General features: G+C 34.0%; 4 protein-coding genes across 13 annotated transcripts; 1 reads left to right on the plus strand and 3 right to left on the minus strand.

Annotated features, from left to right (window-relative positions):
- Nucleotides 1-733: 733 nt before the first annotated feature.
- On the minus strand, nt 734-6,248 carry LOC113691664 (uncharacterized). 3 transcript variants are annotated; one of them, XR_011815567.1, is made up of 10 exons: nt 6,059-6,248; nt 5,809-5,958; nt 4,785-4,934; nt 4,440-4,577; nt 4,204-4,327; nt 3,584-3,710; nt 3,344-3,473; nt 3,062-3,141; nt 2,863-2,985; nt 734-1,052 (listed from the first exon to the last, which is right to left on the minus strand). XR_011815567.1 is itself a non-coding variant. In XM_072051726.1 (9 exons), the coding sequence occupies exons 5-9, from the start codon at nt 4,275-4,277 to the stop codon at nt 2,920-2,922; spliced, it is 477 nt and encodes a 158-aa protein (XP_071907827.1). In that variant the 5' UTR covers nt 4,278-4,327; nt 4,440-4,577; nt 4,785-4,934; nt 5,809-5,958; nt 6,059-6,248; the 3' UTR covers nt 2,750-2,919. The 3 variants fall into 3 exon arrangements, 1 of the variants encoding a protein (XP_071907827.1); XR_011815566.1 differs by lacking the exon at nt 734-1,052 and adding an exon at nt 2,453-2,734; XM_072051726.1 differs by lacking the exon at nt 734-1,052 and having other exon boundaries at nt 2,750-2,985.
- Nucleotides 6,249-22,037: 15,789 nt separating this feature from the next.
- LOC113692236 (uncharacterized) lies at nt 22,038-24,470 on the plus strand. Of its 4 annotated transcripts, none has more exons than XM_027210613.2 (3): nt 22,038-22,337; nt 23,790-23,872; nt 23,950-24,470. In XM_027210613.2, exons 1-3 carry the CDS (start codon nt 22,221-22,223, stop codon nt 24,206-24,208), a joined length of 459 nt encoding a protein of 152 aa, XP_027066414.1. In that variant the 5' UTR covers nt 22,038-22,220; the 3' UTR covers nt 24,209-24,470. The 4 variants fall into 4 exon arrangements, with proteins under 4 accessions (XP_027066414.1, XP_027066415.1, XP_027066416.1 ...); XM_027210614.2 differs by having other exon boundaries at nt 22,041-22,337; nt 23,736-23,872; XM_027210615.2 differs by having other exon boundaries at nt 22,041-22,337; nt 23,765-23,872.
- A 16,042-nt stretch (nt 24,471-40,512) lies between these two features.
- LOC113692557 (superoxide dismutase [Cu-Zn] 2) lies at nt 40,513-44,308 on the minus strand. Of its 5 annotated transcripts, XR_011816315.1 has the most exons (8): nt 44,136-44,302; nt 43,902-44,012; nt 42,839-42,934; nt 42,703-42,734; nt 42,345-42,420; nt 41,935-41,988; nt 41,652-41,786; nt 40,513-41,468 (listed from the first exon to the last, which is right to left on the minus strand). XR_011816315.1 is itself a non-coding variant. In XM_027210977.2 (7 exons), the coding sequence occupies exons 1-7, from the start codon at nt 44,230-44,232 to the stop codon at nt 41,758-41,760; spliced, it is 495 nt and encodes a 164-aa protein (XP_027066778.1). In that variant the 5' UTR covers nt 44,233-44,302; the 3' UTR covers nt 40,513-41,757. The 5 variants fall into 5 exon arrangements, 3 of the variants coding, with proteins under 3 accessions (XP_027066778.1, XP_027066779.1, XP_071910155.1); XR_011816316.1 differs by having other exon boundaries at nt 40,513-41,786; nt 42,345-42,436; nt 44,136-44,306; XM_027210977.2 differs by having other exon boundaries at nt 40,513-41,786.
- Nucleotides 40,515-41,034, minus strand: LOC140008901 (uncharacterized). Its single transcript, XM_072053810.1, has 2 exons — nt 40,933-41,034; nt 40,515-40,832 (listed from the first exon to the last, which is right to left on the minus strand). The coding sequence occupies exons 1-2, from the start codon at nt 41,032-41,034 to the stop codon at nt 40,515-40,517; spliced, it is 420 nt and encodes a 139-aa protein (XP_071909911.1).
- Nucleotides 44,309-56,396: the final 12,088 nt, after the last annotated feature.

A 56,396-nucleotide genomic window follows, 5' to 3' on the forward strand; every position in this document is an offset into this window, starting at 1 on the left:
ATATATACTTTTTTTGAATAATCATTCTTTTAAATGACAATAAATTTAAATAAATAAATAAATAATCATTAGAAGACTAATTTAATCATGTCTAAAGTAGTTTCTTATTATTAGAAAATCAAATGAGGTGTTTTATTTATTAAAAAATGATAGTTTCTTATTATTAGAAAATTAAATGGGGTGATTTTATTTATTGAAAAAAAATGATGACATTATAGTTATGAGATGTGCAAGTTATCTAAAACACCAATAAAAAGAAGTGAATAGAAGTAGAGACATAAAAGAATAGGTGGGACTCGTATGAGCAAGAAATGAACTATTATCTCTTTATCAGGTATCTCTACTGCTTTTGCATAAAATTCTAATTTTTCCTATGTGCCATTTTTGTTGAATTTATTTTCGGTATTATAGTTAGTTTCAAAATTTTAGAAAACATCCATTTTCATGAATTATCACCTGATTTTTTGACTGACCATTGCTACAAAGCTGAAGTAATTTTTTATCTTGGGGATATCTCACATCTTTAAATCTTGTTGGCAAAGTGATTTGGATGACAAGAATGAAGAATATTATCAGCAACGTTGTTGCTTGCGTTTTGCTATATTCTTTGGTAGTTTTATCCATAGGACTAGCATTCTATCTCCAAATTAGTTTCATTTCTTATCACGGTTTCATTAACTTTATCTTGTTGCTAGTTGAAGGGAGTTTGAATCTATTTCCCTCGCTAATGGCTTTGTTGTCCAAGCATATACAAGATTTCATTCACCGGATTAGAGAGAAGAGGCTTCCATGTATGGCGGTTGGGATGACTAGATATGCGTTCCATAGAATTGTTGTGTCTGGAGAACCGATCACTGCCATCTGGCTATCGTGTGTGTTGCTGTTTACTATAAGTTTTCTGATACTATTTGTAGTAACTACAAGTCTTCAAAGTGTGTTGGATGCCATCTTAGCTGCATGCAGTTCCGCAACACTTGAGCTAGGATTGATGCATTACCATCCCATTGTCACGGATTGGTTAAAATACCTATCAACACAACATCCGTGCGACCCTAAAAACTCCAACTCTTTAGTATAATAGAGAAGTTAACAAGATAAAATCTTTGCATGCTTTAGAGAAATTAAAAAATAGAATGTTCTGCATATGTGCATTAAAAGAAAAATTATAGTCCTGATAATTCAAAAAAATTCTAAAATACTTACCTATATACTTTTTTTGAATAATCAATCGTTAAATGACGATAAATCTAAATAAATAAATAATTATTAGAAGACTAATTTAATCATGTCTGAAGTAGTTTCTTATTATTAGAAAATCAAATGAGGTGTTTTATTTATTGAAAAAAATGATAGTTTCTTATAATTAGAAAATTAAATGTGGTGATTTTATTTATTGGAAAAAAAATGATGACATTATAGTTATGGGATGTGCAAGTTATCTAAAACATCAATAAAAAAAAGAGAATAGAAGTAGAGACATATAAGAATAGGTGGGACTCGTAGGAATAAGAAATGAATTACTACCCCTTTATCAGGTATCCCTACTGCTTTTTCAAATGATTCTAATTTTTCTTATTTGCCATTTTTGTTAAAAATATTTTCATTATTATAGTTAGTTTCAAAATTTTAAAAACATCCATTTTCATGAATTATCATCTGATTTTTTTACTAACCATTGCTACAAAGCTGGAGTACTTTTTTATTTTGGAGTTATCTCACATCTCTAAATCTTGTAGGCAAGGTGATTTGGATGGCAAGAATAAAGAATATTATCAGCAACATTGTTGCTTGCATTTTGCTATATTCTTTGGCAGTTTTGCCCATAGGGCTAGCATTCTACCTTCAAATTAGTTTCCTTTCTTATCATAGTTTTATTAGCCTTATCTTATTGCTAGTTGAAGAGAATTTGATTCTATTTCTCTCGCTAATGGTTTTGATGTCCAAGCATATACAATATTTCATTCATCGGATTAGAGAGAAGAGGCTTCCATGTATGGCGGTTGGGAAGACTATATATGCGCTCAATGGTATTGTTGTTCTGGAGAACCGATCACCGTCGTCTGACTATCGTGTGTGTTGCTGTCTATTATGAGTTTTCTGATATTATTTGTAGTTACTACAAATGTTCATGATGTGTTGGATGTCATATTAGCTGCATGTAGTTCTACAATACTTGAGTTAGGATTGATGCATCACTATCCTATTGTCACGGATTGATTAAAATACCTATCAACACAACATCCATGTGACCCTAACAAATGAATGTTCTGCATAAACGCATTAAAAGAAAAATTACAGTTCTGATAATTAAAAAAAAAACTTTAAAATATTTACCTATATACTTTTTCGAATAATCAATCATTTAAATGACGATAAATCTAAATAAATAAATAAATAATCATTAGAAGACTAATTTAATCATATCTGAAGTAGTTTCTTATTATTAGAAAATTAAATGAGGTATTTTATTTATTGAAAAAAATGATAATTTCTTATTATTAGAAAATTAAATAGGGTGATTTTATTTATTGAAAAAAAAATGATAACATTATAGTTATGGGAGGTGCAAATTATCTAAAACACCAATAAAAAAAAAAGAGAATAGAGGTAGAGACATAGAAGAATAGGGGGACTCGTAGGTGTAAGAAATGAACTACTACCCTTTTATCAGATATATCTCTACTGCTTGACGACGAGCTCCGCCCTTCCCACCACTCAACACTACTTTCTCATTCTATAAAGGATATAATTGTCAAATTAAAGACATATAACAAAGAACTTTTGCAACCTGAAATGAAGTAAAACATAAAAAAAATATGCCAACCCAAAAACATGCAACAACAAGAGAAATTGATCACCTACCTTTTGCATAAATCTCTTGAGAGTGTCAACTAAGTCCTCATAAGAATCTAAATGTACCTACAGCTTCTTCAGTTTTCTCAGGATAGCAACACTTTTGTCCACATCATCTTCATAAACCCTATCCTGTTCAAACCAAAGAACTATGAATTCTCACGAATCAATAAGAAAGAAGAAGTGCATTAGACAAAAAAGAGTTTACCCATCTTTTATAACACTCAGGATTGTGATACAAAGATAGGACAAATAAGCCGGTTGCTTTGTCAGAAAGCTTTGCATTGCCTGCAAAATCAAAGTCTTGCATTGTACGAAACAGCAGTTTCCCTCAAACTTAAAACCACCCCCACAAACAGCTAGAAAAGCAATAAAGTTAAAAAGATTCTAAAATTTATCACCATAACCAAAAATCACATGCAAATGCAACCATTACTTTCCTATGATACATCTTCAACAACCATGAAGCATTATTTTACACGACGGTTACCTCCTCCAATAGCGCGCCAAGCAAGATCTTGAATTTGAATAGCAAGCTGCTTTCTTGAGTCACTCCCATTTACACCAGCAACAGCTACACATCGCAGTGTGGGATAGATTGTCTCAAATCTATCAGTTTCCTTTATAAAATACCAAGACAGAAACTGTTTAACATGCATCCTTCCATAGTCCTAATATCAAGTGCTGTAGCTTAAAAAGAAGAAATCAGTCATGTTTTCTTGACTTCTACCTCAACTGGAGCTGAAGGGAATGCCAGATGTAGCAATAACTCCAATGCCGAAGCAGGAAGTAAACGCTCCCCTTTTCTCACATAACCACTCACCAAAACTTGTTCTGCGTTTGGCACTGACAAAATACTACAAAGGAGAACAAAAAAACAAGAGCAAATGTTGTATTAGAAATGGCTCCAAAAATGCACTACACTACAGGCTAAAATTAGTGGTCATCTATTAGTCTTGATATTTAGCAATAGCATAATCTGAATGTACACTAGCCTTGATGTTTAGCACTAGCATTTTAAGAACACCGGAAAGAGTATTAAGAGAGTGAGAGTTTAGATGTAGGCATCAAACTCATCAGCTAGAAGTTTTAAGCACTCTGCCTCTTCTGTGAAGTAATCACCTGTACAGAAATGGTGCTCCCCCCACATCCTCCCCTAAAAAAGAAAAAAAGGCTCATTCCGCATCCCTCCTTTTGCAACACCGTACCTCAAAATGCTTCTCTAGGGTGCTAAGTGAGATTGATAGAAACCTCAAGCGACGCTTCCCATATCATCCCAAAAAATATTAGCAAGTCTTTTGCACTCCTTACAAAAGAATTACACAAAACCATAAATTACATTTAACGTACCTTTCCACCACTTGTAAAACCAATTCCTTGGTCTCTGGACTTGGATTTGATTTCATACCCAAGAGGGGCAGCATCTCCCGCGCCCATATGTACAACCCCAGCGTAAGATCTCCTCGGGGGTTGCCTGCACAAAGAACCTTTGGCATCAAATGCATAGTCAAAACAACATATGACAAAGCATATCATTTATGTAAACATTTAGTTGGAAACAACTTAGGAATTGTCATCTATTTTACCTGCATAGTCATCCACACAAACACTGGAAGCTTACTTTCACCGTGGTACCTTGAATTATCCTTCCAAATTGACAATATAGAAACCAGAACATCCGGTTTCTATTGCAATATCAGCGATACTACTAGGAACATAACGACCTGCAACACAATATAATGTCAGGAAAGAACAAGTAAACATTGTCAATATCATATTGCAATTGTAGATACAACACTGGTCATACATGTAAGAATTATGAGATTACAGTAGAGATAAGTAAAATTACAAGACATTTTTCAAGCTGGTTAATAAGGTTGAAACAGCGATACAAATCACATAAAAAGCCAAACGAAGGATTGGATATATACCTGACAATTTGAGCCACCGGAACCAGCTTTTTGACCTTCCAAGCCAGCAACAATGCAGTCTAACGCTCGTAAAACAGTTGCCTTGAGTGCCTCATTAGATCTGTGCTGGATCTAGCTAACTGCTAGCTGACGTACCTCATGAGGAATATTCTGTCAAGTGAAAATACAGACTTTTCTAAGCTCACGAATAACACTATTTTACACACCAAGAAACGAGGTCAGATTTGCCTTGCATCACATGGGGAAATGGGGGAGGATAAGAAATGATCTCGACTTTATATATGTCAAATTCCACAAATCTGGACTGCATCAAACAAGGAAGAAAAATATTTGAAGTTCTGAATAAAAAGGGCAAAGACCGCTTTTCTAACAATGTCATTGATGTTTTAAACAACCTTTGACCCTATTTGTCGTTTGATAGACAAAAATCAATGAACTTGAGTAACTTCTAAGAGGGTCAATAGTATACATAGTGGTAGTACAAAGTTTTCTAGTACTGTTTGACTTCTCTAAGCCATGTTTCAATTTCATAATCCATTCTACTATTATCTCAATGCCTAAGGGACCTATTACAAGATGTAAATACGCAGGCTGTTTGTAAGTACCCAAAATGCAGTGTATTCGGCTAAGGAAAACTTTCCTTCTGCAGATCCAACTATCAAAACTATCCTGCTAAAGTGAGACCTAAGGACAACATTTTCAGAAGAAGTGATGCAACTAAACACAAGAAGCTTTGGATATCACCTACAGTAGAGTAAAAGCATACTAAAGAAAATGCAAAGAGAAAATTTTTAACGGCGTTCAGTCAATATGCATGAAAAGCTGAACAGAAATGGTATCTATATTGCTAAGTCCTTTCTGACCTTATCAGATGTTAAGTAGAATGCAGACACAAAACTTAATATCAGTATCCTTCTAACATCATATCATTCAAACGTCTCAGTACAAGCCAAAAATGAAAAAAGAAAAAAAAAATCAACAACACAAGACGAACGACGAAGAAAGCAAAAACAAACCAACTTACTCGATCAATTGTATCTGCCGCCAACTCATTGAATAGTTTCAGCCAAGGTGTTTGAGGTGGGCGCCGCACAGCTGAAAATACCCCTTCCAAGTGATTTGTGATTTTGATTAGCCCAGTGTCTTCTTGTAAATGTTGGGATCCATTAGATGCCTGCAGTATTTGGGACGAAGGGGAAAAAATTAAGAAAAGGAACAAACTCCTAAGCCGTAAGAACAATACTCGGACAATATAGATGATAATAAAATCTGACCAAAGTGAAGGAAAGAAAAGACGCCAATTCGGCTCCTTCTGCACTCCCATTTGTCTCCATCGTCGCCATGGCTCTCCCCTCGTTCTCAAGCTGCTGCTGCTGCTGGTTCTTCCTATTCTTTCTCTCCTTCTTCTTCTTCTTCTTTTCCTTCTTCTTCTCCGCCTCCTCAAATGATATGGAATCCATCTCGTCTAGGGCTTATTCTCTCTTCTTCTTCTTCTTTTTTTAATTTTATTTTATTATTTTAAGTTTTTTGACCCGCGCAATTTGGTTCCTGTGTTTTGAGCAGGAGTAATTGCGTATACTGGGTGGGGGCAATTCTGGTACTCCAACTTCCAGTTACCCCTTTTTGGCCTACAGTAAATTTGAACTTAGTACTACTTTGGTGGGTTTTAATTTTGTGGAGGACATAAATAGGTCATTCTTAATTTTGGCGAAGTGTGATTAACCCATGCCAAAACTAATTTTAAACTTAAAATGCAGCATGCAATTGTAGACAAGTTGATTTCATCAATATTGATAAGGTGAGTCGCATGATCCGTTAGAAGTAATTATTCAACTAGCATTTTGTCCTGAGCTATGCACGGGTTTATATTTCAAATCAAAATAATATTATATATATATGACTAATAATTTCAAAGAAGTGTATGCTTAATATGTTGAAAAAAATTCAATTTATGAGCACAAAGCAAACTCTTTTAATTTTAATATCCTAAATAAGTTGGAGCAAAAACTTGCTTACTTATTGTCTGTCAATAGCTGAAAACAATTTGAATTAAATAATTTAATCTGTACTGATTTAAATGGTAGAGGAATTGTTAACCCATTTAAGAAGAGGGTCAGATCGGGTGGTAAGGTGAGAAAGATTTCTAAAAAAAAAAAACTATTTATGAATATTTGACGAATGATATCATGTTATACCCATATATCAAAACTTATAATATAAAACTATAAATTATAACCAACTTATTTTTTTTATTTTTTGAAAAAAAAAATTCTCCTATATTGTGCCCCTAATATTAAAATTAGTAATTTTCATAAAATTTAATGTAGATTTCAAAAAAAAAAAATCTTTGTAATATGTGTTTTTAAAGTTTTCAAAGTTGTTAAAAACCATCATGCTTTCCCACATTCTTACCTATCGGTTGGCTACCAATTGCCTTGTACGATCTTTTTGTACCTTCTACCATAGTGCCAGTTCTCTATTATTTTTTTGTCATCTCTGCCATACCCCTATAATGTCCTTTCTTCTTCTCCCCGTTCCCCACCCATTCTTATAACTTATATTTCATTTTCAACCTTTCCCGCCACTTTTTAATTTCTCACCATTCCCTTCCCCCCACTTTTAGCTTCCTATCCCTCCTACCAAATATATTTAACTTTACATACCATAATATGAAAATCATATAAAATACAAATTGATTACGATGATTGCAATTATTGGTGTCTAAAAATGCAAATGAAAAACTATTAATGTCTTATAATACCCCCAAGTACTACAATATATATATATTTATATATTTATGCTGTGTGTGTGTACGCAAACAAAGCATAGCAATTACATATTTACATATGAAGGCAGCAATCATAAGACTACATAAGATAATCAATGATAACCAAAGCTACCCTTAGCATTTGGGTAGTTTAAATTTGAATCATGGTCAAATTTGAATCAGATAGATGCAAATTAAGTAGTTAATAGTTTAGGGTCAAATGTTCTATATCTTTCTTTTAAACTGTAATGTTATTTCTTTCTAAAATTTTGGTAGAACTGATGTTGTTATTAGTATTATTATTATTCATCAAAAATGAATAGTTCAAATAGAAATTTCCATGTTAAAAGACTAGTTGTAGTTTATTTTTTATTTAGTGATTTCATAATTTAGGTTTCATGAACGGTACCATTCTTGATTTTTTAAATCCATGACTAGTAAATATTATTTCCATTTTGTTGTATACATAATTTTGCCCTTTTAGTTAGGATTATTAAGTTAAAGAATAAAATATTGTTATTTATTTTTTAACTTTTAGTAGGTTTGGTGATGTTTTCTCTTTATTTATCCTTCCAATAATAAACTTCAAACAGAATTCCTATATAAGTGGCGTCACTTCTTACTTATTTAAAGTAAAAAAGGCATGAAAGCATGTTATATTTATTATCTCTTATTATGGTCTTGTGTAGAAGTCTTAAATTTTTTTTGAGCTTCGTAGAAGTCTTAATTGGAGTAAAATGGTAAGTAACGAATGGCAATCAAGAAATGTGATGAGTTGAAATTAATCAAATTAAATTAGTGGCAGAACATGCGCACTAATCAAATTAAATGGTACGAAACATGTATACTAATGAGTTAAAATCGTATTTCAATTGTAAAAGATGACATGCACATCCACAGCAACTAACAATTTGAAATGAAATGATTTTAAAAATAACTAACCATTTCAAATGTGAAGAGTAAATGCGGGAGCTGAGAGAACTATATTTTATAGGCTCAATTAAATGTAAAATGCTAGAAAAAAAAGATTTAGGAATTTGGAGGTGTGTGTGAGAGTTGTTTCTCAAAATCCCTTCTCAAATTTATATAGATATAGATAGTGATTTCTTTATTCCACTTTTCTTTTACATTTTCAAGCCTTTTTCAGACTAATATTCTAATTTATTGATGGCAATGCAGGGATAATTTGAAATTTAAAATATTTATTCTTTTTTGGTTTTAAAATAGTTACTTCTTTTCTTATTTTAAAATAGTTATTCTTTAATATACATTTTAATGTTGATTTTGCTTATAGGGGCTGACTTGTAACATTAAAATGCAAAATAAGGGAGGTAAGAACATTGAGAATGCTAGTGGTACTAGATGAAATCGTCAAAATTCCGAGGAAAAGGTTTTCAAAATTATCCTTTCTAATGTACTCTACTCCTATAATTTTATCATTGGCTGTGTCACCTAAGATAGAAAGAAGGGATAAATTCAGAAACCTACCTCGAGGTTTCTGACAATTTTACTACCTCTTCTGAAAACAAGTATTTCTTCTTCTTTGTTTTTGAGAAGTGACATACTTGGGGGGCGTTTGGTTCAAGTTTAGGAATTGGAATTGTAATTGGAATCATAGACTCTGGTTTTGGAATTAAAACTTTTCATTCCAATATCTTGCTTGGTTCACACATTGGAATTAGCATTATTCCAATTCCTGATGCTTGGTTTGATGAGTGTTTCGGAATTAAATGCAATTAAATTCCAAATTTACCCCTGATATAACAATTCTTCTAAAACAAAAGAATTACACATACGACAAATTAACATTTTCATAATTGTAACTACAATAGTTATTAACTTTTTGATAAAACATAAAAAAATCATAAATAATAAAAAAATTAATACCAGAAAATAAATATAGTGGCTGCATTAACAAGGAGTAAATTCCCAAAAAAAGAAGTTTTTAAACAATCACCCAAAAGGTGACGATTTTTGAGTCTCTTCCCAAAGGGTAAAAAATGCATCCAAGGAATGTGTTCTTCCAAATAAAAATGCAACTTTCAAATACGTTATTTTATGTTTTGGAAATTTATTTAAATATGAAAAATTGGTTAAATAGCCCATAAGATACCAGCTCTTTATGGAAAACTGGCAGGTTTTGTACCAGCTTTATGGAAAAAATTGATTAAATAGTGCCCAAAGGAAAACTAGTATGTTTTGTATTTAACATAAATTAAATATGTGAAAGTTAAAAAAACAAAATTGCCCATAAGATACCAGCTCTTTAAGGGAAACTTACAGGTTTTGTAGTATGTTTTGTACCAACTCTTTATGGAAAACATACCAACTCTTTATGGAAAAAATTGAATAAATAGCGCCCAAAGGAAAACTAGTATGTTTTGTATTTAACATAAATTAAATATGTGAAAGTTAAAAAAAAAAAGAAATTACTCATAAGATACCAGCTCTTTATGGGAAATTAGCAGGTTTTGTATTTAATACGCTATTTAACCAATTTTTTATATTTAAACAAATTTACGAAAATTAAAATAACGTATTTGAAAGTTGCATTTTTATTTGGAAGAACGCATTTGTTGAATGTGTTTTTCACCATTGGAGAAGAGACTCAAAAATTACCAGCCTTTAGGAAGTTAGTTTAAAAACTCTTTCTTTTTGGAAATTTACTCCATTAACAAGTCATTTGTGGTTCCTATATTAGATAATGATATGAAATAGATCTCTCCTTACATATATGAACAAAAGAAGGAGACTCAAATCACAAAAGCTAACCATACCAAATACAAGTCAATTGTCTAATCCAGTCGAGAGTGCCACTCAATGTCCACAATCTCCAAAAGACTAATCATATAATCATCTAACAATCACCATAACAAAAAGAAATTGCCATCAAATCATCACTTTCCAGCTAACAATAATTTTACTTCAGCGAGTAGATGGAGGATAAAGGAGGTTAATTACATATTGTCGTTTCATTTCTGCAGGAAGATTGTAGAACACATGAAGCTTGGAAATCTGCTCCGAAAGTATGTTGGCTGCATTCATTACATCTCCACTCGGTAAAGCAAGTTTCATTAACTTAGCAACAACTTGATCTCTTCTATCGGAGATCGATTGCTCACGTTTATCCTCATTTGACATGGCTGCTGCCATAGTTGTGAAATTAGCTTGAATTCCCTGCACGAAATTTCCAAATTTGCTGGTGAGAAGTTGCAATGATGCATCAAGATCACCCCTTGTTGTTGATGCAGATTTCATTTTTTTTGACACATTTGCAATGGGAGGGGATTGTTTCTTTTGTTTCTTGGAATTTCTTGTACTTGTTGAGCTTGGTTGAGTTGATTGCTCTATGGAATTTACTTCATCTTCTTCTACCTTATCATTATCCGAGTTTGACATAGCATCAAGCCCTTCATGTCCTTCCTCCAAATTTTGGACATCTTCCATATCTTGGACAGCTTGTGCAAAATCTTCAGCAACATTTCCAGTGGCTCTGTCTCTTCCATATACAATTTCAAGATCTCCTAAATATGGAAATTTGACATCCCAAAGGCCCTTCGCATCCTTATGAGTCTAGAGATAGAATAGAAAGATAAATGATAATCTTAATAAAAGGTTGAAAAAGAACATATCAGAATGTAAAAAGTAATCAATTTCTTACCTTGCACCAATCATCATACCACTGTTTTTCACAAGAAATCTTTTTCTTAGCATCATTCCAACTACAACCACTTTCTTTGCACATTTCAACAATTGCATGGAACCTATTTTTCAGCCACTTAACTTTTGATTCAATATGTGGGCTGACTTGTTTGGTAAAAGTAGGTTGCTTACGCAAGATAATTTTAAGCAATTCGCTCATATTATTATTTTTAAATCCTCCATCTGATTTCCACATTGGATCACAAGCCAACTCTTGCAAAGATTCTATGAGCACTTTTACCTCTTCACCAGTCCAAAAATATTTATTTTTCCCTCTTCCACGTACAATTTCATCATTCTCCATCCTATCATTTAGAAGTCAACCCATATATATCAATTAATTTTGATACACAATAGCATATAACTGAAATTTATAATATAACAAAACACATAAAAGAACATACAATTAAAAGTCAATCCAAATTTAAAAGAACATACATCAAGTGTCAATCTAATTCACAAATCCACTAGTAGAGTACATCAAATGTCAATCTAAATTTAATGCGTCTAAGAGCTAAACATCCATTCATAGCTAAATACTAAGTCCAGCCCTCCAATTGTCAAACATTTCATGTGCTAAATTATTTCTAAAATTTGTCCATTGATCACTTGGCAAAATAGTGGATATGCACTCTACTTCTTCATCACTGTCTTCATCTTCACTTTCATTTTCTTCACTTTGTAGTAATTCTTGTGGATCAAAAGCCATGAACTTCCTTATCAAGTTGTGCAGCAGACAACATGCCATAATTATTCGCACTTGTGTTTGAATTGGAAAAAATGAAGGGGATGCTAGAATCTTCCACCTTCCTTTAAGCAATCCAAAACATCTTTCTATGATATTTCTAGCTTTAGAATGTTTCATGTTGAAATATTCCTCTGGTGTTTGTGGTCGATAACCATTGAATTCATTAAGGTGATATCTTTGCCCTCGATAAGGGGCAAGAAATCCATCAGCATTACAATATCCAGCATCCACCAAGTAATAACAACCTTCAAAATTCAATCATGTACAAATTAATACTAGACTACCTTATTTTCGAAAAAAAATTGATTGAATGGTATTGAATACTGCAATATATGTTTACCTTGTGGGACTCTAAGACCATTTGGTCTAGAGATAGCATTTCGAAGCACACGACCATCATGTGCCGAACCTTCCCAACCAGGCAAGACATAGATAAATTGCATATTAGGAGAACAAATCCCTAATACATTCATTGCAATACTTCCTTTTCTCGTTCGGTATCTTGATTTTTGTTCGGTGGGTGGTGTCACATCTATTAATGTTCCATCTAAGGCACCTAAACAATTCTATTTTAACAAAAATAAAAAATATAAATGAGTTAAAATGTCTATATTGGATAGTTTAGATGAAAACATACATTTTATTAAATGATTGTATTTTAATATTTGAATTACCTTAAAACATTTCCATCTCTCATCTGTGCAATCTTCGGTAATAGGCTCAGACTTCTTAAGTAATATAGTATGCAATTTCAAAACTGCTAGGAGACAAAGATTAAATTGACGACTCACCGTTTCTCTACTTCTCCAAAATAGACCACAAATTGTTCTACTTTTCTTGTGGTGAGGCAAAACATATACAAACATGGCAACAATTTCTTCGATTGACATGTTTCTTGTAGCTTTCAAACCTCCAGTGTCTCTAATCATTTCACATAATATCCCAAATATTCGTCTATCCATACGAAGTTCGCTAATACAATAAGCATCACTATCCCTAGTCAAATTGAATAAGTGTTGTATGCGCTCAGTGACTTTTTCTTCTTTTGATTTTATTTGGCGTCTTCTACTTTTGAGATGTATGAATATTAACTGGTACCACATCATAAACAGTGCAATAACAACCATTATCATTCCTGATAAAATCTGGTTTTGCCCTCGATATTTTTTGCGTCTTCTGTTTTCAATAGGCAAACGTGGCATCTTTGTCTACATAACAATATGACAACCAAACGTAAGTATTCACCAAACTAGATTACGGCATCAAAATCTTCAAATGCATTAAACATCAATTGATCTTATTAAAAGGGCCTAGAAATGCATCATACATCCGTAAACACAATGATGTATAGATATAAATAAGCATAAACAAATGAAATTGATGGTTGAAACTTGAAATCCTAATGTACGAATAACTATGAAACTGAAAGCTATTCAAGCAGACAATTTTACAAACAGGTACAGGGCATGTAGAAACCCACCCAAACTATACCAGTATTCACGGATCAAATAACCAAAAGATCAAGAATTGATTGACCTCCATTGAATGCGTAATCCAAGAAAACACATTAAAACCATAAAAATGACAAATCTAGTGACATTAACATTTATCTCACCAAAAAAAAGAACAAAATAATGTATTTGTTGAAGTAAGTGAATTAAAATACATGTATTACAACAAAATACATGGATTAAAAACATGTATTATTCTCACCAATAATAGTGTATTTGTTGCGGAAATAATTTCTTATTGGATTTTGTGACAAAAGAATATGAATTCATGGAAGGAAGACTTTTTGCAAAACTGAGACAGATTGTGTAGCGTGAGTGGAATAAAAGTGAGAAGGTGATGGGTCCAGAGCATAGCATTTTGGTCCAATTAGTGTTATTGTATCAGATTCCCTTCTTTTCTTCTTTATTTTCAGCTACCCAGTGAGTAGCCTGAAAAAACAGAGAAGAAGAAAGAGAAAGCTTGCATACGAAAAGAAAATTGCAGAGGCAAGGGAGTTTGTAATCCACTGACCTGGGATCAAGGAATTCACCCTAGTAGAAGACACTTCAACTCTAGAATTCGTTGTCCAAGGAGAGTCGAAAGCCACTGATCTTTATGGTTGTCCAACCGGTGAAATAGAAAAGGTAGAAAATCTGATGAAGAAGAAGAACAGAAGGTGCGGCGTGTAATGAAGAAAAAAAGAGGGTAGGTTCGTCATAAATATTTTTGCTCGGGAATGAGTTGAGGGTTTTGTCCAAAACCTCCCAATTACTCAGGAATGGTGAAAGTCCGATTTTTTAGAAATGATTCCAGAAATTGCATTCCAATAGACTTAACCCAAGCAACAAATAAGGGGTTCATTCCATTATTTGATTCCCAAACCCTTTAACCAAGCAGCCCCTTGATTGTAATACAATTATTGAGACAAAGAATGCTGAATTTTTTGAACATATTTTTTCACTGTCAAATAAAATTTCTCATGCACTTGTTGAAAAAAATAAGGAGACAACCTCTAATGAGGGGTTGAGAATGAGTAAAAGGCCAAGAAAAGAATTTTTCTATGGGAATGATTTTCAAACCTTTCTTGTTGACAATGATCCTTTAACGTATTTTGATGCAATTTATTCTTCTGATTGCAAGTTTTGGAAAGAAGCAATTAAATCTGAAATTGATTCTATTTTGAAAAATAAAACGTGGATTTTGGTAGACTTACCCCCTGGTGCAAAACCTACCGGTAACAAATGAATTTTTAAAAGAAAATATAATTCTGATGGTTTTATAGAAAAATACAAGACTCGTTTAGTAGCAAAAGATTTTTCTCAGAAACAAAATATTGACTATTTTGACACGTTTGCACCAGTAACAAGAATTTCTTGTATTCGTGTTTTATTTGCCTTAGTTTCTATCAATAAACTTGTTGTTCATCAAATGGATATCAAAACAGCTTTTTTAAATGGCGATTTAGAATAAGAAATTTATATGTTTCAATCTGAAGGATGTATTGTATCTGGACTAGAAAATAAAGTGTGTAAATTAATTAAATCTCTTTATGGCCTAAAAAAAGCTCCTAAATAGTGGCATAAGAAATTTGATCAAGTATTGATAAAAGACGGTTTTCGTCTGTAGAAGTGAATAAATGTGTATATGAATGATCAATATGTGATAATTAGCCTATATGTAGATGACATGCTTATATTTGGTACAAGTGTAGAGATTATTAATAGTACTAAATATTTCTTATCTTCTAATTACTTTTTAGTATTGAATCAATGTTTACGAATCTCATATTTACACTTAAAAATAAAAAATCTTAAAAAGTACTTTAAGAGACGAAGAGAGTGAGGAAAAAAAAATAAAAGATAAAGAGGAGGAAAAAGGAACAGTGATTGTAATTGAATATTTTTTTACCAACAGCTCCTAATTCTTAACAGATTCATAAAAGGGAAATTGGCAACTATTTAACAAAGAGTGGACATTAAAAAAAAAAAAACAAAGACTGAACATCATAGATTCATAGGTTTCAATTTAAATGACCAAAATATCCAAGTGGGATATCTCAATCAACTTCCACCAAAATGAATCCCTCCTCTCTCTGTCACTCTTTCAATTTTCCACCACCATTAACCCCATAACCACTACCCACAACCCGCTACCTTCCTCAACAAAACGCCGATACTACCTTGATGCAAAGCCAGAGGAAGCAGAGATACAGGCCCAATGTTATGATAGGATTCTTGCTATAATTATGTGACGACCAGAGCTAGCAGCCTCAGTGGGGGCGGGCAGCAACGGATGCTCAGATTTGGTACCTCATAATAGATTTTTGCTTGGATGCTTACTACAGCTAGCCGAATAAGGGTGATCTTGCGGAAGAACAAAGGGCAGCCGAACTCCTTTCAAAATGAAGTCGGCCGTCCAAATAATTATAGCAGATAAAAAGGCTGAATTGCAATTCACGTACTGAGTTTGGATTGGGCATATGATGTCCTATTTTTTAAGAATTAAAGTGGGAATTGACCATGATGAATCGAATTCATCCAATCCTTGTTTACTGTTGCCAGTTCATCCTATTAGTTGTTCCTCAGATTGATCAATGAATTCAGAAACTAGCAGCTTCAATCAATGTTCTCCTCCTTGCAAAACATCTTGGTAAAGCCAAAAATGACACGAGCAAACCAAGGTTGGTCAACACAGCATGAAAAAAATTCAGCTCTTGGACGATTAAAATTTCAGCATTCTCACTCTCATAGCTAGGAAGAATTTGGAATTCAAGAAAAAAAAAAGACAGACACTTGAGAATTTTGATATTCTTGACTTGATCCATGACTACGGCCTCGAAGCAATTTCGTCCAGGGGAAAACGGTTGCAACATAATAAGAATGCAACACCGCAAAACTTGAGAATCCTTACCATACGACGGTGCCACCTTAGAGATGATGCCACAATTCTTAACACCTCCTCGCAATGCTTGTCTGCCTTACTGAATATTGCTTGACGCTTAACATCCATCCCACCATTCAATGCTTTCCCATTCTGTGAAAAATATACTAATAGAATGTTGGCAACCTCGTATCAAGTAAAACATCAACTTAGTTAATAGAATGTTGAATATCACAGGAGTCCTTAATTTACTAGCTAGAATACCGTCAGTCCGAACACTTTTATCTTATATATCCTTGTACTTTAGATGTAAGCATAAAAAAGACATTTCATGTTTATACTTTTCCAGTCCTAAATCAGCTAGCACAACCCTCCAAGATAGTCCTCCTGAACAACTATACAAATTATGACAATGAATGAGCAACCTTGTAGAGGAGCCGCTATTCATCTCCAAGGTCATGCAGGAAGCTATTGGTCTTGCCCACAGGCTTATGGCCTATAATTAAGTTAGAGAACCAAGGGAATGACGTAATTCTAGCGAATTTTGAACTTTGTTTCACAGCATATGCATGACAATGGAATACAAAGCCCAAGTCTAACACAAGTTTATGACTTTCCCCTCTGGCAAATACTTGCTGTTCCCAAACTTCCAACTCTTCGAATGAAACCCTTGGAAAACCTTCGCCTGTGTTCAAAGGCCATGCTCTGTCTAGGCTTCAACTAACGGTTTCACGAGTCTAATTTTATGAAGCTCTGAATACAACTAAACTGCAAACACTTGCTACTCTAAATTATGAACTATTTTATCACTACAGACAAGTGCCCAATGCATGGGATTGAATTCAGCAACATGCCAACTTTAGGAAAGATTTTGATGACAATAAATTTATTCTATGATAATTGGACTACTCTACATTTTACGAACTATTTTTGCTTTCAGTGTTCACACTAATCCAGCTTCACAGTTCACGGGACTAAGAAGTGTATGGTAAAGTTTTAAGGTCTATTCTGAATTTTTAACAGAATGTACAGTACCAGTTACGTACAACTAGAGCCTCTTTTTATTTTTTGGAGGACAAAAGGAAAATGAAAATATTACTGGGATGCTACTGGCAGAAAGCCGAAACGTTTGGCTGCCTAATAGACATTAGTTTAGAATTTAATCCTTTTGCTTTTCTTAAGCAACGTAATTTTTGTCTTGGAAAATTTTGATAATAATTGAAAGAATGAATTTTTGTGAGAGGAGTTCAAGCAGCTCCCTGTGCATGTTACCTCCGGGCTCCATCCATCCTTACTCCTTACTAACAATTTATGGAACTCTGCATGACGCCTTGTGTTTGAGCTTCTGCAACTTTAATTTCATCCTTCTTGCGATTCTGCTTGTGAAAGATTGCATCTTGATGGGCCTGTTTTGTCTTAATTGTTGCCTTCAATGCATTTCATCTGTGATCTAGGACATGACCACGTGCGAATTTTCTTTATCATTATATCATACCTTCAATAACTCTCCTCCATTTGTTCACCTAATCTGTGATTCTTGTTGGTTATTAGCTTAACCATATAGGGTCAAGATGGCTAGTGATAATTCAGCCAAAAAAATGTTAAAGGTCTTATTTCTGGTTCGTATGTTACCATAAATCTGTTGATCATCGCCGCATTTATAACTTTTCACGCGAGATAGACAAGATAGAAAATCACAAAAAGTGGAAGAGAAAAAAGTGACTTTTGTTTCTTTTTCTTTAATTTTTTGAGATCCAATTAGTTAAGATGTGTGTTATGTATGGAATGAGGGTTAATATAATTATTTTGTAATTATCAAGGGAGGTAAGTGATATTTTAAAAATTTTAAGGGTGCTAAGTGCTATTAAAAGAAACCTCAGGGGTGGTTTCTGATATTATCCCTTTTTGTAATTACTCTTTTTTAGCAGTAGCAGTCATCAAAACTCTTTTTGTTCTTTGAAAGTATTTTTCTCTAAATTGCCATTGGTTGTGCGTGCATCCCCATGTTTCTCTCTCCCTTCTTTCTAGACAAACTCTTTAACCAAAACTTCATTCAACCCTCCCATGAGCGAGAGATTAGATTTTTCTAACACTTCCCACTGGAGAAGCCCTCTCTATAATTACAACCAAGAATTTCTTCTCTTCTGGTATTGTCTAATGAGAGTTTTCTGCTTTCCTAAACTTTTCAAGTGAGAATTTTCTTCCCTCTTAAGATTCGGAGTGAGCGTTTTAGGTAATTTTTTAATTTTTCTTTTATTGGATCCGAATTTTTTCAAGTTTTGCTTATCGAATCTAGAATTTTTTGAATCCATTCAACATATCTCACCATAGAGTTGAAACAGCTAAACAGTTAATCAACAAATTTGATAATTGAAAACATACACAGATATTCGTGAAATTACAATTATTTTATCTTATTTTTTAAATTTGAAACTTTATAGTGTAATTTTTACGTATTCTTCAGATCTGCAATATCCATTCTTTAGATATTCTCTTTGATATCTGTATATGTTTGATAATGTAACTTCTATCATTAGTGCAAATCTTAATGAAATCATAATGCTTTATCAAAAAAAATTTTATTAAATAACCCAGACAAAAAATTCGATGAAGGGTTATAGCTGTTAATTATAATTCCGGTTGTTATTTTTCCCATTTGAATGGACCAATGAATTGAACAATCAAGTAGCTCTATAACATCTTCAGGAACTGAAAGGATGAATGCTTGGGCAATAAGGGGTATACATAATTATTCAACCATTACTTCTAACATACATGAGAAAATTACAAAAAAAAAAAAAAAAAAAGCAACTCTATTGTTAGATGCAAGGAATCCATCCTAGACGGATGACTGAAGCCCAATAATCCCTGCAGAACACAAAATGAGAAATCAAACATTGAGCCACCATATACATGGAGGAAAGAATGGCTGGCTCAAAGACATTGCGGGCTGTGTGTATGTAAGCGTTGGGGAGGACAAGGAGGGAAAGGGGAAGGTGTGGGGGAAGCAAACATCCCTGATATCCAGGTGTAGGGAAGCGAATATTAGCTCTTCAATAATCCATCCCAAAACGCCAATCTTCCACTCTAAATATCATTCAATAGAGTTTGAAAAATTAAATCTTGGAAATGTTCAAAAGGGAAACAAAAAATTGGTGACCTCTCTTCCAGGCATCTTTTCTATTTTCTGAACACAGGGAACTTCCAGCAAGTAACTAGTTACTATACTTTCTTTCTCCTCATTGTAGGCAAAACTTGTTGAGTATCTCATCATCATAGATTGGTGCCCATGCAACAATTGCAATTATTCTGTGCATGTTGTGCGGTAAGTGCTAGGATGGAGAGGGAGATAGAAAGAACTGTTGTGTATTTTAACATAGATTGGTGTCCATCCCACAATTTCCACTATTCTTTGTATGTTCTGTCGGTGACCGCTAGGGGACAGAGATGATAAAAGTAAAAGCTAGTTTTAAATGGTGAAATCATATAAATATATACATGGGTTTCAAACAAAATTATTAGTTTTAAACCCTTATATATATCTATTGAATAACATGCGTAAAACTATGATTAGCATGTTTAGATGAAATCCAATAGAGATAAATTACGTGTTATTTGTACTGTTCAGATAAAATCAAATAGACATATACGTGGGTTTATAGAAAAAAAGCTATTTATACACATGATCAATGAGGAATGAAAAAATTCATTTTGAAAAATGTGAGAGATGGAAAAATTCATTTTTTGAAATGTGAGGAACAAAACAATTCATTTTGTAAAAAGTTAGGGACGAAAAAATTTATTTTGTGAAATGTGAGGGACTATGAATCAGATTATGTAAAAAATTGATTTGACAATTTTGTCATTCAAAAATGATCACATGCAAGTCACGTGGTGAATTCCGGCCAAAAACTAGGCAGAAACCTAGGTAGGGACCAAATTTGGTTAATTTGAATTTGTAAGGGACGTAATTACACTTTTAAAAGTGAGGGACGAAAAAAGTCATCTTATAAAATGTGAGAAACGTTTTGAACGATTTTCTCTATTGAAAATAAGTTAAATTTAATTCAATTACAACAAATAGTGATTGATTTTGCATAATTTAATTAAAAGAAAGTAAAAACATACATAAAATTCAAATGTGTTACGTGAGTGCAAATGTTATGGTTTTTTATTCTGAAAGGTGCTTTTGTAATATAGCCAAAATATAAAGATGGCCAAACTATGATGCATGTAAATAATAATTAGAGTTAATTACCCTTTGCTTAATTACACTTTGCCCTTTTGAACTTGGGTTCTTGTAACACTTTGCCTCCTAAACTCCAAATATACACACTTTACCTCTCGTGATAAAATTTTTGATGGGGTTAAGATGAAACTATATTTTTCATGACCAAAATATCCCTGACTAATTCTTAAACGCACATAATAATTGCAATACTATTTCTTTAATAGTTATTAAATGCATTTAAACATAATTACACTATGCATTTCGACCTTTTAGCATTAAAATAAATTAGATAATCCACAAAAAAGAAGTCTAAGCAATTCAATATGTTTATATCAATGCTGATAGCAATACTTATTTTAAATGACATAAAATTAATTAGTGCATTTGGAGTGAAAATTATTTGGTTATATTTTTTTATTGTAGCACTTTTTAATGCATTTTATATGATAAAAAAATATGATTAAAAAATAAAAATGTATTGAAAAACATATTTAGAGAATCTTCATTTTTTTTTGAAAAAAATATATAATTGAAACAAAATACAAACCAAGGTATGAATGCAATGTAAAAATACCAAATAGCATTTATTGACTTATGAAAGTTGTAAGGTAAATAAATATTATCAAAACCAATCCATTCACAATTTAAAGGAAGAAAGATAAGCGATAGAAAACATGTGCAGAAGTTTTAGGAATTTTAAATTCTTTTTTCTCCATAGTACAATACTTTTATCCATTGGTATTGTACCATCGTTTTTTTTTTATTTTTAAAATCATGTGATTTTGTTTTTTTTTCTAATAAGATGTTTTGTATTTCAATTAAATGTATGGCATTATTTTAGAATCATTATGTATGGGTGTTTTGTTATATCCTACCTTCAATGAAAAAAATCTAAGGGTGGTGTCAAAACATCTTTTTGGTCAAGTAAGATCTGTGTACCTACTAGCTCCTAATACAAATCCCTTTAGGTTCTCTCCCTGTAGTTCAGGATAAAATAAGTTATACACTTGTTATTGTCTCCGAAAAAAAAGAAAAAAATTATTGACATGGCAGCTAACGTGACATTACACACATCATTCCTCACAGACAAAATCCTTAGTCTATTATGTCTGTCCACTTTTCTGTCCAATGTAAAACTACTATTCTGTCCAGTGCAAAACTACTAGTAACGCTTTATATTCCACTGCATTCCTCAAGGTACAGTAGCCGTCATTGTTCTTTGAAAGTATTTTTCTCAAAATTGCCTTAGGTTTTGTGTGTGTGTTTATTGTCTTTTTAGTTTCATCCTACTCTTGGGGTCCTTTGGTTTGTATCCTAAAATAAAAATATTTGTAAACTCACCTATAAGGTTTTTTTTTTTTTTTTTTTTTTGTCAAAAACGATAAGAATATTGTGATACCGATAATCCACATTGCCAAAAAAAAAAAAGTAGAATTCTGATTGGATACCAATCCAATTTTGGCAAAAACTCTTTGGGGGGTTTTGAGGAATCTCTCTGCTGATCACTCAGAGGAATTTTCCCTCCAACCCTTATGTTCGGAGCCCCTCGTGCCTTTGGCCTCATTGTCCAAACCTAGGCTTTGTTGCTCTCTTGGCATTTGGGCTTTGGGGTTGGAGATGGAGGTCATGTGCTCTAGTAGTGTTGGCATGGAAAGCCTTCTGAGCTCAGCAATGGTGGCTTTGTTGGCTGAGATTTCAACTTCGGTTGTAAAGTCTTCGTCCCTGCTTTTAGTGGTAAATTCCAACTCTCTCTCTCTCTCTCTCTGTCTCTCTCACTGTCTATTTTAGTGCAGATTTTTTTCCTTTTCTTTATGTATAAACATATTTTCTTTGTGGGTTCTGTTTGTGGTGCAATTTTCATTGACTTTGTGCAAAGACTGAATTTTTGTATGTAAATTTGTTAAACATGGTTCTGTCTTGATCTATGTGTTGAGTAAAGTTTTAATTTTTGATATTAGTACGATGTTTTTATTCTACCTTTTGTTTCTTACAAGGTGCTAAATGTTTTTATGCGGTTTTGGATAATGCCAGAGTGTTTCAAGCTTCTGAGCAGAAGATTTTGAATGAAAAAATTTGGCCCTTTTTGTAAAGTAAGCTTTTGTAGCATAGATATGTATACTGGGTATTGAGATGTGTATTCTGCTGTTGGTGATGATTTTGTTTTCCTTTTGACTACAAAGTGGAAGTATATGTATTCTGGATTTGGGTTTGGGAACTTGGGTGAAGCGGCACAAATTTTCATCTGTTTGTTCTCTTCTGGGGCTTTTGCATTACTGGTATTGGTCTACTGATACCTTAGTTAAATATTCCCGGAGCTTGCTAATGCAAAATTGTTATTTATTTCCAGTTAATCTTCGTTGTCTTCAAGTTGAAAATAAAATAGTCGCTTTGATATAGGGTAAATACACCATCTGTGGTATCAGTACAAGGTGGATGACACTGGGATTTAATTGGTGCAATTTTGCTGATGTTTCTCTATGCATCTTGATTACTAGCCAATAGACTTTTCTTTCATGACTTTATTCATCAAGGATTTGTATAGCCATAGGCCAGTAGTCTATTTAGGGTGATTGGGGGAAACTGTAAAAAAGTTTGTTAAGAGTTTATATAAAATACTTTTGGGGTCATTGTTTGAATTTTCATGAGTGGGGTGCTCCAGAGGAAGCAAAATGAGAGGACTTCGCATCTGTCTTCCAAACCACTAGGCTTTCTTGCTGAGGAATTTTATAGTAGCTTCACACTCTGCAAGTAATGTATCTTGAAGGTTTATCATAACCTAGTTAATTCTCAGCCTTTAATGAAAAAGACAAAGTATCTTTACCATAATCATGTGAGATGCACAACATTTATGGGTTGCTTAACAGCCTGTCATTCCCTCCACTGTCCTCTGCTCTTCCTCTTGATTTGAGATTTTACCCTGCATATTTCCTGTTAGGAGTTTAGGTCAGAATTTTGTTTGCATTATCAGGGACCTTTTGTATAATTTGGGCACATGAACTTCATGTTCATCATTTAGCTTCATTTTGTAATTTTCCCCATTCAACATTTTTTTTTTGGGAAATGTATGCACTTTATCTCTTTTTGTCTGCTCTATGACATACCTACCATTATCTTCTTTTCTACGTGTCTCAGGACCACTGTCGAACTTTTTTCTTAATCAGATTTTATCTTGTTAAGCTGTAAAAGACCTTGTGTAATTATATTTGGAGGGGATCCAGGACAAATGGAATTACCATCGAGTTCCCTAGGGAGCCAAGGCAAATGGAGAGGTTTCTTTCTCTCGTCTTCTTCTTCCTTACCATCCCAAAGTGAAATTCAGTTATGAGTTTCCATAATTTGTTTGCAGGCTGTCAAAAGCTGATCTGTCCATGGAAAAGCAGCCTGACCCTGAGACCAAGGATGCCAGTGAAACTGAGGATGATGGTGAAGACAATGATGGCGGTGAGGATGAGGAAGACTTTTCTGGTGAAGAGGAGGATGATGAGGATGACAAAGATTCTGAGGATGAGCCGGAGGCCAATGGTGATGGTGGAAGTGGGGATGATGACAATGACGATGAAGATGGAGATGGAGAGGAAGAGGACGATGAGGAAGGAGAAGATTAAGAGACTCCCCAGCCACCTGCTAAAAAGAGGAAATGATCTTGAAGGGCTTGCACTTGTTTTGCCTTTGCTACAATGGCTCCGGAAGCTGGAGCTTAGATTAAGGGTTAGGGTCACAGTTTAGCTGGTGTTGATGCCAGAATATAGGATCCATAATTCATGTTTAAGTCATTAAAGTGGTTGATTAATTCAAGTCCAAAATTCCACCCTCAATACATGTTAACTTTCTCACATTTACTCATTTATTGTTATTTAATTGGACAAATCTGACCTTGCACTTCTCGACTTTGCCTAATGTAATACAACCAATTTGACAATTGCAAATCAATTTGAATTTTGTCACATGACCTTACACTGTTACACACGCTCACATTTACTTTTTTTTTTTTTTTTTTGTAAATGTATGAGGGGGGGTTTTTTTTTTTTTTTTAAACTTTCTTTACATAAATTTTACTCACTAGTATAAGGTCAAATAAATGTAAAATCTTTATTCTCCATAATCAAACGAAAAGTAGGAATTGAGGAAAATTTAACCCATCTTGTTGATCTAACAAGTTCCACTATGGATCATTTTTCTTGCAATTTATTAGATTTAAGTAGTTATTGAATAACATGCACTAGTTGGTGGAAATTTTGATTCTTCATCCTACTAGGAATGTAGGTTTTTTTTTTTAAAATATTATTTGTGTTGCATCGTAAACAAAAATGTCAACCAACTTTTTATATTCTCAACTATTTTTTTTTTATTTCACATACATTATATTACAAAAAAAAAATATTACAGTTGTGTTATTCTAAATAATTTGTCCGAATGATCTCCTACCCAAATACACTCTTATATATTATATCCACAAGCACCAATTAGACAAGTCAAATTCAAAATATATCATTGACCATAATTAATGAGTGTGATAACCGAATTACAAGTAACTCAACCCAAGTTACCAAATTGTGATGACTAATCCCTCCCATATTTGGTTTCCAAATTGACACTTTCCAACCGACCCGTTCGAATTTACCGTTGCAAGTCGGGTCACTCTAGTAAGCCAAAATTAGCCGTTTGCCAGCAATCAGTGGACACTATATATATGCTCGCATCTGTGTTCTTACTTTCCAAAATTTCAAGAGAGATAGAGAGAGCGGGATAGGAGAGGGAGAGGGGGAGGGAAAAATCAGAAAATCGGGGACGCATTTGTTTCTTGAGAAAAGAGTTGCTTTTTTTTTTTGTGGCTTGATTCTGTCCAGAGTTGGCTGTTTTCTGGAGCTGTGAAGAAAGCTTTTTGAGGAGAAACGATTTCAGGCAAGTATTATTTCTCTTCTGCTTTCTATTTTTTGTTTCCTTTCCCTGGAGATTAGATTCTTCAAATTCCGTGCTTTCCTGCTATGCATATTTGCTTTCAATATCCGTTATTTGCCCTCAATTGTGACCTAGTGGCGAATTTTCAGCGAATTTGTCCGATTCATGTCTTCGCTTTTGGTGGGTTTAGACCTAGTTATATTGAATTTTGCTTCCAATTTAGTACTGATGGTGTAGATTGCTTTTTTTTTTTTATTTAAATAAAATTTGTTTGGATAATGCCAGAGTGTTTCAAGCTTCTGATCAGAAGATTTTGTATCAAAAAAACTTTTGTAGTATAGATATGTATGCTGGGTATTGAGATGCGTATTCTGCTGTGGTGATGATTTTGTTTTCCTTTTGACTACAAAAGCCCCAGAAGGTCTAATTTTTACATGTCAAATTGAGATGTGTCTACTTTTTACATGTTAGAAACTGAAGGTCTTAGAGTGTTGATGCAATTTGAAATTTAAAAAAAGAGAAATAAAATGAAATTAGTTAGCAGTTGTTTCAAGCACTTTTGTACCCCTACAAAGTTTTCATATCCATATCGGTAGGCCAAGAATTCACAAAGCGGTATACAAAGGCTGTGAGTTGACCGATGAAGTCCCTCCAATCCTCTAAACACGTATGACCTGAGATTAAAACAACATCAACCTCAAATTTGCATTCTTGATTCTTCAAATTTAAATTTTGGCTCTATTGAAAAGCCCTTCAGTTTTTTACTATCTGTTGCACCTTCTTAAGTGCAAGAGGAGCCAATTATGCATGCCTATCTCCTTTTTTCTGAAAATTGAAATCTAGTGATTTTTAAGGCCCACACTACTACAGGCATCGCCCACTTAATTCCAGTAATTTCATTAGTCTATATCAACAATCTGCAGCCATCTCCCAATTAGATTTCAAATTGTCTAGTGTGATTTTTTGTTGTCTTCGTTGGGTTTCAGCCTTTAATGTTATGTGGCATAATTCGAAAACATGAACTGATCTCATGGACTGATTGTGCACTTTGTTACATATTTTAGTGTCAAAATGACTCAAATCAATACAAGTATTAATCAAAGCATTTAAAGCAGGCTGCATGTAATTGTTTACTAACCATTTTGGCCTCAAATAGTGTAGTTGCTTGACTCAAGACACCTTGTGGTTTAAATGACGTGCCGTTGCCCTATATGGCTTATTTCATCGACTCATATACCTGTCTATTCGATAGGGAATGGGTTCTTTTTTTTGTAAGCCAAAAAGGGATAGATGGTACCATATGGAGTTTTTGAGTCTTTCAAGTACACTATCAATGGCCAGAATTTTTTAGTGAATAATTTCTTTGTTGCCTACATTAAAATCTTTGGCTAATACTTTTAATGATTTTAGACATATTGAGACTGAAATATGAAACGTAACTGCACGATTAGTGCATGTGTTAGTTTATATTTTTGAACTATGCTGCTTATCAGTAGAGATTGAAACCCCATAGAGAGAATAATGAATCACACTAGAAAATTTTAGTTCTGATTTAGAAATGGCTGTAGATTGTTGACAGAGACAAATGAAATTTTTGGAATGAAATGGCTGTTGATTGTTTTTTTAAAAAAAAAAAAAATTTGTTTGAACACTCATAATTGTTGTGTCTATGTTTTATGTTGTGTGTTAGAAACTGAACGTCTTAGTGTGTTCTGTCTACCTCTCTGTTTTGGGACTGGTTTAAGCAAGATTACCATAATCTTTTATGTTGATGCAATTTGAAAGTTAAAAAAGAGAAAATAAAATGAAATTAGTTAGCTACTGTTTCTCCATGGTTGTTTCATAATTGAAGGGTAGTCATATGGGGTTCCGTACAGTGGTTCTTTATTCTCTTATTTGGGTTTTGATATCTCATGGTAAACGGCATAATGCAGAAACGTAAATTTAGCTCGTAGATTGCTTGTTAATGTATTTTTTTCGGTATTTATAATATCAAGACAATTAACAAAAGCCAGTGAAATATGAATTAAGGAATATAGTGTTGGCAACTAGTAAAAGATTGACTAGATTTTATGGCCCCAGACAGTGGAGGTGCTCGAATCACAAAGCTCCGATGGTTTAAATACTATACCATCTGCCCTTCATGGCTTATTTTTATCTACTTGTAAATCTATCCATTTGGTGGGTTAATGGGTACTTTTTTTGGTAAGCTGCAAAGGGGTAGAAGGTATATTTCTAAACCAAAGGGAGCTTTTGAGTCCTGCAACTAGACTATCCAGGGCCGAAAAGTTAACTTAATACTTACTTTTAACACTTTTAATGCTTACTTTTAACACTTTGATTTAGTTTTACTAACGCTAATCATTTTTAGATTGAAGTATGAAGAACTTTAGATTTTCTGTTGCATGGTCTGTTCTCACTGTTGAATTGTACAATTTGTCTTTTCTTGCTTTATTTTTGCATCAGCTGTCTTTTGTTATGCTTAGTACACTTACTGAAAGACATGAAGCTTGATTACAATAGTGCTGCCCAGGCATGTTCTGTAGTAATTTGTCTTGTGAATGATGATATTCCTTTGTCATATTGCATTTGATATTAACTGATCTTGGTGATTATAAGGGGATTCTAGGAAAAAAAAAAAGAAAAAAGATTTGTTATAGTAGCTAAAGACTTAGAATGGATTGCTAACAATTTCTTTAGTTGTTAACTGGCAACAAAACTGTTGCTGTCTTTCATTTAGGCTTTTAACTTTTCCTTGTGACAATACGCATGAGCCACTTTTGGTTTCACTGTATACCATCTGCCCAATTGTTGGGTAAAAAGTATATGTTTGCCAGTCAACAGTATCTCTACTTGTTTCTATCTTCCCTCTTTTGTCATTGAGGAACTCCTGAATGAAAATCCTACTGCCACTGCCATTCTTATATGAATAGGCCTCTCTTTTCCCTCCAGGTTTCCTTTCAGATGATTCAACAGATTCTAGCTTTGTTACTGATTTCTCCATTTGCTTCTCCTTTTTCCTTGCAAGAAATTATTTTAACAAACTTGTTTCCTTCCCTTTTCCTTTTCTTTTATCTTTTTTTTTTTTTTGGAATCCTTGCTTTCTTCACTGTTATTCTTTCAATTCTGTTCATCTGATGCCTGTTTGTTCTTCATACTTCAATATGAGTTAATCTGGGTATATCCTCTTGCTGAAAAATGTAATTTCATAGTATAGTTGTATATGCATGGTTGTCTTGTACTTCAAGGTAGGAGTTGGACTTCTTACGGTTTTGTTTTTTGTCCTGCTTTTCCTTCTTGTATTTGATTGTCCATGCTCAATAAATACATGTTGGAAACTGAAATAGAACGATATTCTCCTTGGAGGACTTGATTTTTGAACTCTTCTAGTAGGTTTAGAATTTATTTTACCCATTTTTCCTAAATATCCATATATCTTTCTGGTTATTGTGAAATCATTTTAAGAAGAAAAAAAAAAAGAAACTTCCAGATCTCTTAAAATGGACATACATGATTTATTATTCATTTATGGGCAAATAGGATGAATAGTCATTACTGTTAAACTTCTGCAATTTCGACTTTCAAATACCTGCACGATCTGTTCTCTCCTATAGGAGTCCTTATTTTTTATCCTTTACAACTCGCAATCAGAAGATAAATTAGAGGTAAAAAAGTGTCATGATATAACTGATGCTTCGATATGACTTAGCAAATTCAAAAAATACATTGGAGGCAAAAAATTAATTTGATATAACTGATGCTTCGATATGACTCAGCGATTCTCTATGCTGTTCATTTGGACTATTTGACATTGTTGTGCTTTCTTTGACATAGCTTCTGAAAGTCATATCTCAGGGAAGAACTTTCAGCTTCCTGACAGCCCAGAAGGATGGGCCTTTCTGTCCATCATGACTTGTCTTCTACTCTGATTTTCGTCTTCAATTTTCTTCAAATTTTTTCATGGACTAATTACTCTTCCCAAGGCCCTGCCTTTTGGTTTAATGTCTTAGGTAAAGCCCCTACTATTTGGTAGGTGATATCCCATATTCCCATTTATGGATTATCTTCTTGTAAACCTCTGAGTAATTCCTAGAGACATAATGGAATAGAATAGCATATCACAAGCACTTTTGTATACCTACGAAGATTTCATATCCATATCAGTAGGCCAAGAATTCACAAAGCGGTATACAAAGGCTGTGAGTTTACCTATGAAGTCCCTCCAATCCTCTAAACACGTATGAATGAACACCTGAGATTAAAACAACATCAACCTCAAATTTGCATTCTTGATTCTTCAAATTTAAATTTTGGCTTTATTGAAAAACCCTTCAATTTTTTACTATCTGTTGCACCTTCTTAAGTGCAAGAGGAGCCAATTATGCATGCCTATCTCCTTTTTTCTGAAAATTGAAATCTTGTGATTTTTAAGGCCCACACTACTACAGGCATCACCCACTTAATTCCAGTAATTTCATTAGTCTATATCAACAATCTGCAGCCATCTCCCAATTAGATTTCAAATTGTCTAGTGTGATTTTTTGTTGTCTTCGTTGGGTTTCAGCCTTTAATGTTATGTGGCATAATTAGAAAACATGAACTGATCTCATGGACTGATTGTGCACTTTGTTACATATTTTAGTGTCAAAATGACTCAAATCAATACAAGTATTAATCAAAGCATTTAAAGCAGGCTGCATGTAATTGTTTACTAACCATTTTGGCCTTAGATAGTGTAATTGCTTGACTCAAAACACCTTGTGGTTTAAATGACATGCCGTTTGCCCTATATGGCTTATTTCATCGACTCATATACCTGTCTATTCGATGGGGAATGGGTTCTTTTTTTTGTAAGCCAAAAAGGGATAGATGGTACCATATGGAGTTTTTGAGTCTTTCAAGTACACTATCAGTGGCCAGAATTTTTTAGTGAATAATTTCTTTGTTGCCTACATTAAAATCTTTGGCTAATACTTTTAATGATTTTAGACATATTGAGACTGAATTATGAAACGTAACTGCATGATTAGTGCATGTGTTAGTTTATATTTTTGAACTATGCTGCTTACCAGTAGAGATTGAAACCCCATAGAGAGAATAATGAATCACACTAGAAAAGTTTAATTCTGATTTAGAAATGGCTGTAGATTGTTGCCAGAGACAAATGAAATTTTTGGAATGAAATGGCTGTTGATTGTTTTTTTTTAAAAAAAAAATTTGTTTGAACACTCATAATTGTTGTGTCTACGTTTTACATTGTGTGTTAGAAACTGAAGGTCTTAGAGTATTCTATCTACCTCTCTGTTTTGGTTCTGGTTTAAGCAAGATTACCATAATCTTTTATGTTGATGCAATTTGAAATTTAAAAAAAGAGAAAATAAAATGAAATTAGTTGGCAGTTGTTTCTCCATGGTTGTTTCATGCTTGAAGGGTAGTCATATGGGGTTCCATATGGTGGTTCTTTATTCTCTCATTTGGGTTTTGATATCTCATGGTAAATGGCATAATGCAGAAACATAAATTTAGCTCGTAGATTGCTTGTTAATGTATATTTTTCAGTATTTATAATATCAAGACAATTAACAAAAGCCGATGAAATATGAATTAAGGAATATAGTGTTGGCAACTAGTAAAAGATTGACTTGATTTTATGACTCCAGACAGTGGAGGTGCTCGAATCACAAAGCTCCGATGGTTTAAATACTATACCATCTGCCCTTCATGGCTTATTTTATCTACTTGTAAATCTATCCGTTTGGTGGGTTAATGGGTACTTTTTTTGGTAAGCTGCAAAGGGGTAGAAGGTATATTTTTAAACCAAACGGAGCTTTTGAGTCCTGCAACTAGACTATCTAGGGCCGAAAACTTAACTTAATACTTATTGCTTACTTTTAACACTTTGATTAGTTTTACTAACGCTAATCATTTTTAGATTGAAGTATGAAGAACTTTAGATTTTCTGTTGCATGGTCCGTTCTCACTGTTGAATTGTAACATTTGTCTTTTCTTGCTTTATTTTTGCATCAGCTGTCTTTTGTTATGCTTAGTACACTTACTGAAAGACATGAAGCTTGATTACAATAGTGCTGCCCAGGCATGTTCTGTAGTAATTTGTCTTGTGAATGATGGTATTCCTTTGTCATATTGCATTTGATATTTAACTGATCTTGGTGATTATAAGGGGATTCTAGAAAAAAAAAAAAGAAAAAAGATTTGTTTGAGTAGCTAAAGACTTAGAATGGATTGCTAATAATTTCTTTAGTTGTTAACTGGCAACAAAACTGTTGCTGTCTTTCATTTAGGCTTTGAACTTTTCCTTGTGACAATACGCATGAGCCACTTTTGGTTTCACTGTATACCATCTGCCCAATTGTTGGGTAAAAAGTATACTTTTGGTTTCGCTTTTGGTTTTACCCAATTGTTGGATAAAAAGTATATGTTTGCCAGTCAACAGTATCTCTACTAGTTTCTATCTTCCCTCTTTTGTCAATGAGGAACTCCTGATGAAAATCCTACTGCCATTCTTAAATGAATAGGCCTCTCTTTTCGCTCCAGGTTTCCTTTCAGATGATTCAACAGATTCTAGCTTTGTTGTTGATTTCTCCATTTGCTCCTACTTTTTCCTTGCAGGAAATTATTTTAACAAACTTGTTTTCTTCCCTTTTCCTTTTCTTTTATCTTTTTGTTTTGGAATCCTTGCTTTCTTCACTGTTATACTTTCAATTCTATTCATCTGATGCCCGTTTGTTCTTCATACTTAAATATGAGTTAATCTGGGTGTGTATCCTCTTGCTGAAAAGTGTAATTTCATAGTATTGTTGTATATGCATGGTTGTCTTGTACTTCAAGGTAGGAGTTGGGCTTCTTACGGTTTTGGTTTTTGTCTTGCTTTTCCTTCTTGTATTTGATTGTCCATGCTCAATAAATACATGTTGGAAGCTGAAATAGAAAGATATTCTCCTTGGAGGACCTGATTTTTGAACTCTTCTTGTAGGTTTAGAATTTATTTTACCCATTTTTTCTAAATATCGATATATCTTTCTGGTTATTGTGAAATCATAAAGAAGAAAAAAAAAAGAAACTTCCAGATCTCTTAAAATGGACATAGGTGATTTATTATTCATTTACTGGCAAATAGGATGAACAGTCATTACTGTTCAGTTCCGCAATTTCCACTTTCAAATACCTGCACGATCTGTTCTCTCCTATAGGAGTCCTTATTTCTTATCCTTTACAACTCGCATTCAGAAGATACATTAGAGGCAAAAAAGTATCATGATGTAACTGATGCTTTGATATGACTTAGCAAAGTCAAAAGATACATTGGAGGCAAAAAAGTAATTTGATATAACTGATGCTTTGATATGACTCAGTGATTCTCTATGCTGTTCATTTGGACTATTTGACATTGTTGTGCTTTCTTTGACATAGCTTCTGAAAGTCATATCTCAGGGAAGAACTTTCAGCTTCCTGACAGCCCAGAGGGATATGCCTTTCTATCCATCATGACTTGTCTTCTACTCTGATTTTCCTCTTCAATTTTCTTCAAATTTTTTCATGGACTAATTACTCTTCCCAATGCCCTGCCTTTTGGTTTAATGTCTTAGGTAAAGCCCCCACTATTTAGTAGGTGATATCCCATTTTCCCATTTATGGCTTATCTTCGTGTAAACCTCTGAGTATTTTCTAGAGACATAATGGAATAGAATAGCATATCACAAGCACTTTTGTACCCCTACAAAGATTTCATATCCATATCAGTAGGCCAAGAATTCACAAAGCGGTATACAAAGGCTGTGAGTTGACCTATGAAGTCCGTCCAATCCTCTAAGCACGTATGAATGAACACCTGAGATTAAAACAACATCAACCTCAAATTTGCATTCTTGATTCTTCGAATTTAAATTTTGGCTCTATTGAAAAGCCCTTCAGTTTATTACTATTCGTTGCACCTTTGTAAGTGCAAGAGGAGCCAATTATGCATGCCTATCTCCTTTTTTCTGAAAATTGAAATCTAGTGATTTTTAAGGCCCACACTACTACAGTCATCGCCCACTTAATTCCAGTAATTTCATTAGTCTATATCAACAATCTGCAGCCATCTCCCAATTAGATTTCAAATTGTCTAGTGTGATTTTTTGTTGTCTTCGTTGGGTTTCAGCCTTTAATGTTATGTGGCATAATTAGAAAACATGAACTGATTTCATGGACTCATTGTGCACTTTGTTTCATATTTCAGTGTCAAAATGACTCAAATCAATACAAGTATTAATCAAAGCATTTAAAGCAGGCTGCATGTGATTGTTTACTAACCATTTTGGCCTCAAATAGTGTAGTTGCTTGACTCAAGACACCTTGTGGTTTAAATGACGTGCCGTTTGCCCTATATGGCTTATTTTATCGACTCATATATCTGTCTATTCGATAGGGAATGGGTTCCTTTTTTTTGTAAGCCAAAAAGGGATAGATGGTACCATATGGAGTTTTTGAGTCTTTGAAGTACACTATCAGTGGCCAGAATTCTTTAGTGAATAATTTCTTTGTTGCCTACATTAAAATCTTTGGCTAATACTTTTAATGATTTTAGACATATTGAGACTGAAATATGAAACGTAACTGCACGATTAGTATATGTGTCAGTTTATATTTTTGAACTATGTTGCTTATCAGTAGAGATTGAAACCCCATAGAGAGAATAATGAATTACACTAGAAAATTTTAGTTCTAATTTAGAAATGGCTGTAGATTGTTGTCAGAGACAAATGAAATTTTTGAATGAAATGGGTAATGCCTAGAGTAGTGAGAGCCTAAGATGGCTAGATTTTAATTTCTAGAAAAGAGAAGACAGGTGTGCATTTTACTTCTCTAGATATGATGGTGCCATGGATACAGACAAAGGCTTTCATTAGAACCAAAGTTTCAATTTTAAGGATCAACAACGCAATTTTGTTTTTGATATTATTTGGGTCTAAAGAGTTTGCTCTTGTGTGTTCCAATTCTTGGAAGGATTTCACTGGTCAACTAGACAGGGCTTTGAATACGTCTTAGGCGATGATGTTGTAGTTTAGTGTTTAAGTTGAATATGCATGAGGAACTAATTAGCGCATCATTTTGGATTTCCGAGATTTTTATGGCTTTTGTCTTGTCTAGATGAGTTACTTGAAATATGTCTGTGGATTTGTTACAATTTGAGGTTTGTGGTCAAATAAATGGTTAAGAAATAAATTTTAATTAGAAACTCTGAAACTCAGGTTTTAAAAATTGCAGACATTTGCAAGAAAGCGTACTGCACTTAGATTCAAGTGGAGGATGTTTTTGACCATTCCACAAGGTTTCTGGCAAAGAGTGCTCAGAATATACTAGGTTAGTAAGAAGTTAGGTAGATTTGTAGAGATTTGCCCTTTGCATGCAAATATAGGATTCATAGGTAAGGACATTGCACTTTAGGGTATCAATTGGATGTTCAAATGGAGAAAGAAAGAACAAAGTATATCTGCATGTAATTAGATTCTAATTAGTGTAGGTGGGTTACTTAAGAGTTTAATTGTGGGTTGTTGAATATTTGGAATATTGCCAATTAATTTTATGATAAATGAGCTGTGTTCTGGTCAAACAAATGGAGAAAAGAAAAAGGCATTTAGAACAGAAAGTTAGGTTTAAGAAATCCCAAGAATTGCAAGTCAGCAAAGTTCATTTTTGACCATTCCACAAGGTTTCTGGCAAAGAGTGCTCAGAATATACTAGGTTAGTAAGAAGTTAGGTAGATTTGTAGAGATTTGCCCTTTGCATGCAAATATAGGATTCATAGGTAAGGACATTGCACTTTAGGGTATCAATTGGATGTTCAAATGGAGAAAGAAAGAACAAAGTATATCTGCATGTAATTAGATTCTAATTAGTGTAGGTGGGTTACTTAAGAGTTTAATTGTGGGTTGTTGAATATTTGGAATATTGCCAATTAATTTTATGATAAATGAGCTGTGTTCTGGTCAAACAAATGGAGAAAAGAAAAAGGCATTTAGAACAGAAAGTTAGGTTTAAGAAATCCCAAGAATTGCAAGTCAGCAAAGTTCATTTGGAGTCTTTTTAACCATTCTACAAGGCTTAAGGCTGTGATTAACCAAATAATACTAGGTTTGTTTAGAGGTTTGTTGATGCTGCACAAAGTTTGGTTCCTTAGCAGGCAATTAGAGGACTTGTACACAAGGACGTATTGCATTTTGGATTCTATCTAATTTAGGTGAATTACTTGGGATTTATCCGTGGGTTTTTCTTTTACAAATTTTGAGCTTTGTTAATGATTTTATGGTAAATAAGTAGCACTGGGGTGAAGAGAACAGAGAGATTCGACTTCTAGAAATTTCAGAGATTTAGAAAAAACCATATTCCATCAAGGTCCATTTAGAGGTTGATTTTGACCATTCTTCAAGGTTTAAGGCAAAAGTAACCAGACATACTAGGCTTAGTAAGAAGTTAGGTGAATTGTGTAGACTTGTCCTTTGCGAGCATTTAAAGGATTTTCATGCAGTGATGTTGCACTTTAGCGTGTGATTTGAGTATTGAAATGGACGACGGGCTGAAAATAGTATAAGCATGTTTTCTTGGATGTTGAGATTTTGTTGGACTAATTAATCTAGATGGGTTACTTGGAATCTGTTTGGGTTTATTAAAAATCTTCAATATTGTTAATGAATTTTATGGTGGATAAGTACTTTTCCGGAGAAAAGAAAATAGGTGAATTAGAAACTAAAACTTAGGTTTTAGAAATCCCAACGATTACAAGAAAGCATTTGCAGGAAGGTTCATTTGGAGGTTGCATTTTCACCATTATTCAGGGCTTAAGGCCGAGAGTTACCCGTTTGTACCGAGTTTGCTGCTAAGGAAACAATTATGCTTAGAAATTTGCTGGTTTTGTACTGAGTTTGGTTCCTTTGCATATGAGTTACTTGGGATTTAAATTGAAAATCCTGATGGTGACACAAGGAACTAAGTATTGCATCTTCTTGATTCTATCTAATTTAGATGAGTTACTTGGGATTTATCTATGGGCGTGTTACTAATTTTTAAGTGTTGTCAATGATATTATGGTAAGTAATTTTGTGGTGAAATTAGTGGAGAAAATGATGACGGTATTCAAATCTGAGTCTCAGCTTCTAGAAATTATAGAGATTTACAAGAAAGCATAATGTAAGAGGGTCCATTAGAGGTTTGGTTTTTGCGATTGTACAAGGTTTAAGCAAAGAGTACCAGTACATACCAGGCTTAGTAAGAAGTTAGGTGAATTGTGTAGAACTTTGTCCTTTGCATGCAAATATTGGACTCTCATTTAATGACTTTCTACCACTAGTTGAAAAAAGTATATGTGCATCTCATTGGATTCGGGGATTTTGTTGGACTCTCTTTCTTTAATCTTGGTGAGTCACTTGGAATGTATTTGGGCTTGTTAAAAATTTGGAATATTGTCAATAGATTTCAGATAAGTACTGCTCAGGAGAAAAAAAGGTCAATTAGAAACTCAACCTTCGGTTTTTGAAATCCCAAGAATTGCAAGAAAAAAGTAATTTGGGGGGTTTTTTTTTGCCCTTACCATTTTACAAGGCTTAAGGCAATGATTAAATAGAACATAGTAAGTGTGGTTAGAAGCTTGCTAGTGTTGTTACAAGGATTAAGGCAGTGATCAAATAGAGCTTAGTGCAGAGTGTTATCACCATTTTACAAGGATTAAGGCAATGATCAAATAGAACAGAAAAAGTTTAGTCAGAAGTTTGCTAGTGTTGTGCAGAGTTTGGATCCTTTGCAGGCGATTAGAAGACTGATATACAAGGACATTGCACTTCAGGATTTATATTGAACGTCTAGATGGTGACCGAGGAACTATGTATTGCATCTTTAGGGATTCTATCCAAGTTTCTTGGGATATATATGTGGGTTTGTTACAAGTTTTGAGTACTGGCAATGATTTTATGGTTGATAAGGAGTACAGTGGTGAAATAAATGGAGAAAATAATTATGGCATATCGAATATGAAACTCAGCTTCTAGAAATTCCAAAGATTACAAGAAAGCATATTGTACCAAGGTCCATTTAGGAGATTTTTTTTAACAAGGTTTTAGGCAAAGGGTAACCAGAACTTAGTAGGCTTAGTAAGAAGTTAGGTGAAGCATGCAGAGTTTTGTCCTTGGTCGGCAAGTATAGAACTCGTATGCATTTGATTAGCATAAGCATTTGATTAGCTTAAGCATTTGATTTGAGTATTCATATAGGCAACAGTTGAAACAAAGTGTATGGTGCATCTTGTTGGATTCCAAAATCTGGAATGACTTGGAATCTATTTGAATTCATCAAAAATCTAGAATACTGTCAAGGAATTTTATGGTAGATGAATAGTCTACAGGAGAAAAGAAAAATAGGCCAATTAGAAACTGAAAGTTAAAGGTTTAGAAATTTTAAGAATCACAAGAAAGCATATTGCAGCACGGTTCATTTGGAGGTTGTCTTTTTACCATTCTACAAGGCTTAAGATAGTTTTTAGAACACACTGAGTTTGATTATAAGTTTGCTTTAGCGTTTAATTTGAGTATTCATATGGGCAATAGTTGAAACAAAGTGTATGCTGCATCTTGTTGGATTCCAAAATTTTGTTGGACTCTAATTGGTCTAGGTGAGTGACTTGGATTCTATTTGAATTCATAAAAAATCTGGAATACTGTCAAGGAATTTTATGAGTCTACTGGAGAAAAGAAAAATAGGTCAATTAGAAACTGAAAGTTAAAGGTTTAGAAATTTTAAAGAATTACAAGAAAGCATATTGCAGCACGGTTCATTTGGAGGCTGTCTTTTTACCATACTACAAGGCTTAAGATAGTTTTTAGAACATACTGAGTTTGATTAGAAGTTTGCTGGTGTTGTGTAGAGTTTGGTCCTTTTACAAGCATTTATGGTAGATGAGTAGTCTACTGGAGAAGAGAAAAATAGGTCAATTAGAAACTGAAAGTTAAAGGTTTAGAAATTTTAAAGAACCACGAGAAAGCATATTGCAGCATGGTTCATTTGGAGGCTGTCTTTTTACCATTCTACAAGGCATAAGATAGTTTTTAGATTATAAGTTTGCTGGTGTTGTGTAGAGTTTGGTCCTTTTACAAGCAATTAGAGGACTTGTAGACAAGGAAACTGCACTTTAGGATTTAACTTGAATGTCCAGATGGTGACATGAGGAACTAGTATTGCATCTTTTTGGATTCTATGTAATTTAGGTGAGTTACTTGGTATTTTATCTGTGGGTTTGTACAAATTTTGAGTATTGTCAATGACTTATTGTAGATAAGTAGTATTGTGCTGGAATTAATGGATAAAACAAAAATGGTATTTCAAATCAGCTTCTATAAATGCTGTAGATTTACAATAGCAAGCTATTCCGAGGTCCATTTAGAGGCTGTTTTCAGTTTAAGGCAGCAAGCAAACCTCAACAAACTAACTAGGCTTGGTAAAAACTTAGGTGAATTGTGCAGAGTTTCATCCTTTGCTGGCATATATTGGACTCTTATGCATTGTTGTTGAAGTTTAGAATTTGATTTGAGCAGTCAAATGGGTGGAAGGCGGAATAAAGTACATGCACATCTTGTTGGATTCTAAAACATTGTTGGACTCTAATTTAATCTAAGTGAGTTACTCGGACTCTATTTGGGTTGTTAAAGACCTGAAATATTGTTAAAAACATAGTAGTGTTCTGCAGGAAAGATGAAAAGGTCAATTTGAAACTGATATTTAGGTTCTAATGTCCCAAGAATTAGAAGAAAGCATATTGCAGCAAGGTTCTATTATAGGTTGTTTTTTAACATTCTACAGGCTTTATGGCAAAGTGTAACAAGATTCTACAGCCTCTATTATGGGTTGGTAGATTTATCTAGAGTTGAGTTCCTTTATGGCAAATATATGACTCTTATGTAAGGGCGTTGCACTTTTAGAGTTTAACTTGAATATTCAGATGGTTTATATGTGCTTGTTGGATTCTATCTCATGATGGTGAATTACATCTATTTGGGTTGTTAAGTATCTGGAATATTGTCAGACTGTTTTATGGTTGATAAGTAGTGTTATGGAGAAAAGAAAAAAAGGTCTACTAGAAACTGGCTCATAGTTTCTAAAATCCCAAGAATTACCAGAAAGCATATAACACCCAAGGTTCATTTGGAGGTTGTTTTTTACCATTCTACTGGGTTTATTGCAATAAGTAACAAGAGCATACTAATTTTATTAAAAAGTCTGTTTGATTGTGCAGAGCTTAGTTCCTTTGATTGCAAATATAGGATCCTTATGTAAATGCATTGGATTTTAGGATTTAAATTGAATATTCAGATCAGGATACTAGGATTTATGTATTGCATCTTTTTGGATTTTGAGATTATGTTGGATTGTATGTAATGAAAATGAGTTATTTGGAATTTATTTGTGGGTTTGTTATAATGTTGGACCATTCTCAATAGTTTTATGGTAGATAAGTAGTGCTCTGGTGAAACAAATGCAGAAAAGAAAGAAAGGTTAATCAGAAACCAAAACTCAGGGTCTAGATAATTTGAAGATTTAAAAGAAAGCATATTGCACCCCATGGTTCATTTGGAAGTTGTTTTTTGGACCAGTCTACATGGAAGAAATTAGTGGAACCGTGCAGAGATTTGACTGTTGTCTAAGGAGGTCACAGTGTGGGGTTTAAATTGACTGTTTAGATGGTGACAATAAGGAAGAAAAGTATTTTGCATCTTGTTGGATTTTGGTAGTGTATTACGGAATTAAAGTTAATCTAGGCAAGTAACCTGGAATTTACTTGTGGGCTCATTACGAATTTGGGAGATTGTTTAACAAAATTTTATGTGAAATAAGTGGTCTTCTGATTAAATAAATTGGTGATAAAAAGGGTGTCATTACAAACTGATGCTCAGGTTTTAGAAATTCTTTTTTTTTTTTTTTTTTGTCAAAAACGATCATGTATTAACAAAATTTGGTACTACAAAAGTTCTACAAATCTGGGCAACTGCCCATCAGATCATCCTGTGCCATTTGTTTGAGCCACAGGGGAAAGCTAAGCTTCCCCATTACATTCTTCACTAATGTTGACGCAAATTTTGCTACATAATGACTCAGACAATTCCTTTTCCTACTGACAAAATTGAAATTGCAAACCGAAAACCAGTCTGCTAGCTGATTGATGCCTTCCACTATAGTTGTCACTGTCTGGACCCCAGTTCTTCTTTCTTTCATCATGTTGACCACATTTTTACAGTCAGATTGCAATTCAATTTTCGCCCATCCTGCATCTTTTGCCATTAGCAGAGCCTGTTTGATTGCTGCATCCTTTCTTTAGTTCCTGCACTGCCCTCACTTCTACTAGTTCCCCATTCCAGTTTCTTGCCACTATCCCGAGTCCTGTTCTGACCTTCTTTGCAGACATGGCAGCATCCGTGCTAATTCTTATTGTATCACACTGCAGAGGAGTCCATCTTTGGTTCATCATTTGTTGTCTTGGTTGGTCCTCCATTTTTTCCAGATTCTCTCTCCCTCAAACATGAATTTGTTTCTTGCTTTCCATATTTCCCAAAGTATATTGACTGTGAGTTCCAAGTGTCCCGCTCTATTCTCCACTTTGCATGCTTCTATAAGGGAATCCCACCATCTCCACAACATCTGCTCATAGGATCACCCATTTTTGTTCTGTGGAATATGCTTTCTTGAACCGGGAGTGCTGCTTGTAAGCATTTCCAGAGAAAATGTTTGTGCTCATACTTAATGTTCAGGTTCCACAGACCTTTCCAAACTTTATCCTTCTTAGGCTCAGTACTCGACTCCTCTTGCTTTCCTTTTTCGCTCTGGAGTTTCTTCTTCCTCTGCTTAGCTAGAGCATAGCCTGACTTCACAGTATACACCCCAGATTTGGAGTGTCTCCAGTACATCCGGTCCTTTCTTTGGAAGCAACTGAAGAGATTTTGATTCACCGATTTAGTGATTTTAATTTTTTATTAAATAACCTAAATAAACATTGAAATCTAAATATATGTACATACACACACACACACACACACACACACACATTGGAGAATAGCAATAGTTAGTAAAATCATAAATTTGCCAAAAATTTTGATTATAGTTGTTGATTACAACTCCTGTTATTATTTTTTCCCATTTGGATAGACCACTGAATTGAACAGCCAAGCAGCTCTATAACATCTTCAAGAACGGAAAGGATGACCGCTTGGGCAAAATCCTAGACGGATGACTGAATCCCAATAATCCCTGCACAGCATAAAATCAAATTTTGAGCCACCATACCATACACGCGGAGGAAAGAATGACTGGCTCAGAGAAAACAGCTAGGGGGGGAGAGAATTTGATGATACAAGGTGAAAAAAGCTAGTAGAAAAATGGGAGCAAGTGCAATTACCACAAGCAACCCTCGCACCAGCATTTCCAGTAGTCCTGCTAAGTTCATGTCCACCTGTTGTATGCTTCAATTATTACCAACAACACAATAATTTCAAGTTGTAGATAAACCTTTTTTACTGAATCCAATGAACTGAAACTATCACATATTAATTAACTTGTGACAAGGACTGAAAGACATAGACACTTCAATGGCAAAAGTTTTATACTTTTATCAGCAGATCAAATTTTTCTACAAGAAGAACTGCAAGGGAGATTCAATATATTTTAAATCACCATATACTTTCAAGGAAACTCAAGCAAAAAGATGTCAAAAATGCTCTCTCACAGTTAACACAAAACTGCAAAACTACTATTTAGCGTTTAATAATTAAGTTATCACCTTCTATACCCTAATCCAAATAAACATACCTTTTCCCAGATCATCCAGATCAGCATGCACAACAACTGCGCGCCCCAAGATGGAGTGTGGACCAGTAAGTGGAATCTATCAGCAAGAAAAGCTGAAAGATATTAAAATTAAAGGACAAAAGAAAAAAGAGAACAATCCTGAACTAGAGACAACCATTTCTTATACATTGCTTTTAAAGGATTATATGTCAAGTTCCCTAATTAACATCAATAAGACCTCACCATGTAAGTTAACTGATACATTTCAACCTTTTAGCATTGCTTGAAAACTAGGACATAAGCCACAACTATCTAAAGATGGATAAAGGAAACAAGTTTATCTTTTGTTAAACAGCAGAACAACTTGCTAATACCATACCTGAATGTCTTTGATTGAGATCTCAGCAACCCCTGCAAAGCAAGAAAATAAATTTAAAAAAAAAAAAAAGAAAGAAAAGGAAACCTGTTTGACTAGCTAATACCATTTCCAAAGATACAAGTCTTTCATGACACACCATCTACACCAGCAATAATATTCCCCAAATCACCGGCATGACGATTTTGATCAGATGGTGCTCCATGATCCCTTTTTAGTGGGTTAAAATGAGGCCCTGACATCACAAAATGGGCAGATATCAGACTTTCAAAGAGTCGCTATTTAGCAGCTAAACAAACCTGATGAGAGAACGTAATAACCAGCTCCACATTACATCTCTTTCTGGTTATTTAGCAGCTTTAGATGCACAAAAAGGACAGCCATACATAAAACAGCAGGAGAATTCTAAACTCATACAGTACACATTCATTCACAAAGCAACCATACTCCTTGGCAAGCCAACTGCGCCAACAGCCTCAAACATAACTAATTAATAGAAAGGATACCTTTATGTGGGGGTGACTAAGCATCCTTCTAAACAGTGTATATGTTTGTCCTTTCTCTCAATCAAGCATTATGGCTCTTTGAAACGTAAGAGCAACAGAAGAAAAACTTATTACAAATCTCTGAAGCAAACTTATTCCAGGCCCTTAATCCCATGAATCTTTTGTCACCTATAATATCGTTACCGCGGGTAGAACCTTGTAGAATGACAACCTTATTCTGTAAACATATGCGGGAGCAAGGGCCCAAATTAAAAAACTTGGGACTTGAGCTCAAAATGGTCAGATTTTCAATACAACTTTTTCTGAAATTAAGAGAGGCTGGGAATCCTCCGCAATAAGGGGGAAAACAACCATTTCAGATATCCCAGGTAATTGCCTCACACTGTACCTAAGGCTTAGCTACTCTACACGACTTAATCCTATATGCTATGCAGGAATTCTGAGTAAATATATTTAGATACCCAAAAAAAAAACAGAGCGAAAGATGCAGTCTTTCATAATAAAATGAACTAAAACTGCAGAGTAACATGTTAAAAATCAGATGGTTTAACTTCAAATCAGAAATTAGCTTAGACAAACGAAGTATTGAACTCTTCTACATATATTGCATACGCCCCGTTTGAATTAGGGGGTTGGAGACCCATATAAGGAGATAGTGAAATAGGAGTAGCATGGTAAGAAGGGAGTGGTACGTACCAGTGGAATTGCAGCCATTGGTGGTGTCACCAAGAGCATGAATATGGAAGCCATGGAGGCCTGGAGTAAGGCCTGTTATTCTTCCTTTCACAAGGGTCGCCGCCCCCCCTGCTTCATGGTTACATATAATCAATCAATCCACTGAGGCTATGTAGACAGAATAATACTACTGTACTTAATAGATTCTGAAAGTGAAGAAGAAGAGGCAGAGAGATAGAGAGAGGGATAGCATACCAATACTATTGAAGTCTTGGAGGAATTGGATAGAGCCCCTTACGTTGTTGTTGCTGTCACCGCCGGAGATAACAGCCACCGCTTTCACTATGCCCATTGGCTTTGCACAGCCGCTTTCGCCACTGCTAAGGTTTCATCATCTTATTCTTATCTTATTATTAGAGTAGTTACGATTCTCTTTTTTTATTTTAAAATTTGTCTTTTATGTTGTAGGATGTGACGTGGTCTTATCTTTGCAGTTAATTTACAATAATGGCCAAGGCCTAAAAACATAACAAGTCTCCTACTAGGCTGGTCTGGAAATTTCATAAATTTATACTGGGTTTTTTTTTTAGCAAAAAATATTATACTGGATTTAGCCAACAAAGATAGAGGAGTAAACAATTTTTTTGATTGCTTTTATTTTTTTTTGTGGGTGTGGTTTTTTTTTTAAAAAATTGTTGGGCCGGCCTTTAATCCGCAGAGGTTTTCTAATTGGGCTGGGGTGTGGAAATAAATTGGGAAGTGGAGGTAGCTATTTGTGAGCCGAGGTCAGAATTCGATTTGATTTTGGGGGTCTTCATTTTTCAAGTTCGTTGTTGTGATCTAATACACGTTAATGCATGCATGCATGCATTTTATGGTTTGTGATTTCAAAATTCGTTGAATATATATATATTGTTTTGGGACTTCAAATTTTGTTGCTTTATGGTTTAATGCATGCATTTTATGTATGTATGGGTTGAAAAAATGCTATCGATTGACAAGAGAAACAATGGCATTAGTGATATGTCTGCCATTAATGTTAAAATTGAAGACCATCAAACTTTTGCACAAGTCTTTTGGCTTTGTAAGTTCTCTCTTGTTAAAAGGGTAAGAATTTCTATAGTCATGATTTGGCTAAATTACTTATTAGCCCTATTTTTTTTAGGTAGTTATTAACCTTATTAATGAAACTAAGATCTTGTTTGATAACTCAATTTAACACTTAAATTTAAGAGATTCAGATCTTAGCATATTCAGTTTGGTAACCAAAAATTGAACATCTGAATTAATTAAGTGGCACTGAATTTTCTAAATAAAACTTGCTTTCAAAATTGAATGATAAACTATTTACTTTATACTGAATGTGATATACACTCAAATGTATTAGATTTAATATTTAACAATTCAATAACTTAATGGATTCAGATTTCAGACTTCAATTTTATTAAACGTACTTTAAGTGATATAATGGTACGTAGTTTCCCTGCAGTGCTCTCACTGTAGCTTAATAAAAGCAGCATAAAATGATACTCGACAGTTTTCAGTTCACTCGACAGTATTAAAAGATAAACTATTCACTTATTATTAAATATGATATGCACTCAAAGGTATTAGATTTAATATTAACAATTTAATAATTTAATGAATTCATATTTCAAATTTCAGACTTCAGTTTCCAAACTTCAGTTTTATTAAACACACCCCTAAATGATATAATGGTACGTAGTTTCCTTGCAGTGCTCTCACTGTAGCTTAATAAAAGCAACATAAAATGATACTCGACAGTTTTCAGTTCACTGATTACTTTTGTAATTGCCCCTTGAACCTACAGATAAAAGCTTAACAGTTGACCCAAAGATGAGGTGACTGTCAAGGACAGGTTTCCCATTCCCCATATTGATGAAAAAAAAAAAAAAAAAGGGATTGATGTTCATAGTGTTATTCTTTGATATAACCTCGTCTTGGCAATGCTGTGTCTATTAAAATTCATTAATACATGGCACGATGATAATTAGAATCAGTTATAATTTCCTTCTGTTTGCTTAATTTTATGATATTAGTTGAGCTGTTTCAATCTTTATTACTTCTAAATATGCTTCAAGTTCTTTTGATTGAAATTGTCGGCAATGGGCTTGAGCTCGTGCAAAAAATGTTTGTGGGAGTGGCAATAGATACTTGGCTCTGCCCTTACGCATGCTTTGTGTCACAATTCAGCGGCAGGGTCCTGGGGCCAAGGTAAGAATGTTCCCCGGGAAGAGGCTTTGCCTTTAACTGAGATACTAATATTTATCATTCTAACCCGCACTAGATTTTCTTATTCAGTGTCTTACTTGCATATTCATTTGTACCCAATAATAAGGGATAAATTTCATTTTGCACCCTTTAACTATATTCCGATGCTCACTTCAATTCCTAAACTATACATTTGGGCATTTTAGTCTCTAAACTGTAAAACTCGTGCCATTTAAGTACAATCACTAATGCAATACCCAAACTTAATGGAAGACTAGTCAAGTGAGAAGCAACTGTAGCCAAAAAAAAATTCCAAATTTAGAAAGAAAGAAGGAGTTTAGGAATCAAAATAAGAATTGGAGCATAATTTAGAGACTAAATGCCCTAATTTATAGTTTAGGGACCAAAAGGAAATCAAGAAAAGTTTAGAAACTAAAGTGTCCCAACTTACAATTTAGAAACCAAAATGAGAATTCAAGTGTTTAAGGTTATTGGCTGAATCTGTTTTCATATTTCCAAAAACATAACTTCTCAAATGCAATAGTGTGCTTCAAAATTTTTTAAGTGATGATTTTAGAAACTTCCCTTAATGTTTATGTGAATTTTGCATAACACCCCTTCAATTTTGAATATTAGAATTACCTTCCCTATTATTGTTGTTTGGGTAACAACCCTATGAATAGCTCAAATTTCAAGTACGATTTTGCTACACAAAGGAAGAGAAGAGAAGAGAAGAACTACCTCAATGCCTTTCGTTTAAATGTTAGAACTATTACCACCACCAACAGCATAATACCCATTTTTGCCATCTGTATTACCACCACAATAATCACAAGCTACTAGCCAAAAATCAGAAGAAGAAGAAAAACAAAATGTAATGAATAAATTTGCATGGTACTTAAACTTTCTTTTTTGTTTTGAGCAATAATTAACTTTTTTATTGATTAGAAAAGAAGATTATACAAGACAATAAGGCACTAAAAGAAAAAAGAAAGAAAAGAAAAAGCTTCAAAACAAGAGGCTTAGTGTAAACTGAGTCTTAAGTGAGGCTTAGTGTGATAATTTGCCAGTAATAGAGGAGATAAGTGTAATATTTAAAACAAGAGGGTACTAGATGAAATTATTAAAAACCTCAAGAGAAATTTCTATAATTATCCCTAAAACTTATGGTATTGTTCACATGTAGGGATGGCAACGGGGCGGGGTTGGGGCGGGGGACCCCTCCCCCGTCCCCCGCCCCGTTGTCTATTAGTTCCCCCCGTCCCCCGCCCCGTCCCCCGCCTCCCGCTCCCCCCGCCCCGCCCCGCCCCGCCCCGCTTCCCCCGCGGGGGCACCCGCGGGGGTTAATAAAATTTTATTATATAATTTTATTATAATTAAATTTTAATAAATAATCAAGTACTAAAATATCAACACATCACCAAATTATTATTCATTGTAATTTTACAATTGAAACTCATAAAAACAATCAAACAGAAGTTATTTGAATACAATCCAATATGATAAATAAATATAACTAAAATAGTCAAATTTTCACTTTTAGTACAAATGCAATCACTAATTCATCATTGTGTTTGTGCTTTTTTTTGAGAAAAAAGTGTTATTCTATTAAGTGTAATTAGAAATTTAGTATAAATGTATTAGTAAATTTAGTATAACTAATTAATAAATTCTATTAGTAGACATGTATAATTATTCATATAATTGATAATATCAATTATATTACATAAACTAATATACATTATATAATACATCTAACTAATAATATCATTATCATAAGTTTATAACTAATTAACTTACATATAATATATAGTCATTTATATATATATATATATTTTTTTTTTTTTTTGCGGGTGGCGGGGCGGGGGATGGGGCGGGGGAGTATACCCCCGCCCCCGCCCCACCCCCCGCCCCAACCCCCGCCCCGTGAGCCCCCCGCGGGGCGGGCACCCGCGGGCACCCGCCCCCATTGCCATCCCTATTCACATGTATTTTCTACTTTTAATATCATGACGAATATGCGCTCATATAATTGGGGCACAAGAAAAAAAAAATGAAATGCTCAAAAAATCTATGCAAATTTGGTGAAAGGACACAAAAATCCATGAAAGGGATGGGAAAAGACAAAAGAGGCCCCTAAAGAGAAAGAATTAATAGAAAAAACAGCCTCATGATCTTAAAGCTTCCCGATCAACGGTTGACATCAAACAAATCTATGCCCATACACCTATCGTAGACTCACATATTCCAACTCACACACAAGTACACACACTCATACTAGCTAGTATTATTACTACCTACCAAATTCATCATCAAATCGATAAATTTTCCTAGTTTTTCTTGTTATCTCATTAACGTGAATTTTTTTTTTGGTCTTATAACTGTACCACTAAAAAATACTCTTTTGTTGTTTTGATTTTTGTTTTGTATCTACAAATTTGGGTCTAAAGTAATATTATGTTTCTGTAGGCAATATGGAGATTAAAATGTACTATGATCGTGGTTCTTGATGTTGTGATTGCTTCTCTTGGATTTATGAGATTTTTGGAGTATAATCAAACCCTGGTTGACTTTTGCTTTGGGTTTTCCTAGCCGTGTTTGCTTTTATTCTCCTCATTTTCTTTTATGTTACGTCCCCATGTACTGAGGTGTTTTAGGCATTTTCTGTGATTCGTGTTGTGATTGCTTCTCTTGGATTTATGAGATTTTTAGAGCATAATCAAACCTTGAATTGGCTCTTATTTTGGATTTCCCCATCTCTAACTGCATTTATTCTCTCCATCTTCTTCTTGGATTGGCTTTTGCTTTGGATTTTCTTAACTCTGCTTGCATTTATTCTCTTCATCTTTTTCTATGTCACAGCCAATGTATCGAGGCATTTAATCAGTTTTCTCTGTCAGACTGAGTTTTAATAATTCATCGATCAATTGCTTTATCTAAACTCAATTGCTTTCATGTTCTCTTGTAATATGTTGATCAGGCTTATCTTATTAATGGTACTCATACTCATCTTGACTTTCATAGTATCTCTCTTCAAGATTGATTTGTGCTTTGTTGTCTGAGCAAATAAAAGATTTCATTTATGTAGAAGGCTAATAAACTGTAATTGACTATAAAGGAAGAGAAGAAAATAAAAGATGTTTGTTGTTTAATTCATTTTTTAGGAGAAAAATGAAGCAATTGGATTTGGGAAGGAAGGATTAGCTTTAATTATATAGTATTTCCATGTATAATGAGCAAAAATAAAATAAAAGGAGTCAAAGACGAATAATATTATTTATGATATCCTTAGAAGTTCTTTTTTTCTTTATTTATGATTCATGTAACTTGCTGAGGATTTTGGTGTGGTGATTGAATCCATATGGATTTATTCTGGTTCTGTTGCGTTGGAGCTTATAGTTCTTCATGAGCACCCTGTGCAGGCCAGTTGTGCTGCTGGTCTCTATATCTTGGTAGAGACTGTTATTGTAGGTCTCCAACCAACTTCTTCTACTTTTGTTGCTTTTCTCCCAAACAAAAAAAAAAAAATCACATTTTGTACTCTTGAAATGGCTGTTGTGATTTCTAAGACCATTTGTTTATGAATTCCTATACATACTAGATTATTATATATGTATGTATCCTTAGCTGTATGTAAAGTTATATCTGCCAAAAATTGGGTTCTTCTTAATTAGAATTTGTGACTTAGACTTTAAATGTGAGATTATTGGCTCTTCGTAGTGCGTTGGTGCTGATCCCGCTGCGTTCCGTGGATGCTTGGCCTTTGCTCAACCCCTCCCATCATTGGTGAACTACTGGAGGCGGCTACTGATAGAAGGAGGTCAACTACTGGATTGGCATGGCGATGATGCGAGGTTAATTCCAAACTCTTGGCTGGCTGGAAAGTTGCCGAATATTTTAGCACTCAACTGTTAATTGCTCCGGTTACTGTTGGTGGATAATAGTCAACTGTTTACTACTATTTTTTGGACTAGAAATAGTACCTTGATCTGTTCTTATTTCTTACCTGCTGCTTATCGAGTGTTGCATCCAATTATACTATGGATAACCGTTTGCAAAAGTATGACAACTTTACCGGTTTAATCCGAATGTAATGCTGTTTCAAATCTCTGTCTTCCTATACTATTTTCAATGATCTTTCTTAAGTTCATCTTTTAATTTCAAGTGATCTAGAACTGATTGAAACAAATATGAACCAGACTGAAGGCAACGACAATCTTGATGTATTATAAATATACAATATTATTTATGGGTATGCATAGAAGAAAGTGGACGCTGTAAATATGTTTGCAAGTGATTACCTATTATACCTTTCGAAATTTTAGAGCAGTAAATGTATGTGTTCGAAAGTGACGATGAATGTCAATATGCAAGAAAATGCAAGGAGGTAACTAACGAAACCGGCGTACAAAAATGTAAGCCGCCGTAATTTTTTACGGTAGTTATGATTGATTTGTGCTTTGTTGTCTGAGCAAATAAAAGATTTCTTTTATGTAGGAGGCTAATAAACTGTAGTTGACTATAAAAGAAGAGAAGAAAAGAAAAGATGTTTGTTGTTTAATTCATTTTTTAGGAGAAAAATGAAGCGATTGGATTTGGGAAGGAAGGATTAGCTTTAATTATACAGTATTTCCATGTATAATGAGCAAAAATGAAATGAAAAGAGTCAGAGACGAATAATATTATTTATGATTTCCTTAGAAGTTCCTTTTTTCTTTATTTATGATTCATGTAACTTTATTTAACACAATCTCCATACTACACTAAACCTTACTAAGCAATACATGAAACTATTGGATATCAAATATTTGTTATTCTAGGATTTTTTAAAAATTTTAATAGTTTTTTTAGTTCTTCGTCTTGTCTAATTAGAAAAATAAAAAAAATGTTTGATTCATTTTGGCATATCATTATTTGATACAATTTTCATGAGAATCAAAGGATAAACGCGAAAAGAAAGAAAAAAAAAGTTGAATGGTTAAAATATGTTCACAATTTGACTTTGTTAAGTTATGGACAAAAATATATCTGACACATGATCCTATTCTTTCCTTTGTATTATTTCCCCGATCAAACAATTTGTTTTGTGTATCTTTTATTTTCTTTCCAGATTTAAACCAAACATGATAGACAGAAAACCCTATTCTTATTTTCTTTTCCATTAGAGTATTTCATTCATTTCCTTCAATCTCAAATTATGCCTTCGTGAACACACTATTTATGACACGGCAGTGGAAATGTAAAAATAGGATTTGTTTCACGTACGAAATTCATAGAAAAAAGCAAGGGTTGATTCACAACCAAACTCCAAAAGAAATTCCAAAATTCAACCCAAATCTTGTCTAGATTCAACAAGAATCCAATCTAGGTATAGAATCCAAGACACATCAAGTGTCTAAAATTTCAAGAATAATGTCAAAAGTCTTATAACAATAGTCCTATCATATCATGTCCCTACATATAGGAGACAAGTCCTAATCTGAAAGGAAACAAAAGCACACCAAAACCCTAAAAGAAAAATAAAAATACTTTGTAGCAGTCACAGGATCTTTTGCTTCTAATTAGAGAATTTTGCTCCATAAAACGTGGCCATATCTTATGCCACACTACAGTCCTTATAACATCGCATGGACAGAAGACTTCTACATTATAAGGCATGCCCATTCCTTTCAACTCGGCAATTAACCTCAATCTCTCTTGCTTCCTTTTTCAACTGTTTTTCGCACCATCACACTTACAATAAGAATAAATATCCTAACAAAACAAATTAAAAAAAGTAATAAAACTATGGAAAATATCTTAAGAACCCTAAATTAGCCAATATTGATGTAGATGAGGAATATGAGAATCCCAGGAGTACGTCCTTTTTCTGTATCAAATTTCCCCATTAAAAAGAACTTACCCTCGAGTTCCACGAAGAAGTGTGATGTACGAGCCATGCATGATGAGAAGAAACAAGCACAATTCTTCCAATCGGGTTGATAAGGTATTCAACTTTCTCAGTCTTCACAGGAAATTAAATTGTCACTGTGAGAAAATTTATTAAAAATAATTTTCCCATGAAGACTAATAATAATATTTTCTTGCTGCGGAAAAACAATTGTTTGGATAGGAGATTATTTGAAATATTATTTGAAATAATTACTGTAGCACTTTTTGTGATGTGATGTATGTGAGATAAAAAGGTAATTGGGAAGATAAAAAGGTGTATTGGAAATCGTAATAGTGATGTAAGCAAATAAATTTAGGTAAATAATCTCCTGTCGAAACAAAAGCGACTAAATTGATGAAAAATATTCACGGGGAAAATTTTTCAACAATAATAGTCTCATCAAAATTATTATTTTCTCGTCCTAGGAGGATAACTTGCGAAACCTCTAATTTGATAGGAGATGAATTTGGCGGAGCCAATACCATATATGGGCTCTTCTTCCTAGTTGGTTGGGATCATAGACGAATTCCTCTTTGTTGACCTCGATCAGGCTCACAGATATATTTCTACACGTCCTCGATCTGGAGCTCCAATACTTTAGTACGTAGGTTCAAAAATTTTCACAATAAGTGGTGTTGTACGTAGTCTGATGGAGTTGATATTTATATTGATTGATCCGAGCATGTACTACTCTCCTAGATCTGATAACTATGAGAGCATGGAGGGCCGACATGAATAAAAGGTTCATCAAGAACGAATCTCCCAATTATATACTTATCACAAACTCGTTGCTCGCTTATGACTCTATCTCACAACTGCTGGTGGATCCCAAACACGTACGTCTCTTGAAAAAGCATTGTGCTACAAAGCGTATCAAGTACTTGTACAACCGTCTCGCATGTCTACGTAACGCGATCAATGATTGAGAGAAGGCTGCAAATAAGATTGGCAGAAATGGATGCAGCTTAGCCTATTCTTCTTTTGAGTAGTTAGTTATTGGAGCATTGAAAGCTGATTTTGTTCCAATCTTCGCACTAAGTTCTTTCGATCTTTTTCTATTTTTAGCAAAATTGGACTATATGTACTTTGGAATGTAATTTATATATATTCTATAATGTGTTTCCTAATTCATGGTATTTAATAAACTTTATTTGGGAAGACCATTTTAACTGCTATATTAATTATTATTCCCACCTAAAACCAAGTTCCCGACTTAAGCAAATCCTGGGCATTAACACCGCCTCCTAGTGCAGGACTAATTATGTATACTAGGTGGGGTCTGTTTGATTCTGGTACTTGTGACAGCTCCACCTCCCCCTAAGGCAAACCAAAAGGTTTGGTGGATCGCCTGCCCAACTCTCGCCGGGACCCAGTCATATCTCAATCAAAACTGTAGTAAAACCACAAGAATAAGTATAACAACCATCCGAAACTTAAAGTGAAATTTATATACATTTCTATCTTAAAGGGGAGTACAAACATGGAATATACAAAGGTTCTCAATTCTTCATACATTCAGCTCGTGCCAAGCACTAGGGCGAACAAAAAAAATTCAAAGAACTAGACCAAACTAGTCTATACAAAGCTCTCGTCCTTGCTCGTCTTCCCCTGTTAAGGAAAACAAAACTAACGGAATAAGCTATAAGCTCAGTGAGGTTCCGAACATATAATCAAACAATCAATCCAATACATTAAACATAGAGTATCAATAATTCAAGAAACAGTTACAATATAAAGCGATAATAACACATTCATTAAAAGGATACGTGCTCACAGGGAGCCATTCATTCATTCGTTCAATCATTCTCCTTTCATTCCCTTATTCCTCCAATCATTTGAAAATGCATTTTTGTAAGTAAAACCCCTCATTTGTATTGACATTCGTTCATTCATTTCATTCACCCCCTCCTAGACGTTGGTCAGGCTCCACCAGACTATAAGGTAATACTCGAGTATACCAAACGTTCACCCAAGGTCACTAAATTGCCCGACCGAGTCTGCTTCTGGCTCGAGTCGATCAGTAACGAAGGGCAGGACCCAGTTCAGCCAAAAGGGTTACATTCATGCACAAGTAACGTTTCAATCATTAAATTATTGAAAACTTCATATTCATTTAGGTCGAGTACGATAAAGTAAACACTCGTCTAGAAAACTCGTTTTGGCAATCATTGAGAGCACTTAACACATTATCAAACAATAACAACCAGCCATGAAGTCAAGAAAAATATAACAAACAAGGAACACTCACCTATTTACGCAATATAACGTCCAAAATATCCTTCTGGATAACACCCTCAATCACCAATGAAGCCTAATATAATCAAAAAAACACATTATGCTTCAACCATAGCCCAAGTGGTACCAGGACTTCAACCCCAAGACCCTTATACACAAGGACCAGGGTTCGAATCCTGGGGAGGCCCCCCTCCACGCACCTGATGCTGGGGCGGACAAATACACAATTGACCTCCACGGGGGAAGCTTCCGAGCTTCTTCAAAAAAATCCAAATACGTACTAGAGCAATACATAAATATGAGTTTTAAAGTGAAAAGTGTATATTTAGATTAGAGGACATTAGTAATTAAGAGTTTTCCCAAATCAAACATAAAACCATACTAAAAAGGTTTTTAGAAAATTCCATTGAAAAATAAATGAATAGTGTCACGTCAAAATACGGCCGGATATGAAAAGACAGTTGTTCAAATTTTCGTAAAACTCTTCGTTTGGTCCGAAACTAACTCATATGCAAAGAAATAACGTATAACAAGTGTCTTGGGTAAAATCATATGAAAAGGAAGCTAAACAAACCCTAAATGCACACCTAAAACCTCGCTTGATAAAATTAGGGTTTGCGGCCGAGAAACCCTTGGCAATTCTTCTTTGTTTCGGAAAGAAAATGAGTAAACATTTGAAGTTCAAAACTTGACATTTGTAACTAAATATCATGCTTAAAACGGTTGTCACATTCACCATGCGAAAAGGTACAAGTTCAAATGGAATCTAGTTCAAGTAACACCATTTAAAGTGGACCTAAGTGAGCCTAAGAAAAGTAAGTCCAACACATTCCCAAATCACATTTCAATCTCACTTTTACTTATTCAAACTTCAAGAAAATAAAAGGACAGCATTTCTCCTTAATTTCTTCACTTTCTATCCTACAATCAAAGACCAAATCTCATCCCAAATCAAATACAATTTCACATACAAATCATAGGCGTTAAAACACCTTTCGGCGTAACAACCACAACTGAAGCTACACTTATCGGATTGAAACGAATCTTATGGTGTTTCGAAGCCAAGACATATACCTACATTTCTTATGAAGACCTCCAAAGCCAAATCATGCATTTTCATGGTCAAAAATAGAAATCTCCACGAAAACAGAAATCTGTTCGCGAAACAAGGCTCATGGGCAGTCAAGGATATTTCGGTCATTTCATATGCTACAGTACTCGGATGGAGCTGAACTTTTTCAGGCACCTAGTTAACACCATTTGCTACAACTTTCATGTTTTAACTTAAACCTAATTCGGCCTCCATCATGGCCGAACAGAACCGGCCAGAACAGGGTAAAATGAAACCCTAAACTGGAATTTCCGCACCAAACCAGAAATTTTCCCCAACTAATCATATCCAACATATACCAATCTCCATTTCACACTATAACAAGCCATCAATCCATGACTAAACAATAATTATGATATAAAAATAGAAAAATCACTAATAAATCAAAATTCCAACAAAACTCCACTTTCAACCATAAAACCTACCACAAATCAACATATTTAGCCACTAAAGCCACTAATTTGACATTAGCAAGATCAAAGAGAAAGTTTCCAAGTAAGGTACCTTGACACTTCAAGAAAGATGGTAGTTTAGTCTTTCCTCCTCCAAAATTAATCCACCAACACCTTTAAGTTTCCTTAATGACCACTTGTATGGTGTGGTTTGTGATTTGGTTGGTTAAAACACAAGATTTGAGTAAGAAATGAAGCTAGAAAATGAAGAACTTTCCTCTCTTGTTTTGCTCCTCAAGAAGGCCGGCCAAGAAAAAGAAAGATAGAAGAAAATTGGGTCAAAATTGGTTTTTAGTAAAGGTGAAAAAAATTAGGCAAGTCCAACTTCCAATCGTGTCGCGACACGTGGCACTTTAAATGGTTCAAGCTTATCTTCTTTCTTCCAATGGTTAATTTATCTAACTAACCTCTAATTATCTCCTAGCATCATGTAAAATAAAAATACTTAGCACAAAAATCACTTAATCACCAAAATTTTATCACACTAGCGAGTCCCACGTCTATAACGTGTTTCAAATTTAATATACATTAACTTATACTAGGAAAATGATTTA

The sequence above is a fragment of the Coffea arabica genome, chromosome 6c (assembly GCF_036785885.1).
Source record: "Coffea arabica cultivar ET-39 chromosome 6c, Coffea Arabica ET-39 HiFi, whole genome shotgun sequence".
Classification (NCBI taxonomy): Eukaryota; Viridiplantae; Streptophyta; class Magnoliopsida; order Gentianales; family Rubiaceae; genus Coffea; species Coffea arabica.

Bases quoted from the DNA above. Each gene is read 5' to 3' on its own strand.
- LOC140008901 (XM_072053810.1), bottom strand. From the start codon at position 41,034: ATGGAGGACCAACCAAGACAACAAATGATGAACCAAAGATGGACTCCT. The intron at 40,833-40,932 runs GTCAGAACAGGA...GCAATCAAACAG, and splicing joins CTGCCATGTCTGCAAAGAAG to GCTCTGCTAATGGCAAAAGA.
- LOC113692557 (XM_027210977.2), bottom strand. From the start codon at position 44,232: ATGGGCATAGTGAAAGCGGTGGCTGTTATCTCCGGCGGTGACAGCAAC. The intron at 42,935-43,901 runs GTACGTACCACT...TTGTGATGTCAG, and splicing joins CAATGGCTGCAATTCCACTG to GGCCTCATTTTAACCCACTA. The intron at 41,989-42,344 runs GTATGTTTATTT...AGCATACAACAG, and splicing joins TCTGGATGATCTGGGAAAAG to GTGGACATGAACTTAGCAGG.
- LOC113692236 (XM_027210613.2), top strand. From the start codon at position 22,221: ATGGAGGTCATGTGCTCTAGTAGTGTTGGCATGGAAAGCCTTCTGAGC. The intron at 22,338-23,789 runs GTAAATTCCAAC...AAGCTGTAAAAG, and splicing joins CTTCGTCCCTGCTTTTAGTG to ACCTTGTGTAATTATATTTG. The intron at 23,873-23,949 runs GTTTCTTTCTCT...ATTTGTTTGCAG, and splicing joins GAGCCAAGGCAAATGGAGAG to GCTGTCAAAAGCTGATCTGT.
- LOC113691664 (XM_072051726.1), bottom strand. From the start codon at position 4,277: ATGCTGCCCCTCTTGGGTATGAAATCAAATCCAAGTCCAGAGACCAAG. The intron at 3,711-4,203 runs GTACGTTAAATG...TCTCCTTTGTAG, and splicing joins GTTTTACAAGTGGTGGAAAG to TATTTTGTCAGTGCCAAACG. The intron at 2,986-3,061 runs GTAAACTCTTTT...TGGTTTGAACAG, and splicing joins CTGAGTGTTATAAAAGATGG to GATAGGGTTTATGAAGATGA.